Source organism: Dendropsophus ebraccatus, chromosome 2, assembly GCF_027789765.1.
Source record: "Dendropsophus ebraccatus isolate aDenEbr1 chromosome 2, aDenEbr1.pat, whole genome shotgun sequence".
NCBI classification, from domain to species: Eukaryota; Metazoa; Chordata; class Amphibia; order Anura; family Hylidae; genus Dendropsophus; species Dendropsophus ebraccatus.
In genome coordinates this window covers 208596593-208668681 of record NC_091455.1, presented here as the reverse complement: position 1 = coordinate 208668681, position 72089 = coordinate 208596593, and the positions used below count along the sequence as shown (strand labels likewise).

The following is a 72089-nucleotide window of genomic DNA, read 5'->3' as shown; positions in this document are numbered from 1 at the left end:
ATTGTAAGAAGAATCCTTCTTCATATGACCCTATAACCCTATGGTGGCTCCGCAATGGTGTTCTCCAATGTGTAGAATGAAAACACAGAATGAGCTTGACTGCCCAGGAAACACCACCAAAAGGAGCTACACCATCGAAAGAGGCTACACCACCGAAAGGACTACACCACCGAAAGGACTACACCACCGAAAGAGGCTACACCACCGAAAGAGGCTACACCACAGAAAGAACTACACCACCGAAAGGACTACACCACCGAAAGGGCTACACCACTGAAAGGGCTACACCACCGAAAGAGGCTACACACCGAAAGGGCTACACCACCGAAAGAGGCTACACCACCGAAAGAGGCTACACCACAGAAAGGACTACACCACCGAAAGAGGCTACACCACCGAAAGGACTACACCACCGAAAGGACTACACCACCGAAAGAGGCTACACACCGAAAGGACTACACCACCGAAAGAGGCTACACCACCGAAAGAGGCTACACCACCGAAAGGACTACACCACTGAAAGGGCTACACCACCGAAAGAGGCTACACACCGAAAGGGCTACACCACCGAAAGGGCTACACCACCGAAAGAGGCTACACACTGAAAGGGCTACACCACCGAAAGAGGCTACACACCGAAAGAGGCTACACACTGAAAGGGCTACACCACCGAAAGAGGCTACACACTGAAAGGGCTACACCACCGAAAGAGGCTACACACCGAAAAGGCTACACCACCGAAAGAGGCTACACACTGAAAGGGCTACACACCGAAAGAGGCTACACACTGAAAGGGCTACACCACCGAAAGAGGCTACACACCGAAAGAGGCTACACACTGAAAGGGCTACACCACCGAAAGAGGCTACACCACCGAAAGAGGCTACACACCGCAAAGGGCTACACCACCGAAAGAGGCTACACACCGAAAGGGCTACACCACCGAAAGAGGCTATACACCGAAAGGACTACACCACCGAAAGAGGCTACACACCGAAAGGGCTACACCACTGAAAGAGGCTACACACCGAAAGGGCTACACCACCGAAAGAGGCTACACACCGAAAGAGGCTACACCACCGAAAGAGGCTACACACTGAAATACGCTAGACCACTGAAAGATGCTAGACCACCTAAAGAGGCTAAACCACCAAAAGGGCTACACCAGTGAAAGTGGCAAAACACTGAAAAAGGTTAGACCACCGAAAGAGGCTACACTACCGAAAGAGGTTAGACTACTGAAAAAGGCTACACTCCAGAAGAAGCTAGATCACCTAAAAGGCTACACAACGGAAAGAAGCTAGACCACTGAAAAGGGTTACACTACTAAAAGAGGCTACACCACCAAATAAAGCTACACCAATGAAAGCCTAAAACAACAAAAGAGGCTAGACCACCAAAAGAAGCTAACCCACCGAAAGGGGCTAAACCACCGAATAAAGCTACACCACCAAAAGAAGCTACATCACCCAAAGAGCATCAGTGAGGATGATAGCTCCATCCCCAGTGTACCAGAAACATTAGCATATGAAATAACCTACAGATATCCTGAAAACAGTGTTCGTATATAACGAGCACTACTATAAGCCAATCTATCACCAGTATATGCCATTCTATCACTACTATAAGCCAATCTATCACCAGTATATGCCATTTTATCACTAGTATAAGCCATTCTATCACTACTATAAGCCTATCTATCTCTAGTATATGCCATTCTATCACCAGTATATACCATTTTATCACTAGTATAAGCCATTCTATCACTACTATAAGCCATTCTATCTCTAGTATATGCCATTCTATCTGTAGTATATGCCATTCTATCACTAGTATAAGCCATTCTATCACTAGTATAAGCCATTCTATCACTAGTATATACCATTCTATCACTAGCATAAGCTATTCTATCACTAGTATATGCTATTCTATCACTAGTATATGCCATTCTATCTCTAGTATATGCCATTCTTTCTCTAGTATATGCCATTTTATCTCTAGTATAAGCCATTCTATCACTACTATAAGCCATTCTATCACCAGTATATGCCATTCTATCACCAGTATATACCATTTTATCACTATTATAAGCCATTCTATCAATACTATAAGCCTATCTATCTCTAGTATATGCCATTCTATCACCAGTATATGCCATTTTATCACTAGTATAAGCCATTCTATCACTACTATAAGCCATTCTATCACCAGTATATGCCATTCTATCACCAGTATATACCATTTTATCACTATTATAAGCCATTCTATCAATACTATAAGCCTATCTATCTCTAGTATATGCCATTCTATCACCAGTATATGCCATTTTATCACTAGTATAAGCCATTCTATCACTACTATAAGCCATTCTATCACCAGTATATGCCATTCTATCACTAGTATATCCCATTCTATCACCAGTATATCCCATTCTATCACCAGTATATACCATTTTATCACTATTATAAGCCATTCTATCAATACTATAAGCCTATCTATCTCTAGTATATGCCATTCTATCACCAGTATATACCATTTTATTACTATTATAAGCCATTCTATCAATACTATAAGCCATTCTATCTCTAGTATATGCCATTCTATCTGTAGTATATGCCATTCTATCACTAGTATAAGCCATTCTATCACTAGTATATACCATTCTATCACTAGCATAAGCTATTCTATCACTAGTATATGCCATTCTATCACTAGTATATGCCATTTTATCTCTAGTATAAGCCATTCTATCACTAGTATAAGCCATTCTATCACTAGTATAAGCCATTCTATCACTAGTATATGCCATTCTATCACTAGTATATCCCATTCTATCACCAGTATATGCCATTCTATCACTAGTATATCCCATTCTATCACCAGTATATGCCATTCTATCACTAGTATATGCCATTCTATCACTAGTATATCCCATTCTATCACCAGTATATACCATTCTATCTCTAGTATATGCCATTTTATCTCTAGTATATGCCATTCTATCACTAGTATATCCCATTCTATCACCAGTATATGCCATTCTATCACTAGTATATGCCATTCTATCACTAGTATATGCCATTCTATCACTAGTATATGCCTTTCTATCACTAGTATATGCCATTCTATCACTAGTATAAGCCATTCTATCACTAGTATATCCCATTCTATCACTAGTATAAGCCATTCTATCACCAGTATATGCCATTCTATCACTAGTATATGCCATTCTATCACTAGTATATCCCATTCTATCACCAGTATATACCATTCTATCTCTAGTATATGACATTTTATCCCCAGGTTACCACCTTGCAAACTCCCTCCCTGTGTCTGCTTTCCCTATGCTCAGCCTCTGTGTTGCCCCCTATACACTGTATAGTCACTTTAAACAACTTCTTGCAGTTTCCCTTTAATGTTATTCTATTACATCATTTTTGTATGTTTTGTAAGAATTAAAGTAGAACTTTAATAAATTATTATAGTTTGCTGTATATGTTATACATGTTCCTGGTACAAGATGCAGATAACAATGTGTATACCGCCCTGTAGGTATATATAATAAATGATGTGTGACACACGGTGACAGTGAGGAGGGGGGTGGATTGGGGAGGTCACGCTATGTTCACACTAATGTGTTCTGCTCAATGTAAACCTCCACAACCATAATGCCATAAATGCTCCGACATCCCCAATGAATTATTAACGTCCCGTCACCATTTCCTGCACATTATTATCCAGAGTGAATTTGTTCTACATAGAAAAAACTAAGTTAGGCCCCGGGAAACGCACATTATTTAATACTCACCGTCTAGATTTTTCCTCCCTTAGTCAACACTTGTGGTCAATGTTTAATCTTTCTATTTAAAGGGACAGTGACTGTAAACATATCTGTCTACACAAACATCCTGGGTGACAACCTCTAATAGCGGCCATTACATTACACCTATAGTCTGTCACTCAGCTGTCCACAGATCTGACATATAATGCTGCAATGCATCATGGTTCATGTTATGCAGATGATACACAGTGACCCCACCAGCAGAATAGTGAGTGCAGCTCTGGAGTATATATCGGGTGTAACTCAGGATCAGTAATGTAATGTATGTACACAGTGACCCCACTAGCAGAATAGTGAGTGCAGCTCTGGAGTATATATCGGGTGTAACTCAGGATCAGTAATGTAATGTATGTACACAGTGACCCCACCAGCTGAATAGTGAGTGCAGCTCTGCAGTATAATACAGGATGTAACTCAGGATCAGTACAGGATCAGTAATGTAATGTATGTACACAGCGGATCAGTACAGGATCAGTAATATATGTACATAGTGACCCCACCAGCAGAACAGTGAGCTCTGGAATACAGGGTGTAACTCAGGATCAGTGCAGACATAAAAAGGAATTAGGAAAATGTTTTAGTGTTTTATATACTATCTCATATACTGTAGATCAGGGGTCCTTAACTGGCGGATCACTGGCGGACCGCGGAGGCCAGCTGTCCGGACCCCTGCTGCAGAAGCGCTCTGCACAGTAACTATGAGCGCTCGTAGCTACCATGCAGCAGCAGCACTGATAGAGAGGGAGCCATTTGCTCCCTTCCTGTCAGTCACCCCTCACTGGCTGCTGCAGTGGTTACAAGAGGCCGCTCTCTGCCTCTGGTGTCGGCGCTCAAGTGACGCCACTGCGCCGGCACCAGGACAGGGGAGCGTGGCCTCTTGTGACTCCTGCAGTGCGGCCACAAGAGGGAAGAGAAGAGGAGACGCCCGGACCCAGGTGAGTATAATTGTTTTTTTTTTATGCTATATGGAAGGGGGAAAGCGCACAGAGGGGGCTATATACTACTGGGGGAGAGCGCACAGGGAGGCTATATACTACTGGGGGAGAGTGCACAGGAGGGCTATAAACTACTGGGGGAGCGCACAGGGTGGGCTATATACTACAGGGGGAGAGCGCATCGGGGGGCTATATACTACAGGGGGAGAGAGTACAGGGGGGTATATATTACAGGGGGAGAGTGCACAGGGGGACTATGTACTACAGGGTGGGCGCACAGGGGGGCAATATACTACTGGGGAGTGCACAGCGGGCTATATACTACAGGAGGAGAGCGCACAGGGGGGCTATATACTACTGGGGCAGTCACTTCCTTTGTACCTAATTTCAAATGGCTGGTGAGAGAGAAAAAATGCCAGTTTTCCCACTAATAAGCGGCAATTCTGTATGTAAATAGTTCAACAACCTTTGTGAAAAGTAACAAAACATGTTTCCTACTGATGTTCAGCTCGGACCTTCACCTGACAATAGACCCCGGTAAGTGGAACTTCACTAAAAGTTGTTGAGTACCCCCGCTGTAGATAAATACATTAGTCCAGAGAATGTGGCAAATGGTTGTCATTAATTCTTTGGGAATGTTCAAAAATCAGACCCTGATGGAAAGCGTGCGATCATAGGATTAACTCAATCACAAAACCCCCTTTGGACCTCAAATCTGAAAATACTCGGCAACAAAGTCTCGAAATTCCATTCAATTTGGCATCCCCGGATATGTAGTCATCAGTCCTCCTCATGACCGGTTATATTATTATTATTATTATTATTACAATGCTTCAGTCCATCTGCATGTTTGTACTTTCTATCTAAAATTAATAAAACTATCGAAAGTAATAATCAACAAATGAACCCATTCTTCTATAGACCTAATGATGTGAGATAAAAAAAAATCTGGCGTGTCCTGTTAACCCGTTAATACCCGTCTGCTGTGTGTTTTTTTACTATAAATGGATCTTATACCTCAACTATTGGCAAACACCAAGGAGCGGATGGCTTCTGCCCTGCTTGTAACTTAGAGCACGGTCTGCAGCCTCTCCCGTGCTTTTTACTATAAAACCAATTAAAACCAAGCCCAAAATACATGTGGTTATGAAGAGGTTAATAACCATAAATCAGGAAATTCAATCTAGTTGTGTCTAAATGTGTCATGTATTGCTATGGGTAACGTCTCCTGTTCTTATAGACCAGGGATGGGGACCCTCTTCCCCTACAATTCCCATCATGCCCGGACAGCCGAAGCTTTATCCATCCAGGTCTGATGGGAATTGTAATTTAGTAACAGCTGGAGGGCCCCAGTTTTCCCATCCCAGCCATAGGGGATTATAGATGGTTCCATAAATAAACTATCCGGTCCTGACTTATAGTCACAGTGATGAATAATACATCAGATCTATTCTCCTATATACATCTACATTGGAAGCTTCGCTGAAGGACACGCCGCGATCAGATGAGATGAATAATTAAAAGTCTCTTCGAAGGACATAAACCTCAGAGAAGTCAATGGTGACGTCCATGCAGCTGCCTTTCCTGGTTTACAGTAAATAATAGGCGGCATTGACATCGTCATGGTAACAGAGCTCTATTGTCCTGACAGTTGTATGAAATGATACATTGTTGCTAATTCATTCTCCCCTGTTTTATACTGCTAAGCTCCTCCCACTCAGTTCCCGGCAGTTATAGGCCACACCTCTTTCTGATTCTAGGCCAGAGCAATGGATATCAGAGATGACAGTGTAGACTTTATTAGTGTATGATTCTGTATTGGTGGAATAGTGGTGTTATTATGGTCACTTGTATATAGTATATGAGGATTGCATGAGATACTTGTCACACCCCGGAGGGGGAAGTGAATTGCACATCGCTTCCTGTAATGTGCTGCCCTAAGGTTTTTTGGAGAATCTAGCACCACATGACAAAGTTATATAACTTATGCTGCGTTTACACGGAACAATTATCGTGCGAATTTGCACAATAACGATCGAATTCGAACGATAATTGTACGTGTAAACGCAGCGTATGATCAAGCGACAAATCATTCATTTTGACCTTTGAACATGTTCTCAAATCGTCGTTGGTCGTTCGCTAAAAATTTGCAGATCGTTCCATGTAAACAGTCGTTCACCGATTTAACTTATGTGCAAGATAGGCTTAAGCGATCGCAAAACGATTTTTTATACGATATATTGTTCTGACTAAACGCTGATCATTATTAAAAAAAAAAATCGTTACTTTGAAATCATTCATCGTACGATCGGGCGAATTATCGCTACGTGTAAACCCAGCATTAGTCATGTGGTGCTATTACCTGTCTTGTCATCTTCCCCCTGTTCCTGCTTGCCCCCATCCCCCCTCTGACGTCCAACAAGTCATCGTGTCTTCAGATGACATTTGGAACCAATGACCATTAACCTGAGTGTGCTTGAGGTTCATCCATCTCTGCTATGTCGTGTGGTGCCATTACCCGTCTTGTCGTTTTCCACCCTTTCTTGCTCATCCCCCACCGTATCAACACATGGGTGCGGTGGCCATTTTGTGTCAACATGTCATCAGACGACATTTGGAACCAATGACCATTAAAACCAATGACTAGTGATTGGTGAACCCTGAGCACACACTTGATCACCTGTGGCTGCAAGAAGTTGGATGCAGCCCTAAAGCTGCACTGAAGTCCGGGATGTTTTCCAGGACTTCCTAGGACTGCATCCAACTTCTTCAGCCACCGGTGATCAAGTGCATGCTCAAGGTTCGCCTATCTCATTGGTTCATTGGTTTTAATGGTCATTGGTTACAAATGTTATCTGATGACACGTCGACACAAAATGGCCACCGGGCCTATGTGTCGATGCGGCGGGAAAGGGCGGAAGACGACAAGACGGGTAATGGCACCACATGACATGGCAGAGATGGACGAACCTCAAGCACACTCAGGTTCCTCAGAACCCAAGCATGACCGAGGTTTACTCATCTCGACAAATAATGTGTTGCCGATCTCCGCTTTAACACATTGATGGAGTCTTAAAGTGTCACTGTTGTATTTTTTTTGTTTTTGTTTTTCAGAAATCAATAGTCCAGGCGATTTTAAGAAACGTTGTAATTGTTTTTTTTTTAGATAAATATGCCATTATCTGCATTTAAAAAGACTTTCCCCAGGTCTCCCCCCCTCCCTCCTCTCTCTCATCCACTGCTCATCATCAGGAAATCTCGACTGTTTTACATCAGTTGAGTCCTGTGTAACCTATGGAGAGGGGAGGGGGAGATTAGTCGGAAGCAGAGAGCAGAGAACAAAGGATTACACAGTGGGAGCTGTGTGAAAGCTGCTATTCAGAGGTCAGTGCTGAGTTCAGAGGAGATAGCCCAGTGATGTAGCTGTAAATTAACTCTTTGTTGTCCTGTTTTGGTGCCTCATCTCCCTCAACCCCTCCCCTCTCCATAGAGAACAATGAAGACAGGGGGAAGAGCTGCAAACTGCTTTTTTATGATAAAAATGCATTTTTCGGCTAATAAACCTAATTGCAAAGTTTCTTAAAATCGCCTGTACTAAAAATTTAAATGACAGTGACACTTTAAACTACGGCTTCTCCTTCTATTCACTCATTCATCCCCTAAATGTTATTTGAACATAGATCTTCTAATGTAGACTGACATTTAAAAGGAAAATTAGGGCCCCAGTAGAGTCACAGGGGTAAAAAAAAGATTGGAGAAACCAGGGAAACATCTGATGAATGGAAATGTGGGAGAGCCGACCACACACCGTCTATCATGTGAAAACTGAGACACCACCATTGAGAAACAGTCCGAAGAGGAAGTGAGAGGCATGAAGCTGACTAGTAACCAGCAATAGATGGGATCAAGAGGACCAAGAATACAGAACGTCCGCTCTTTAAATAGAACTATGGACGAACTTTGTAACACATCTACTGACCATGAGTAAGGCCAAGACGGTGGAAGGAGCAGAGTGCAATGAGTGGAGCTGACCATGTACTGCTCAGGGTGATTTACCTAAGGCAAGTGACTTAGGACTGAGTCTACCACCTCCAACTATCGAGCCTAATTTTAGTGAAAAACGTCCAAATATCCATTAACACTGAGACCCGTGAACGTCCGTACCGCCTAACTTTACTTAGAATTTCCAGTAAGCATGTCATTCTCCATGTCATTCTCATCCACGAAGCTGAGATCTGAGGGGCCTTACACCATCGGCTGTCATGGACTCAATGGAGGTTTTCTTACATTGATAAATTCCTCAGCTTTTCTGTCCTTGGGGAATTTCTCTTAACACCTGTTGAGCGAATGTGTCGGACTGTTTGTGTTCGGTAACCTACGAGGCCGCTCCGAAGCTGCTGCTGCACGCAGGACCGGGAGGAAGAAGGAGCACAGGAGAAGACCTGCAGCCTGGAGGGGTAAAGTATGGTGTTTAAACAAGGGCTGCAAGGACATCGGTAACAATGTCCCTGCAGCCCTCACTAAACAATTGGAATAGGCCCAGTAAACGAGCGCCGATCTAGCAGATTAGCGCTCGTTTACATTATTGATCGGGCCCTAAGTCTTTTCAACACTACTCTTAACCCTTTCGTCACCATCTACCGATTATATAATCATCAGAGGCTGAGCTTAGCTCCCAGCTTCGTACATTCGTGTCACTGTGATCACATGGACACAGCTGTGTACTCAGTAGTAGTTGAGTAGAACCTTCCTCTCAGCATGGACTGTATGTCGTCTTGGCCAAAACCTCCTGACTCTACATCAGGGATAAGGCACCGTCAGCCCTCCAGCTGTTGCAAAACTACAATTCCCATCATGCCTTGAAAGTCAAAGCTTTAGCTTTGGTGAGACTCACAATTCCTTCCATACTTTTTTTTTTTTTTATCTATTTAGTCTCCTTCCCCCAGTTCTCATCTGCTGCTTTCCGCTGAAGACACAAAATCTGTGTGTAAGCTTTTCTCTCTGTCTCCCCTCCCCCCCCCCTCTCTTCTGAGACGGCAGTCCCTGACTGGCTTTATCTGCAACATTGTAGCATTTTTGTAATGCTGGGAGGGTTATTCTGGGGTCAAGTTGCTAATGAACTCACTGTGATTATCCCTTCCAGCATGACAAAGAAGCTACAACGTTGCAGATAAAGCAAGTCAGAGTCTTGTTTACATCAGCCATCTCAGAAGGGAGGGGGGGGGGAGACAGAGAGAAAGGCTCACACACAGATTTTTGTGTCTTCAGCAGAAAGCAGCAGTTCAGAACTGAGGGAAGGAGACTGAATAAATAATAACAAGTGTGTAAGGAATTGTTAGGCTCACCATGGGCAGCAACATATGAAAAGTTATGTTTGAGTGGAATACCCCTTTAACTCCATTACATGTGACCAATACACAACCATTTTAAACTTGCACTGTCTATATACCTCAATGTATGCTACTTAGCACTATGACAAGTAAAATAGCTATACAGACAAGAGACATGTGATACCTAGACACAAAGTAAGATACTTCTCAGCCGTACAACAATTCTAGACTGGGTTACAGGTACCAGGACACTGCACACCCACCACCTTGGTTTAGATATTGGTCATTTTCTACCCATACTTGTCTACTGTAAATGGAGCGGAAACCAAGTAGAACAGGTTTTTCTAGAAGACAGATTACTCAATCAGTAGAGAAGTGTTTGCTTTGTGTTATTTTTTATTCTTGTGGTTTCTAGATTTGCTTCTGCTTAATAGTTCACCTTTAGTCGCCATTTCCAGATTCTATATTAGTATATTCCACATAAATAGCTCAGTCACTATATAACTCTAGTGAATCTGCCTGGTACAGTAAATGGGTGTATGACAGTGTAATAAAAGGAGTATTATAGCCGTCAGCACTTATCACTTCTCCATAATGGATGACCTTGGTCCGCTGGCCGTTCTAGTCCGGACCCAAACTCACTAGCCCATCCAGAGCAGACTGGAGTCCAGCCTCATCATTGTCCTGATATGAGTATAGGCGCTGGAATATCTCCATCTTCAGAGACTTAAAGAGTCACTGTCGTATTTTTTTTTGTTGCAGAAATTAATAGTCCAGGCGATTTTAAGAAACTTTGTAATTGGGTTTATTAGCCAAATCTGCCATTATCTGCATGTAAAAAGCCTTTTCCCAGGTCCCCCCCTCCTTCCTCTTTTTCATCCACTCAGAAAAATCTGAAAATTGTGACTTGTTGCAGGAGACGTCCCCTGTCTGTTCTAGGGAGAGGGGAGGGGGGAGGAGGAAGGAGGGAGTTAGCCGGCAGCAGAAAGCAGATAACAGAGGATTACAGGCACAGAGCTGGGTGACAGCTGTAATCCGATCTCAGAAAGGTCACTGGTGACTGTCACAGGAGATATCCCATGAGGGATTTGTAGATTAACTCTTTGTTGTCCTGTTTTGGTCTTTTCTTTAGCTCTCTCCATAGGAGAACAATGAAGACAGGGGGGAGAGCTTCAAACTGATTTTTCATGATAAAAATGCATTTTTCGGATAATAAACCCAATTACAAAGTTTCTTAAAATCGCCTGGACTATTGATTTCTGCAAAAAAAATTTCACGACAGTGACACTTTTAGGCCTTACTGTTACACTACTGCTATCCTATTATACTGCTATACTATTGTACTGCTAGACTATCATACTGCTATACTATTATACTGCTAGACTATTATACTCCTATACTATCATACTGCTAGACTATTACACTGCTATACTATTGTACTGCTAGACTATCATACTGCTATACTATTATACTGCTAGACTATTATACTGCTATACTATCATATTGCTAAACTATTACACTGCTATACTATTATACTGCTAGACTATTGTACTGCTAGACTATTGTACTGCTATACTATCATACTGCTATATTATAATACTGCTATACTATTGTACTGCTATACTATTATACTGCCATACTATTACACTGCTATTACACTGCTATACTACCATACTGCTATACTATTACACTGCTATACTATCATACTGCTAGACTATTACACTGCTAGACTATTACACTGCTATACTATTATACTGCTTGACTATTGTACTGCTAGACTATTGTACTGCTAGACTATCATACTGCTATATTATAATACTGCTATACTATTAGGCTGCGTTCACACTACGTATATTTCAGTCAGTATATTTCAGTCAGTATTGCAACCAAAACCAGGAGTGGATAAAAAACACAGAAAGGATCTGTTCACACAATGGTGAAATTGAGTGGATGGCCGCCATATAACAGTAAATAACGGCCATTATTTCAATACAACAGCCGTTGTTCTAAAATAACAGCAAATATTTGCCATTAAATGGCGGCCATCCACTCACTTTCACCATTGTGTGAACAGAGCCTTTCTGTGTTTTTAATCCACTCCTGGTTTTGGTTGCAATACTGACTGAAATATACTGACTGAAATATACATATACTGACTGAAATATACGTAGTGTGAACGCAGCTTTATACTGCTATACTATTGTACTGCTAGACTATCATACTGCTATACTATTATACTGCTAGACTGTTATACTGCTATGCTATCATACTGCTATACTATTATACTGCTAGACTATTATACTGCTATACTATTACACTGCTATACTATCATACTGCTATACTATTGTACTGCTATACTATTGTACTGCCATACTATTACACTGCTATACTATCGTACTGCTATACTATCATACTGCTATACTATCGTACTGCGATACTATCATGCTGCTATACTATCATACGGCTATACTATTGTACTGCTATACTGTAATTTTACAGCTCACTTTTATAACTTGATTGTTCCCGATTTAGCAGCTTCCATAACTCCGAGCAGACATCTACACAGGGCCGGCGTCAGCACCTGGCATACTCGGGCAAGTGCCGGGGCCCACGGCCCCCCAAGGGGCCCCCGACACTTGCCCAAGCAGTGAGACAGACGCCCGCCGCATCACCGACCCCCGGGGAAGCGGGTGCTGCCGACACCAAGTCCGGGGGAGGGCTGGAGGGGCTGGGGAAGGACCTGTGGTGACGTCATAAGGGGGCGGGGCTGAGAACGGGAGAGGCTGCATATGGATGAAGGACCTGTGATCATTGTCATGTGAAATGAGGAGGCGGGGCTCACTAATACCTTCCCTCTGTATGTTGTGAGTTTTAGTCCTTCTCTTATATCTCCTTCTGTAATGGCCTCTGATCTCCCATAATAACAGGCTGTCCATGCTGGGAGTTGTAGTTCTCCTCATATCTCCTCCTGTAATGGCCTCTGATCTCCCATAATAACAGGCTGTCCATGCTGGGAGTTGTAGTACTCCTCTTAAATCTCCTCCTCTAATGTCCTTTGATCTCCCATAATAACAGGCTGGACATGCTGGGAGTTGTAGTTCCCCCTGGTATACCTCATGTAATGTCTCTTATTGTAACTCCATTCTAGCCTGCTCTATGGTGAAGAAGCCTCCTTCTAGCGCCTCCATTCTAGTCCATTCTAGCATGAATGCGCTCTCACCAACAGGCACAGAGCGATGACGTCATCACGCCTGCTGGTGGATCCACAAGGCGCACACAAGAGAGAAGAGGACCCGTTCCCCGGATTAGTGAGTGTGATTTTATTTTTTTTATTTTCTTGTGCTGAGGCAGATCAGGGGGCATTTCTATGGGGCAGAGCAGGGGGCATTACTATGGGGACAGAGCAGGGGGCATTACTATGGGGACAGAGGGCATTATTACTATATGGGGGTCACAGCACGGGACCCACAAACCTCCTTACTTTACTGCACATGACACCAAACAGTGGAGTTACTACTGTATAGGAGTCTATGGGTGGGAAAAAGGGAAGGAATTTGCTGGAAAAGTGCGGAGCCTAACATGTTTGTCTGACAGGTCATGAAGAGATGAATTGTAGCTGGAAGAAATCATCATGGAGGTCTGGGCCAGATGGAGAGGAAACTCACCTGTGAGTTAATGAATTACGTTTTTTTCGGTATTTTGTCAAACTTTATTTGGTAGGTGTGTCCCGAGGTGTGCTATACAAAGGGGCCCGCTGAGGCTCTCTCGCCCAAGGGCCCACAAAAACCTGGAGCCGGCCCTGCATCTACACACTGTGAGTTCTCTAGTAAAAGTTGGGAATGTTTTCTTCATTGCGGAGCGCTGCATTACCTAGCAACGAAGCCTCGAGATTCATTTACCAGGGTCACCAAATGAGAACCAGATCCCAACAAGAGAATCAAATCCTTACCGTGTACAGCTAAGAGAATGTATAGAGGCTGTATGTGACACCGCGCACAGTCCACACTGCTATACTGCTCTGATCACTTATATAATCGAGTATGGAATATACAAGAAGACTTAATGAAATGCAAAAAAATAAGGTGCAATAGTCTGCATGATATCATCTGCAGCTTCTGAAAGTGTTCTCTGGGGAGAAAGTCTGCTGGGATCTAATAAACTCAGCGACTCAGTAAGAGGCCAGACGAGAAGAAGTGTAAAGTGCACAATGGCAAGACTCAATGTGAAGACATAAAGCTACAAATATAATTACTATAATACTGCCCCCTATATACAAGAATATAACTAAAATGTTACTTCTCCTATATACAAGAATATAACTACTATAATACTGCCCCTATATACAAGAATATAACTACTATAATACTGCTCCTATATACAGGAATATAACTACTATAATACTGCTCCTATATACAGGAATATAACTACTATAATACTGCTCCTATATACAAGAATATAACTACTATAATACTGCCTCCTATATACAGGAATATAACTACTATAATACTGCTCCTATATACAAGAATATAACTACTATAATACTGCCTCCTATATACAGGAATATAACTACTATAATACTGCTCCTATATACAAGAATATAACTACTATAATACTGCTCCTATATACAAGAATATAACTACTATAATACTGCTCCTATATACAGAAATATAACTACTATAATACTGCCCCCTATATACAGGAATAAAACTACTATAATACTGCTCCTATATACAGGAATATAACTACTATAATACTGCTCTCTATATACAAGAATATAACTACTATAATACTGCTCCTATATACAAGAATATAACTACTATAATACTGCTCCTATATACAGGAATATAACTACTATAATACTGCTCCTATATACAGGAATATAACTACTATAATACTGCTCCTATATACAAGAATATAACTACTATAATACTGCCCCTATATACAGGAATATAACTACTATAATACTGCTCCTATATAAAGGAATAAAACTACTATAATACTGCTCCTATATACAGGAATATAACTACTATAATACTGCTCTCTATATACAAGAATATAACTACTATAATACTGCTCCTATATACAAGGATATAACTACTATAATACTGCTCCTATATACAGGGATATAACTACTATAATACTGCTCCTATATACAGGAATATAACTACTATAATACTGCTCCTATATAAAGGAATAAAACTACTATAATACTGCTCCTATATACAGGAATATAACTACTATAATACTGCTCCTATATACAGGAATATAACTACTATAATACTGCTCCTATATACAGGAATATAACTACTATAATACTGCTCCTATATACAAGAATATAACTATTATAATACTGCTCCTATATACAGGAATATAACTACTATAATGCGGTTCAGGGAAGAAACAGAGTGCTGCACCTCACACCTACTGCCCCATGTACCTCGTGCCGGTATCTGATACACATGGGTCCCTACACTAAGTCCACACCGTGCCAGTCAGTGGCCACCAACCCCGCAGGCGTGCACAGTCAGGGAACGGGGGCCATGGGACGGCCGTGGCCGGGTTCTGGTGTGGTGTTTTTGGGTCTGGTCCTGTGGCATGGGGGTCGCAGGGCCGTCCCATGGCCCCCGTTCCCTGACTGTGCACGCCTGCGGGGTTGGTGGCCACTGACTGGCACGGTGTGGACTTAGTGTAGGGACCCATGTGTATCAGATACCGGCACGAGGTACATGGGGCAGTATGGCTTTAACAATTCATACACAAAATTCTGATGTGTTTTTTATTTAGCCTAGCGGCACTAGTATCAGCCATAGGTGTGAGGTGCAGCACTCTGTTTCTTCCCTGAACCGCATAACTACTATAATACTGCTCCTATATACAGGAATATAACTACTATAATACTGCCTGCTATATACAGGAATATAACTACTATAATACTGCTCCTATATACAGGAATATAACTACTATAATACTGCTCCTATATACAAGAATATAACTACTATAATACTGCACCTATATACAGGAATATAACTACTATAATACTGCTCCTATATACAATAATATACTACTATAATACTGCTCCTATATACAAGAATATAACTGCTATATTGCTGCTCCTATATACAAGAATACGCTCCATTGTGTGCAGCTAAGAACTCGGATGCGGGCACGTACGGATGCACCCGCATCCGAATTCAGCGGCAGTGAAGATCATCTGGCCGGTACTACAGTACTGTCCAGGATGATCTTTTCTGACACGGCCGTTCCGTGACCCGCGCGGGTCACAGAACGGACGGTGTGTTACACAGTGGGAACATGGCCTTACAGTAGTTATATTCTCGTCCTTATCTCCCTGCTCTGTGTCTGTGTGAGCCGGATGACTCCATAAACTTTCATTATGTGTCTGTCCTGGTCACCTGACACAGAGCTGAGAGAACGAGCTGTGCGCTTGACTCATTTTCCTGATTGGTCACGGTCTGAACATTGTTCCAAGAACTGAACAAAGTTTTTTTTACTAATGACAGATACTTTTTTTTTTTAAGGTTGCTGCTTATGGCTGATCTGCTAAAACTCAGCTTCAATGTTTGGCAGTATATGAAGCACTACTGTACTAGTGAAAGCTATGGCCAGGACCAGACCAGCATCACAGCCCCTGGTCTCCATTCTTATCTAATGTAATTTAGTGCATTACTATTAAAAAAAAAATGGCTGCAGGTATATACGTCTGCACAGGCCTGGACCTAGCTCCCCATGAGCCTAAACCATGCAGAATTGTGCACTTAAAGGGGTAATCCAGCGAAAATGTTTTCCTTTCAAATGAACTGGTTTCAGAAAGTTGTATAGATTTGTAATTTAATTATTTACTATTTAAAAATGTACTATTTAAAAATCTCTAGTCTTCCAGCACTTATCAGCTGCTGTATGTTCTGCAGGAAGTGTTGCATTTTCTTTCCAGTGTGACAGTGCTCTCCTCTGTCCATGTCAGGAACTGTCCAGAGCAGGAGAGGTTTTCTATGGGGATTTGCTGCTGCTGCTGCTGTGGACAGAGGTGGTAGCAGAGAGCACTGTGTCAGACTGGAGAGAATACACCACTTCCTGCAGGACATACAGCAGCTGATAAGTACTGGAAGACTGGACAATTTTATATAGAAGTAAATTACAAATCTGTATAACTTTCTGAAATCAGCTTATTTGAAAGAAAAAGATTTTCACAAGAGTACCCATTAAACTAAGGGCCCATATAATGTTCTTGAATTGCTCGCCCTTTGTGCGCCCCTGATCACTACCACTACACATAAGAGCCAGTGTCTGGTCCGGTAGGTTGGCACTGCCCAGTAGTAACTCCTATAATGCAACTTGCAGACACACAAAGTTCCCGCATCTCCACCTTGAAAAATAAATTTCCAGGCTAATAATATCCAGGGGGCATGAATAGCGGCTCTGTATGTTTCCCAGGCTGGATGCATTGAGGCAGTGATTGTTGTGAACACTCCTACTAGCCCACAGCGCACTCCCCTTCCTGGCTCTGCTGTATATGAGCGCAGCAGAGTCTGCACTGTGCACAGCTGCTCCAGAAGTTCCTTCCCTTTGTTCTCTCTCTCTGCTGCATCCACTATGGTCCTCTATCACAAGGAGTTCGCCAATGCTGGCCAGAAATCCGGACTCCAGATCTGGAGAATCGAAAAAATGGACCTGGTCCCGGTCCCTGAAAATCTGTACGGAAACTTCTACGTGGGAGACGCTTATATCATTCTCCATACCGTAGTGAAGAATAACACCAAGTTTTATAACCTGCACTTCTGGTTGGGTAGGTTCTGTCTGTCTTTGCAATGTTTGACAGGTAATTGTTCTGTGCGACAGATGTAGCAGAGCTGAGTGTGTCATTGAAGTCTGAGAGGTTGCTGTGTGATAACTCTGGCATAAGATTAGGCAGGAGAATTATCTGGCATGGCAACTAGAAGTAGTCTGACTACCGCCATGTGAGCTGTGCCAAATGACAAACTCAGCTCTGCTAGATCAGGATGCTGGAATGATCACTGAGCTCTGCTGATCTCATAATAGGAGAGATGGGACAGCTTAGAGTATATTACCATAGCCTCATGAGTTGTGCCAAATGACATACTCAGCTCTGCTAGGATGCTGGAATGATCACGGGTTGATGTCAGAATAGGAGAGATGGGACAGCTTAGAGTAAGGCTGGGTCCACACTACGTTTTTGCAATCCGTTCTTTTCATCCCTTTTTGCAAAAAAACGGATGAAAAACAGATGGAAAAAACGAATGCATTTGTGTGCATCCGTTTTTCCATTGACTTCCATTATAAAAAAACGTATCAAAACGCATCCGTTTTTTTTAACGCACACAAAAGTAAGGTCAGCTACGTTTTGGTGTACGTAAAAAAAAAAAAACGGATGCGTTTTTGATCATTTTTTTTTTTTATAATGGAAGTTAATGGAAAAACAGATCAAAACAGATGCGTGCAAATGCATTCGGTTTTTCATCCCTTCTTTTTTTTGCAAAAACAGATGAAAAAAAAAACGGATTGCAAAAACGTAATGTGAACCCTAATTTGCAGGAGCATATCAACATAGCCTTGTGAGTTGTGCCAAATGACATACTCAGCTCTGCTAGATCAGGAGGCTTGAATGATCACGGTTCGGTCAGAATAGGAGAGGATGGACAGCTTAGAGCATATACCCAAAGCCTCAAGAGTTGTGCCAAATGACATACTCAGCTCTGCTAGATCAGGATGCTGGAACGATCACTGATCTCTGCTGATCTCAGAATAGGGGAGGTGTGACAGCTTAGCCTTAGAGCATATACCCATAGCCTCATGAATTGTGCCAAATGACATACTCAGCTCTGATTGATCGGGATTCTAGAACGATCACTGGTCGATGTCAGAATAGGAGAGGTGTGACAGCTTAGAGCATATAGCCATAGCCTCATGGGTTGTGCCAAATGACATACTCAGCTCTGCTAGATCAGGATGCTGGAATGATCACTGGTTGATGTCAGAATAGGAGAGGTGTGACAGCTTAGAGCATATACCCATAGCCTCATGGGTTGTGCCAAATGACATACTCAGCTCTGCTAGATGCTTGAATGATCACCTGTGGATGTGAGTGTGGGCGGCGGTGATAATAAGTTTATAATAAGGACATGTCAGAACAGGAGGGACAATATAATAAGCTTCATCTTGTTAGTGGTGAGGATGCGCCAGTACCGTCTAGGGGGGGGGGGGGGGAACCTGAATTATAGTTTTCATTACGTCGTGTTTACTAAATTTTAGTCTATTATTTCCTGGGGTGTTATTATAATCATCATCCGTCTGTATATATAGCAGGGACCATAATGCAGTGCAGTGCACGCCTTAAAGGGGAAGTCCAGATACTTGGTGCATCTACCATTAGGAGACCATGTTACCAATACTCACCAATAACTATCCTACCCTCCATCATCATAGCTTACACCAGAACTAATAGAGGAGGGTCCGACACAGTGGTCCCCAATTCTATAGGCTAACTGTGCCCCAATAGGCTATAGAACAAGGGCTGGTCAATTTTAGACACCTAGTTCAACCATCTTCTTCTCCATTCTATCCCCTGACAACCTATAGGTGCCCCCCAATGCTGCTTGTTTAGGGTGTAGCCAATGCAGCATGATGGAATCGCCCTGTGATCGCCACCTGTCCCTAAAGTTCAGCTTTACATTGTTAACACTTAAAAAAAAAAAAAAGTGTAATGCTTCATTTGACCTGTGGAGGCGCTGTAGGAAAACTGAAGACTTACTGTTGGCATCCTGCACTGATTACAGTTTTGATCAGCTTATCATAGAGTAAGGAAACTTAACTATTATTATAATAATTATTATTATTATATTATTATTTATTATAAGAATAAAAGTTAACACTATTTTATCTATGGGACTAACACACCTTGCTGAGTCTTATACCAGGGACATTCATTCTTGGGACTAGTGAGAGACCCCCAAGGATCAGCTAGTTATCCAGTATCCTGTGAATAGGCGAACATTTTTAGGGTACAAACCCACACACCGTATACGCAGCAGATACGCAACAAATACGCAGCAGATTTGATGGTTTAGATATGATGCTGTGTTCAGTTATTTAGATCTAATCTGCTGCGTATTTGTTGCGTATTCGCTGCGTATTTGCTGCGTATCGCAGCAGTAAATACGCTGCTTATACGGTGTGTGGGTTTATACCCTTACACACTTCTCAAACTTGGAGAGGTCCCAGATGCTGAGATATGAGGAGCTGTTTGCAAGTAGAGAGCTTCCCTCGTCGCCCCTGTTCTGCCTTTGACGTGAAGAAACCATTGTGGTTGTCAGTGATTTTCATAGAATGTCTAAAGAGCTTGCAGGTCTGCAGGGTCAAAAATCCAAAACTAAGACTACTCCTGACTACGACTACGACACAAACTCCTATATTTTATCTACTGAACTTGTAGAGGGAAATTGAAGTTGACAAATGTAAATCCCCGGTGACCATAAAGTTACCTCCATGTCAAAAGCAGTAGAGTGCAAAAACCCTGCAAACAGCTCCCCATATCTCAGCTTCCTGGACTTCTATGAGAGTTAATGTGGTGATAACTGGAGAATATTTGCAGAGCTCAGCATGTGCATTGTGTGTGTGACTGTGCGGATGAGACTGTGCCAATTCGTCCACAGGCTGGGAGATCTGGTTTTGAGTCGGGCATTGCTCCCAGTAAATACATTCTTAAAAGAACGATGATTAGGAGAATCCCGCTCAGTCTTTAGAGGAAGAATTTCTTAGAGGAAATTCACAGAACAATCTCTTAGTCAGCACTATAGGTTTTTAGCTGAATGCAGTGATAATAGGTGTCGCTTTATGGCTGACGGCTTCCTAGCTAATGTACTCAGTAGTAGTAGATACCGGGCAGATCCATTAGTGTCTATTAGTGACTGGGTGGGGAGGAGCGGAGTTTGTCATTTGTCTTGTCGATGCATAAAATGACTCGGCTGATCTGCAGGTTTTCCTGCACATTCTCATGTCCCCACCACTGGCACTAACTCAAGTGCACTACAACATTGTGTGTGCTTTAAAGTGTGCAGATGTAGCAGAGCTGAGTTTGTCATTTGTATATTAAAATGATTCCATAAAACAACATAACTTGCAGGAAGGAGGAAATGTTACTATCTGCAACTGGGTCTGGTCTGGGGTCTATATTAGTTTATGGGTCTGGTCTGGGCTCTGTATTAGTTTAGCGGTCTGGTCTGGGGTCTGTATTAGTTTAGGGGTCGGGTCTGGGGTCTGTATTAATTTAGGGGTCTGGTCTGGAGTCTGTATTAGTTTAGGGGTCTGGTCTGGGGTCTGTATTAGATTAGGGGTCTAGTCTGGGGTCTGTATTAGTTTAGCGGTCTGGTCTGGCATCTGTATTAGTTTAGGGGTCTGGTCTGGGGTCTGTATTAGTTTAGAGGTCTGGTCTGGTGTCTGTATTAGTTTAGGGGTCTGGTCTGGGGTCTGTATTAATTTAGGGGTCTGGTCTGGGGTCTGTATTAGTTTAGGGGTCTGGTCTGGGGTCTGTATTAATTTAGGGGTCTGGTCTGGTGTCTGTATTAGTTTAGGGGTCTGGTCTGGTGTCTGTATTAGTTTAGGGGTCTGGTCTGGGGTCTGTATTAGTTTAGGGGTCTGGTCTGGTGTCTGTATTAGTTTAGGGGTCTGGTCTGGGGTCTGTATTAATTTAGGGGTCTGGTCTGGGGTCTGTATTAGTTTAGGGGTCTGGTCTGGGGTCTGTATTAATTTAGGGGTCTGGTCTGGAGTCTGTATTAGTTTAGGGGTCTGGTCTGGGGTCTGTATTAATTTAGGGGTCTGGTCTGGTGTCTGTATTAGTTTAGGGGTCTGGGGTCTGTATTAGTTTAGGGGTCTGGTCTGGTGTCTGTATTAGTTTAGGGGTCTGGTCTGGGGTCTGTATTAGTTTAGGGGTGAGGTCTGGGGTCTGTATTAGTTTAGGGGTCTGGTCTGGGGTCTGTATTAATTTAGGGGTCTGGTGTCTGTATTAGTTTAGGGGTCTGGTCTGGGGTCTGTATTAGTTTAGGGGTCTGGTTTGGAGTCTGTATTAGTTTAGGGGTCTGGTCTGGTGTCTGTATTAATTTAGGGGTATGGTCTGGGGTCTGTTTTAGTTTAGGGGTCTGGTCTGGGGTCTGTATTAGATTAGGGGTCTGGTCTGGGGTCTGTATTAGTTTAGGGGTCTGGTCTGGGGTCTCTATTAGTTTATAAGGCTTGGTCTGGGGTCTGTATTAGTTTAGGAGTCTGGTCTGGGGTCTGTATTAGATTAGGGGTCTGGTCTGGGGTCTGTATTAGTTTAGGGGTCTGGGATCTGTATTAGTTTAGGGGTCTGGTCTGGGGTCTGTATTAGTTTAGGGATCTGGTCTGGGGTCTGTATTAGTTTAGGGGTCTGGTCTGGGGTCTGTATTAGTTTAGGGGTCTGGTCTGGGATCTGTATTAGTTTAGGGGTCTGGTCTGGGGTCTGTATTAGATTAGGGGTCTGGTCTGGGGTCTGTATTAGTTTAGGGGTCTGGTCTGGCATCTGTATTAGTTTAGGGGTCTGGTCTGGGGTCTGTATTAGTTTAGGGGTCTGGTCTGGGGTCTGTATTAGTTTATAAGGCTTGGTCTGGGGTCTGTATTAGTTTAGGGGTCTGGTCTGGCATCTGTATTAGTTTAGGGGTCTGGTCTGGGGTCTGTATTAGTTTAGGGGTCTGGTCTGGGGTCTGTATTAGTTTGGGAGGTTTGGTTTGGGCCGTTTGTATAAGGAAACTGTATTATGGGATGTGCATAGTTTGGGTGTTTGTTCTTTATACATGGCTGAAGTATACGGTATAATATATGACTGTCCCTGATGTTGTCCTTTAAAGGTTAAAGTGTGTGTTTTATTATCCTGCATTTCATGCACTGTACTGCGGCTACTAGAGAGCTCCTGGGTTCATGTTGTGGTTTTGGTATTGCTGCCTATTCTGCAATAAAACTTCCTCCTATGTAACACAGAGTATAGCACTATCCGCCATAAAGTAATAATAATTATTGACAGTGCAAATTGCTTTGAATTTTGACCCCTGGATTGTCAGTGTGGAGAAGGATATGTCACATACAGCACAGAGGTCACACAGAGATCTATAATATAACTGCACAATTGTGCTGCCATATTGTGCTCAACAATGCTGCACAGTGCTGAATACCACCGCCATATTGTGTCCTGTTCAGGTTCTAAAGCTTTACTAATAATGATTTTATCTGATTGGATGAGAGGTATGGGGGCTGGGACCTCATAGCATGATGCAAGAATATAACGGTAACATGTAGATTACACCCTGTGACTATGATGTAAACCATGTGTCGAAACACTCACAACAATGTGAACCAACCAGTGTAGCGGCCTGGAGAGTATAGAGAAGCAGAACGTGGTGATGTAATATTATCAGTTGGCAGCCGATAGATCACTAATCTCACTGATCAGCCCGCTATACGGAGAGATCTTATTACACCGGCTGAGGGGAATCAATATAACTTTATATTTAAAACATCTATTCACAAACCTGCCTTGTATTGTTAGATTAAAGGGGTTGTTCTCGGAAAAAAAAGAACTAGTGCCAGAGATTTGTAATTTACTTCTATTAAAAATTCTCCAGTCTTCTAGTACTTATCAGCTGCTGTATGCCCTGCAGGAAGTGGTGTATTCTCTATCCAGTCTGACACAGTGCTCTCTGCTGCCATCTCTGTTCATGTCAGGAACTGTCCAGAGCAGCAGCAAATCCCCATAGAAAACCTCTCCTGCTCTGGACAGAGGTGGCAGCAGAGAGCACTGTGTCAGACTGGAGAGAATAGACCACTTCCTGCAGGACATACAGCAGCTGAAAAGCAGTGGAACACTTGAGATTTTTTAAAAGTAAATTAGTAAATTACATAAATCTATATGACTTTCTAACTTTCCTTGATTTAAAATAAAAATATTTTTTGCTCCTTTAAGTAAAATCTAACAGTTTCTCTCTTGCTCTTTAGGTGAGGAATGCTCCCAAGATGAAAGCACCTCAGCCGCCATTTTTGCCGTCCAGATGGATGACTACCTTGGAGGGAAACCCATTCAGTACAGAGAAATACAAAAATACGAATCCAGTGCGTTTGTTGGGTATTTTAAAGGAGGGATTAAGTATAAGGTACGGGAAATGGTATCACTTTCCTTACACTGTTCTCAGAGTTGGGGTTCGAAAGTCTAACGTTTATCTGTGGATAGTGAGCAAAACTCTGCATCTGTTCTTATGTTTTACTTCAAATGTATTAGGGCCCAACAATGCCCAGCAAATACTGCCATATAGTGCACAAATAATGCAATATCAAGTCCAGAGCAGGAGAGGTTTTCTATGAGGATTTGCTGCTGCTCTGGACAGTTCCTGACATGGACAGAGGTGGCAGCAGAGAGCACTGTGTCAGACTGGAAATAATACACCACTTCCTGCAGGACATACAGCAGCTGATAAGTACTGGAAGACTAGAGATTTGTATATAGAAGTAAAGTACAAACTTTAATAATTTGGATTCATGGCTGGGACACCAGGACTGTTAAGACGCTGGGCTGACTCTTAATTAGAATAATGCATCTAATGGACCTGCTGAGTCTGAAAAACAATAGATGGAGTGAAAATTGCTTTTCTTCATTAACAGATTCACACAGGGAACCTCTGCTGGGCTCACAATGGGGGGTAGCAGCTCCATCTCTCCATAGGAATAAAGAATTATTATTGAATGAATTTATATGTCTGCATCTTCTTCTATATATCATTGGGGACAATCCAAACCTAAATCATATTTCATCTTATTATTTTAGGCTGGTGGAGTGGCTTCTGGCTTTACACATGTTGTTACCAATGACCTGAAGGCCCAGCGTTTATTTCACATCAAAGGACGGAGAGTGGTGCGAGCTACAGAGGTTCCTCTAAACTGGTCCAGCTTCAACAGTGGAGATTGCTTCATCATCGATCTGGGATCTGTAAGTCACAAAGAATTATACAATGTATTATAGAGGAGAGTACTGAGAGTAACAGTTCTACTATATGTCATCAATAGAAACTTTATTACAAGAATATAACTACTATAATACTGCTCCTATATACAAGAATATAACTACTATAATACTGCTCCTATATACAGGAATATAACTACTATAATACTGCCCCCTATGTACAGGGATATACTACTATAATACTGCTCTTATATACAGGAATATAACTACTATAATACTGCTCCTATATACAAGAATATAACTACAATAATACTGCCCCCTATATACAAGAATATAACTGTTATAATACTGCTCCTATATACAAGAATATAACTACTATAATACTGCTCCCTATATACAGGAATATAACTACTATAATACTGCTCCTATATACAGGAATATAACTACTATAATACTGCTCCTATATACAAGAATATAACTACTATAATACTGCTCCTATATACAGGAATATAACTACTATAATACTGCCCCTATATACAGGGATATAACTACTATAATACTGCTCCTATATACAGGAATATAACTACTATAATACTGCTCCTATATACAAGAATATAACTACTATAATACTGCCCTCTAAATACAAGAATATAACTACTATAATACTGCTCCCTATATACAGGAATATAACTACTATAATACTACTATAATACTGCTCCTATATACAAGAATATAACTACTATATTACTGCTACCTATATACAGGAATATAACTACTATAATACTGCTCCTATACAGGGATATAACTACTATAATACTGCTCCTATATACAGGGATATAACTACTACAATACTGCTCCTATATACAGGAATATAACTACTGTAATACTGCTCCTATATACAGGAATATAACTACTATAATACTGCTCCTATATACAGGAATATAACTACTATAATACTGCTCCTATATACAGGAATATAACTACTATAATACTGCTCCTATATACAAGAATATAACTACTATAATACTACTCGTATATACAGGAATATAACTACTATAATACTGCTCCTATATACAAGAATACAACTACTATAATACTGCTCCTATATACAGGGATATAACTACTATAATACTGCTCCTATATACAAGAATACAACTACTATAATACTGCTCCTATATACAGGGATATAACTACTATAATACTGCTCCTATATACAGGAATATAACTACTATAATACTGCTCCTATATACAGGAATATAACTACTATAATACTGCTCCTATATACAAGAATATAACTACTATAATACTACTCGTATATACAGGAATATACCTACTATAATACTGCTCCTATATACAAGAATATAACTACTATAATACTACTCGTATATACAAGAATATAACTACTATAATACTGAGTCCTATATACAGGAATATAACTACTATAATACTGCTCCTATATACAGGAATATAACTACTATAATACTGCTCCTATATACAGGAATATACCACCTTAATACTACTATCCTCCCACAGGTCAGGCTATGATCCTGACCCCTCTTCTATACTTATGATGCAGAATAATTTCCAGTAACTCTGATAACAATGTCCCAGACTGATCCCGTATTCTTCTGTGTTATTACTGTAATATAATATATGAATGGGATTATAATACAAACCACAAAGAGTAACAAGCTACCGTAATACACTAATAATAATATGAGAGCTAATAAATAAGGGTGTAGTCTCCGGCCTTGGATAAACTCTGTCGGTCTTGGCGCAGACTATATGTTGTGTTAGGTTGTGGCTTATTTAGTAGTAGATGATGTTATTTTTGGTGTGTGATCTGTATGTAGATGAGTAGTTACAGGGAGTCTTCTCTCATCTAATGAGTCTGTATAATCTATAATGTATACACGGCTCAGCGCTCTGTATACTCGACACTTGACGTCTTCAAGCTAATGAACTAATGTAAAAACTGCTCATACGGGACTGAAGAGATCAGCCTGTTCTGCTGTGATCTCTGTCCTGCTGCTCCTCCCCCATTATACCATTAATGAAGGTCTGAGAAGATTCCCTGAGACATTTCCTTATAAACTCCAGCATTTATAAATCTGCCCAATCAGAGAGAAGTGTGTGATCATACAGTTACAGCAGCACAGTCCTCTCTATCCCCACCCTGCCTTTCTCTGATGATAGAGAGAACTATGTGGTTAAACAGTTACAGCAGCACAGTCTTCTTTACCTCCTCCATGCACTCATCTCTATGATCATAGAGAGAACTATATGGACATACAGTTACAGCAGCACAGGCCTCTCTATTCCTCCTTGCACTCATCTCTATGATCATAGAGAGAACTATATGGACATACAGTTACAGCAGCACAGGCCTCTCTATCCCTCCCTGCACTCATCTCTATGATCATAGAGAGAACTATATGGACATACAGTTACAGCAGCACAGGCCTCTCTATCCCTCCCTGCACTCATCTCTATGATCATAGAGAGAACTATATGGACATACAGTTACAGCAGCACAGGCCTCTCTATCCCTCCCTGCACTCATCTCTATGATCATAGAGAGAACTGTGTGGACATACAGTTACAGCTGCACAGTCCTCTCTTTCTCTGCCCTTCACTAGAGAGGTGCAGACATAAACCTCCATGTGCCATAGATATCCGGGAAGAGTGTATTTAAACCCTTTCTGGGCTCTCTGCCCCAGGAATATTATATATGAATCATTTGCTCCTGTTTTGGATCTTGGATGGCCCAAGTCCTGAGCAGTACGCATGTCAGGAGCAGCACCCATGTCCCGTGCAGCACCCATGACCCGAGCTGCCTGCATTCTAGCTGCAATTGCTTAGATGAAACATTGGCCGCTGCACCTTTCTCTCTGTTATCTATCATAGTATTAGAGTAGATAACATCCAGTAATACTTAGGTAGAGTAGGCTGAAGCACATAGACTCAAGTGAACACCCAATGTACTACCAGGGAGAACACTTTCCTGGAATTACTCATTTTGAGTTGATCCTGAATTACAGTTTATATTATACTTCAGAGCTGCACTCACTATTCTATAGTTATCGGAATTGCTGCAGACCGATCGCCTATAGGAACGCCCCAGCAGAAACTGATATACAGTGTTGACCTCTCTCATTCTTGTTCTTGTAGTCTCTGATTCCTTTATCATCCTGTGGTTCTGCACTACACAATGTATTGTACTGTTCTTTCTGTAAAATTTAAAGCGAATCTGTCACTAGGTTTATGTGGCGTATGTGGTGTATTACTTACATCATTCTGTTCATCTGTTCTCCTAATATGCAAGAGAATAGGATTCTTGCCACACCCCTGCCCCTGCCCTCCAGCTGCTGATTGACTGTTGACTGTCTATACACAGCATGGATAGATAACTGCCAATCAGCAGCTGGTGGGCGGAGTTTTCTGTTTCTCATGAATATCCAGGACTACTGGGCTCATGCACATAATGGAGAGGACTACTTATTGTCCATGTTATTCAGAAGGATATCTCTGGATCAGCTGTAAAGAACAATGTAAGTGATACATCATTCTGTTCAGCTTCTCTGTCACTAGTTTATGCCGCCCTGAGATAGGACACCATACACCTACTGACAGAGTCCCTTTAAAGTGTTTTCCATTAAGGTGATTGACTATAGATGTATTGATTAGAGTTGAGTGAGCCTTCTAAAAGTTGTACAGGATCGGGGACTCCTGTTAAAAAATAGGAGTCCCTGCCACAGTATATACTGTGACTGGGATATCGCTGGTATCAATTGTTATAGGAGTGTAGTGAGCATGCTCTATGTCATGTGTGGGACAGGGAGGAGGAGAATAGTGGTCATATAAAGTCAGTGGTGTTATAAATGGTGGACGGCAGGTGAGATGTGTATGCCCTGTTCTCTATTAAAGGAGAAGGAAGCCTCATAGTCATCATCTCAACCCTAAAATACAGAAAACAAGAATAAGTGCATTTTTTTTTATTTTGTAAACCGATACTTTGTATTATAACGCAGTGATTGTTTCTCTGTCCAAGTATTCAAACAATTATCCTTTGTTCCTTGAGCCAAAAAGATCGTCATAGATCAACATTAGCGGAGAGCTGACGTTTCAGTGCTGGATGTTAGGTAAGGAGGGTCTGCATACAGACTCATCCGCAGGATAACACCCGGTGATTGTGAGGGTCATACGACAGCCGCACCACCCTGAGCCACGAGAACCTCACTAATCAAGCATGGTTCCTCGTCTTCAAAGACATCTACTGGTGGAGGGTGCAGAGTACAAATATGGATCAACAACACCGGTAACATAAAATAAAGAAAACAAGCATCCAGCGCTCAAGGGGTCCAAAGATAGTATGGGTGGGGGAAGCCATATGTGTTGGAAACTGAAAGGCTTGATAAAGGTGGATGTGTTATCACTGAAACGCGTCGATATTATAACTGTCCTTAGAACCTGCCTGTTTGCTGTCGGACATGATGTGCAGACCAGGATGGGGATTAGATATAGGTTTAAAATTGGATCCTACGGGAAGACCATCAATATTAAAATCTCAGAATGCCCCTCTATACCCCATGGATAAGAAAAAAATCCTTTAAATTATAATTTTCTCTGTATATTTGAAAAAATTATACTATTAATGTGCAAGCTATGAAGAAATAGGAAGTACAGTGATTACAATGGTCATTAAAAGCTTATAAATAAGATCATACTTTGTGACCAAGTAAAAAGAGGAACCGCCATGGGTCCCAGAATTGCCCAAGTGATAAGATTAGGGACTATTACAGATTATATTGTATCCTTGTTGTGTAGACTTTCTGTGTCTGTGCAATCTAGCTTTACAGCCTTCAAATTCAACGAGAAACATCTACACTTTACTGATAGTAAATAAAAAAAACAAAAAAAACCTGAAAACCAGGTATATCCGGATCAGTCTTGGACAATATGCCATCTGTTGTGAGTTGGTGGGTATTGGAAACTATGACTATGTCTATTGATGGTTATAATAAGCAAACAATATAAGGCGGAGACATATCTTGAAGACCTTGGACCCTAATTCAAAAACTACCATGTACTATGTGTTGTGCCCCCACCTACCATGTACTATGTGTTGTGCCCCCACCTACCATGTGCTATGTGTTGTGCCCCCACCTACCATGTACTATGTGTTGTGCCCCCTCCTACCATGTACTATGTGTTGTGCCCCCTCCTACCATGTACTATGTGTTGTGTCCCCACCTACCATGTACTATGTGTTGTGCCCCCACCTACCATGTGCTATGTATTGTGCCCCCTCCTACCATGTACTATGTGTTGTGCCCCCTCCTACCATGTACTATGTGTTGTGCCCCTGACTACTGTGTGCTATGTGTTCTGCCCCCAACTACCATGTGTTATGTGTTGTGCCCCCACCTATCATATACAGTACTTGCAAGATAGTAGATTAATACTAGAGTAAACCGTATAAAAGTATACAGAATGGAACAGAAAAGTTCAAAAAGTTCATCACCTCCGCTACTTAAAGGGATTTCCTATGTATTTTTGTTGCAGACAGCATAATCACACCATGTATGTCCTGTGTTAGGTACAAGTATACAGCTACAACTATACAGTCAATATTTTGTGCCGACACTTTTTGCAGTAGAGACGGCTTCTTCATCTATTTGTCCACTTTCACTTCTGCAAAACTTTAAAGATAAAAAAAAATCAAAAATAACAACCTAGATCTTGACTGTAAAACTGAGGGTCGTACTTGTATCCATGTTTACGTATTCCTCGGTATGGCATTCTGACAGATTCCTCTCCATATCCCCTTCGGGCATCAATATAGCGGGAAGTGATGTCAGAATTTCTCAGAAACTTGGGCTTTTCTGGGGTAATGTGGTAGAACCACTTCTGCAAGTAAATGAGGGAGGAAGGATCCGTATATACTGCCAGTGTTGTATCCAAATCTATAGGTGGAAATAGGTTACGTTGGAGTCACTGGGAGTTAGACAACTACTTGTCCTTGTCTTTATATGACAACATTTTATAACTATAATAGAATCATAATTCGTGTTGAGTGAACTTGCTGAAAGTTCAGGTTCGACGATGTTCTTCAAAACCGTTCGTATTTGACTCCTGGTGTTTGGAAAAGTTGAATGTCGCCCTAGGGATCCCAGGTAAACATGGACACAGCCTATCCATGTTCTCCTGGCAGCTCTAGGGCGAGATGCAACTTTTCCAAACACCAGGAGTCAAATACGAACGGTTTTGAAGAACATCGTCGAACCCGAACTTTCAGCAAGTTCACTCAACACGAATTATGATTTTATGGCAAGGAGAAGAGTCTGGGGAGACAATGGAGAAAGAAGAAGCTAACCCAGGGATGGGAAACCTTTGGCCTTCCAGCTGTTGCAAAACGGTGATCCCCATTATGCCTGGACAGCCAAAGCTTTATCTGTTCAGCCATGATGGGAATCGTAATTTTGCAAAAACTGGAGGTCCAAAGGTTTCCCATCCCTGATCTAACTGGTTGTATTTCACCCATCTAATTCTATTGGTGTCCCTGAATAAGTGCCACTTAGTCTTCCATTAACCAGAACATCTTCCATAGTGAAATTTTGCAGATTTGCTAAAAATTACTAGTATTTGCACCTTGTAAGATATAATAACTTTGGTATCTGCACCTTGTAAGATATAATAACTGATATTTGCACCTTTGAAAGATATAATTACTCTGGTATTTTCACCTTATAAGATATAATAAATCTGGTATTTGCACCTGGTAAGATATAATAACTATGGTATTTGTCCCTTATAAGATATAATCACTATGGTCCTTCAATAACAAAAGTATTCTAGCCATGACGACCATCAAATGTGGGCAGCATGGTGGCCTCACAGTTCTGGGGGTACTGGGTTCAAATCCCACTAAGGGCAAAGAGTTTGTATGTTCTCTCCGTGTTTGTGTGTGTTTTATCCAGGTACTCTGGTTTCCTCCCACACCCACAACATACAGATAAAAAATGTGTATGGAGCCAAATGTTGGGGAGAGAAAGATCAGACATATTGATTTTCAAGTGCCTGATCCTTTAATTTGCAGGCAGACAAGTCACAAGTCTTGCAAGCAGCTTACTCCCCTCTCCAATTCAGAGCACATGAATGCTCGGCTTGTATATGGGGGCATTGGTAGAATCATGTGCTCAGCCAACAGTTATGTTGGGATATGGTGTATAAGTATGGGGCGAGCTGTACCTAACCTACCAGGTTCTATAGATGACAGAAAACTAGATGCACATAGTCTTAGCCTTCAGCTTCCTCTTTCCCTGCGGTGAATAACCACATCTATTTCCACAGCTAGAGATACCAAGAAAGCCATTCCTCAGCTCTCACACCACTGCTTTACCTTAGTGTTTTGGTGTTTTAGAGGATTTTTCTCATAGTGGGTCACTAAATGGAAAATGAGAAAGACAACTTGCCGTCAGTCTCATGGTAGGAAGGAGTTGATATTTGCAATCTTGATTTTTTTTAAATATAATCTGCACTCTGGGACGCAAAAAGGAGGAAGAGGGAAAGGAGGGGGACTGCAGTGTTTTGTTTTTCGTATAAATACACCAGTGTCAGAAAGTTATACAGATTTGTACTTTACTTCTATTTAAAAAATCTCCAGTCTTCCAGTACTTATCCGCTGCTGTATGTTATGCAGGAAGTGGTGTATTCTATTCAGTTTGACACAGTGCTCTCTGCTGCCACCTCTGTCCATGTCAGGAACTGTCCAGAGCAGGAGAGGTTTTCTATGGGGATTTACTACTGCTCAGGACAGTTCCTGACATGGACAGAGGTGGCAGCAGAGAGAACTGTGTCAGACTGGAAAGAATACATCACATCCTGCAGAGCATACCGCATCTGATAAGTACTGGAAGACTTGAGATTTTTAATAGAATAGAAGAAATTACAAATCTATACAACTTTCTAAAAACAGTTGATCTGAAAGAAAAAAGATTTTTACCAGAGTAAACCTTTAAGGGTTTTTAAGCTTTTTAGTAAATTAAAATAGCCTGCGGTCTGCTGTATATTGCATGTGTGTGTATTGTTGGGTGGGTCATAGTCACGGGCTAGGCCAACCATTGCCCCAAGGGCCTAGATATAACGGGCACTCCTTACAGAACGACACGCAAATATAATTCTTGTGCAATTACCTTCAGTAATGTAGAAAAACCAGCTCTGTGAGGGATTTTATCTGCAGATTGAAGGTTATAAGTACAGAAGATCTCAATGCTACATTAATGCTGTACACAATGGGCTTCCAAATCAGCTATTAGTAAAGGTCAGGGCACACCTCATAACTCTAAAAAGAGCAAAAAATACAAAGCTGACTCTCCATAGTCCAGAGATTAAAACTCACCCAGCTCTGCTGCATCAATGCTTGGGTATATACTTTGTTAGAAGCATTTACTGATCACTGGGTGTTCTGCGGCTGACAATCCCTGCGATCAGCTGTAGAGATACCTAACAGAAAGTGCTCAATTTCTCTACAGTGCCACCGCAGGTGAAATTCAGTATTACACTGATTATACTAATATCAATCAACTGAATGAGTGATGAATAAAATAAATGGAGTGATGTATAAAATGTGAATGTGTCTTCAATAAGAGTATTGGTACTACAGTACCGGCCGGATGATCTTTACTTCTGCGCAATTCGGATGCGGGCGCATCAGTGTACGTCCGCATCCGAATTCCCCGCTGTACTCAATGCTCTGCACAATCCATTGTATGAACTGACAGGTTCTCTGCAACAACGGCCTGGATTAATACTTTACTTATGCTGTGTGAACATGGCCTTAAAGTGCTTTTGTGATGCTTAACCCCTTAAGGACCGGGCCAATTGTCACTTTTGCGTTTTCATTTTTTCCTTCTCGCCTTCTAAGACCCATAACGCTTTCATTTTTCCACCTACAGGGTCTTGTTTTTTTCAGGAGCAGCTGTACTTTGTAATGGCATCTTTCATTCTGCCATAAAATGAATGACGAAACCCCCAAAATATAATTTATGGGGTGAACTTGCGATGGTCAAAAAATGCGATGCCATATTTACGTAATGCAGTTTACGTTAAAACTGCCAATTTTTCTTTATTCTATAGGTCAGTCTGAACACAGCGATATGCAGGTTTACTAGGTTTTCTAACGTTTTACCATTTTTATTAGCAGTAAAAAAAATATTTTGTAAATAGGCTCATTTAAAATGGCCCTATTGTAACTCCTATAGCACTTTTATATGTTCACCTACAGAGTCATATGGGATGTAATTTTTTGGGCCATGATATCTAGTTTTTATTAGTAAAAAATTTTTCTAGATCAAATGTATTGATCGCTTTTTATTAATTTTTTTATACATAAAATGTCATTTAAAAAAAAGCAATCTCTGCATTTTTTTACCACTTTTTGTTCGTGCCGTTGACCGTGCGGGAATAATATTGTTTTATTTTTAATAGATCGGACGATTACGCACGCTACGGTATATAATATGTTAATTATCTTTATTATTTTTATTTGTTTTATATATAAAATGGGAAGGGGGGGGGGTGATTTTCACTCTTATTGGGGGAGGGGCTTTGGGACATTTTTTTAAACTTTTATTAATTTATTTTATTTTTTTTACACTTTTTATCCCCTATTAGGGGACTTTTACATTAATACATTAGATTGCACACACTGATCAGTGCTATGCCATAGCATAGCAGGGATCAGTGTTATCGGCAATCTTCTGATAGAGCCTGCCTGTGGCCATAGCATAGCAGGGATCAGTGTTATCGGCAATCTTCTGATAGAGCCTGCCTGTGGCCATAGCATAGCAGGGATCAGTGTTATCGGAAATCTTCTGATAGAGCCTGCCTGTGGCCATAGCATAGCAGGGATCAGTGTTATCGGCAATCTTCTGATAGAGCCTGCCTGTGGCCATAGCATAGCAAGGACCAGTGTTATCTCTGATCTTCTGATAGAGCCTGCCTGTGGCCATAGCATAGCAGGGATCAGTGTTATCTCTGATCTTCTGATAGAGCCTGCCTGTGGCCATAGCATAGCAAGGATCAGTGTTATCTCTGATCTTCTGATAGAGCCTGTCTGTGGCCATAGCATAGCAGCGATCAGTGTTATTGGCGATCTTCTGATAGAGCCTGCCTGTGGCCATAGCATAGCAGGGATCAGTGTTATCTCTGATCTTCTGATAGAGCCTGCCTGTGGCCATAGCATAGCAGGGATCAGTGTTATCTCTGATCTTCTGATAGAGCCTGCCTGTGGCCATAGCATAGCAGGGATCAGTGTTATCTCTGATCTTCTGATAGAGCCTGCCTGTGGCCATAGCATAGCAGGGATCAGTGTTATCGGCGATCTTCTGATAGAGCCTGCCTGTGGCCATAGCATAGCAGGGATCAGTGTTATCGGCGATCTTCTGATAGAGCCTGCCTGTGGCCATAGCATAGCAGGGATCAGTGTTATCGGCGATCTTCTGATAGAGCCTGCCTGTGGCCATAGCATAGCAGGGATCAGTGTTATCGGCGATCTTCTGATAGAGCCTGCCTGTGGCCTGTGGCAGACTCTCAGAAGATCAGACTGCACGGAGGAAGGTAAGAGACCTCCGGCAGTCAGGCCATGTGATCGGGACCGCGGGGGTCTTGACCGCTAAGTGACCGGAGATCGGAAGTTGCAGCATTTAAGGGGTTAATGGTGGGCGGCCGTTGAGGGTGAGGGCCTGACTGCAGATAGCAGCCGATCCTCACCGGCTATGGAGCGAGCTCAGCTCCTGAGCCTGCTCCATAGCCCGGGACCCGCAGGGCGTACATTTACATCCTCCTGCGTTAAGGCCCAGGCAGTGTTGGCGTAAATGTACACCCATGGTCATTAAGGAGTAAGATTAAGAAAGTACAAAAAAAAAAATTCTTAAATTAAGAAACATGGGGATACTCACCTGCCTGATCCTGGTTCTGTTGGTGCCACTCCCCGTTGATCAGCAGCACTTTCTGGTCATTTTCTCGACCCAGGAAATAACCTGTCAGCCAATCACTGGTTGAGCCTGCTTGTTATCCCCATCTATGGACTAGAGCAGAGAGCTGTTGGCGCTCTCTATAGACAGCCATTTATTTGGTGTTTGTTAAAGTTTATTGACTTGCTATTTGTATCTGGAAGTAAAGGAAGAATTTGCCTAAATCCTTTGTATATTACACTCATACTGGTTTTGCATATTATTGTTTCAATTTCTAGCAGTGGTATATTTTATATTTATATGTAGAGAGCAGTGGTGTATTTTATATTTATATGTAGAGATTAGAAAAACAGGTATGTAATTTCTTTTCCCAAAAATAGTGCCACTTTTTTTTATTGGTCATTTCTGGTATTACAGGATTTAAGTGGATGGGGCTGAACTGCAATACAAGACTCGCCCGTAAAAAAAAAAAAAAATCTTTCAAATCCACTAGAGCCATAAAGCGCCAGAGATTTATAATGTAATTCTATGGGAAAAAAAAAATCTCAAGTCTTCCAGTACTTATCAGCTGCTGTATGTCCTGCAGGAAGTGGTGTATTCTTTCCAGTCTGGAGAGCAGGAGAGGTTTTCTGGTTAAATGTTTTTATTAGTTTTTTTTTATAAGCACTATAAGCCCTGACTGTAACATATGGGTTAACAAAGAATATAGAAACAACAGTAATAACATTCGGTATATTATATAGAAAAATTGTGGTAACATACATGCAGCATGGTACAATAAGAGGATACTGTACAAGCACTGAAAACCAAAATGGCTGACCTGGAAGATCGCAGCAGGAGGAACAACCTGAGGTTTAGAGGTGTGCCAGAATCACTATCTGTACATGAACTTTCCCAATATGTTAAAGGGGTTATCCAGTGCTACAAAAACATGGCCACTTTTCCCCCTCTCTTGTCTCCCGTTCACTAGGTGCTTTAGTTGTATTTTCCTCTTAGCGGCAGTAGACAGTCTCCTGACTCCGCACCATGTACATGACCCAGATCTGACCAGTAGCAAAAGTAGCAACTGGAATAAGATGTTAGATAACCTGCCAGTAGCGTAGCTGGTGCTGGATAAGGTTCAGGGGCTCCAAGAGCCTAAAACTTCTCATCACTGTGGGTTTGTTTACCTGCAACCCTGCAAAGTATTGGGACATCACCTTGAATTGTGACAAATTACAAACTCAGCTCTGCTGTACATGCACAAAAAAATAATGGGGAAATAATGAAGTCTGCAGCACAACAATGTATACTCAAACAACGCCCTTCTCTTACAGGTGATCTACCAGTGGTGCGGATCGACAGCTAACAAGTATGAACGCTTTAAGGCTATGCAAGTGGCTAACGGAATTCGCGACAATGAGAGGAATGGCCGTGCACAGCTGGTTGTTGTGGATGAAGGGAACGAACCAAATGATCTAACTAAGGTATTTGTTTTTTAGAATTTACAAACACTGTATATACTTAATTGTAAAAAATGGCTCAATTTGTCTCAATTGCAGGACATACACACAAAATGTCTCCTATACTATAAGTTATATGTCACTTATCAATCCTGATGGAAAATTTTATATCGAAGGCAAAAACTTCAGCCTACTCTGAAACTAGACGGGAACCCTGGTTCAGATAGTTTTAGTGAGCATTCAAGGTGGTGGCGCTGTTGCATTGATTTCTATGCAAATAATTTCAACTAAAAAAGTGGTGAAAATGGGTACTGCAAGTAACAACAAATTGATCTGTGTTTATAAGGAAAATTCTACTCAGACATTACAGATCTCAACTTGTAGTTTATAAGAAAATGTCTACAACACAATATAATGTATAGGGAACCAGGTGTTCTTTGAGATGGTACATCCCCTCTAATCTACCTCATCAAGGTCCATGAGATATGTTAAGTTCTGTATCTTTCATTTTTACTTCAGTTTATTTTAGATAAATTATCAGTTCTTGTACAGGAAATACCCTTTTAGTTACAGCCTTATCACCACAGACATGTATAGGGACTGGCATTGGTCATGTGCTTATAGCGTGCAGTAGACAGTGACTCACAATGCTGAGGTTAGCCTGTATACTGGTATGAGAGTGGGGGTTACATCACTTACATTTGCCACAAAGAACTGAAATCCAGATAGAACTGAGAGTATTAATATATCACGCAATGCTCAGAAATAGTAATATAAATGTCTAGGCATGGCTGGCAGCATTAGGATACCCATAGAGGTTCTGTCCCAATCAGAAATATGTATCTGCTTTATTGAGTTACTGTAAATGTATAAGTATCAGTATTCACTGTAGTTCTAGCATTAAAAGCTCTGGGTACACAGTGCAAAAGCAGAATAATGAGGATGAAAAGATGTTAAGATACTTTTTATTTAAGAAAGTGATAATGCAGCTGCTTTTTCAGTAAAGACTCCATAGTGTGACCGCTCTTACAGTATAGACCCCATAGTGTGACCGCTCTTACAGTACAGACTCCATAGTGTGACCGCTCTTACAGTATAGACCCCATAGTGTGACCGCTCTTACCGTATAGACTCCATAGTGTGACCGCTCTTACAGTATAGACCCCAGAGTGTGACCGCTCTTACAGTACAGACCCCAGAGTGTGACCGCTCTTACAGTATAGACCCCATAGTGTGACCGCTCTTACAGTATAGACTCCATAGTGTGACCGCTCTTACAGTATATACACCATAGTGTGACCGCTCTTATAGTATAGACCCCATAGTGTGACCGCTCTTACAGTATATACACCATAGTGTGACCGCTCTTACAGTATATACACCATAGTGTGACCGCTCTTACAGTACAGACCCCATAGTGTGACCGCTCTTACCGTATAGACTCCATAGTGTGACCGCTCTTACAGTATAGACCCCATAGTGTGACCGCTCTTACAGTATATACACCATAGTGTGACCGCTCTTACAGTATATACACCATAGTGTGACCCCTCTTACAGTATAGACTCCATAGTGTGACCGCTCTTACAGTATATACCCCATAGTGTGACCGCTCTTACAGTATATACACCATAGTGTGACCGCTCTTATAGTATATACTCCATAGTGTGACCGCTCTTACAGTATAGACTCCATAGTGTGACTGCTCTTACAGTATATACTCCATAGTGTGACCGCTCTTATAGTATATACTCCATAGTGTGACCGCTCTTACAGTATAGACTCCATAGTGTGACCGCTCTTACAGTATATACACCATAGTGTGACCGCTCTTACAGTATAGACCCCATAGTGTGACCGTTCTTACAGTAAAGACTCCATAGTGGGACCGCTCTTACAGTATAGACCCCATAGTGTGACCGCTCTTACAGTATAGACCCCATAGTGTGACCGCTCTTACAGTACAGACTCCATAGTGTGACCGCTCTTACAGTATAGACTCCATAGTGTGACCGCTCTTACAGTACAGACTCCATAGTGTGACCGCTCTTACAGTATATACACCATAGTGTGACCGCTCTTACAGTATAGACTCCATAGTGTGACCGCTCTTACAGTATAGACCCCATAGTGTGACCGCTCTTACAGTATAGACTCCATAGTGTGACCGCTCTTACAGTATATACACCATAGTGTGACCGCTCTTACAGTATATACACCATAGTGTGACCGCTCTTACAGTATATACCCCATAGTGTGACCGCTCTTACAGTACAGACTCCATAGTCAGACCGCTCTTACAGTATATACACCATAGTGTGACCGCTCTTACAGTATAGACTCCATAGTGTGACCGCTCTTACAGTATATACACCATAGTGTGACCGCTCTTACAGTATAGACTCCATAGTGGGACCGCTCTTACAGTATAGACTCCATAGTGTGACCGCTCTTACAGTAGAGAATCCATAGTGTGACTGCTCTTACAGTATAGACTCCATAGTGTGACCGCTCTTACAATAGAGAATCCATAGTGTGACTATTCTTACATCGTACAGTACAGACAGTAGAGATGGCACACAGTGTTTGGATGTCTAGAAGTGATATGACTGAGATCCCTCCTCCCTGTCCTGCACAGTCATAGCACTACTTGCGGAATAGAAGTAGAGAGCGGCCACTTCTCTATCCTCTGGTCTCCTACGCCGCAGGGGATGTGTGACTTTTCTGTAGTTTGCAGCTTTCATGCAGTCACCACATCCTTGTGCAAAACAAATAATCCTTTTCACATGATTTTATCTTCGGTACAGACATGTTGATGGCTACATTATAATATTGCTGACCCTAATATACATGACCCTAATATACAGAAACCCTACCATACAGGACCCTAACATAAAGGGCCCTAACATACAGGACCCTAACATACAGGACTCTAATATAAAGGAACCCTAATATACAGAAACCCCTATATACAAAATCCTAATATACAGAAACCCTAATATGGGTATGCAGGGTTGCTTGTTTTTATAAAGGAACTGACACATCACAGCACCACTTAGGGTGCATATGGACAGATGCATCCAGTACCCCAGAAGTGTTATTGTGGACAATTTCATTATTGCCCAAAACAACAAAACAAAGTTTTATATGTGTGTGTATATATGCTCTTAAAAGTACTTCTAATATAGGGTGTTCTAATAACCCATGCTGTGCCTTAACAAACGTCCAGTCTTTTCCCCAAGGTGTTACGCCATGGACGGCTTTTCTCAAGTGAGGGAGTATGTGGTTTCCCACTAGGGGTGTTACTGTTGTTTACACCCTTCGCAAAAGTCTGTACTTTTTGTGGTCTTACTGCAGCCAAAGCAGTATTAAGAGATGGCCACTAGATGTCGCTATATTATGTATTGAAGTATGGCAGCTTCACGGCTGAAGTGTCTCAAAGGGTTATTGTGTTTGTGTGTACCAGAATCTGTGGACCAGTAGGATCTTCACTTTCTTCTGTCCTATCACCTCTTCTCTCTGTTCTTCTATTGCACTCTTTCCACCCAACCACAGCGCCCCTTACACACTAGATAGGAAGTTAGTCCCTTGGGTGGAGGAGGAGTCTTAGTCGGGATTCTGTGAGAGAAGGACGCAGACCAGATTGCTCTCCACAGTGGTCCTACCTGGGCAGTGGCCCTCTGCCAGGTCCCTCCGTACAGAAGAGGAGTAGTCTTAGTCAGTACCTCGCATGGGTAGGACGCAGGACAGTGCTCTGTTACAAAATTCTCTCTCAGTGCCTATACCCCGTATGATGCAGTGTTAAGCCTCTCAGGAGAGGACTAGCCAACAGATCACCTCAACCCACGCCGTAGACTAGGAGAAACAACAGTGAAGGACAGTATACACTAAAGAGCCAAAGAGCTAGGAACTGATCGGGGGGGAGCAAAGTTACTGTAACAGTCCATGAACTCCATCTCGCAACGTGAGTATCAGCAGGAAACCCTCAGCACTCTGCTCATCCCAGGTAACAAGGTCTGGAGCCTGTGTCACCCATTAGTACGGTTCAGCCAAAGCTAGTGGGCATAAGGTGGTGTGAAGACTCTAGAAAGTTCAATACAAAGGCACAGGTTGTCTCACTCTTTTTCTTCTTCTACAAGTATTCTTCTATGTACTCCAACATCCCGGCAGAGCACATTACTACTTGGGTTGAGACTCTCAGGGCACCCTCCTCTCTACTACGCTACTTCAGTACAACTCTACCAACACTACTACATCCTACTCAGCACTTATCACACAGATCTGGTGGTTCTATGTTCAAGTATTTATTGGAACTTTATCAAGTGTATATCCGAGCTCATCTGTATTACCTGTTGCACATTTGCCAATAGTAAATCAAGTCAACGTTAACCCAGGGTCTGTGATTATTCACTACCACCTACACACACACACCGCAACCTTGGGACATCTCCCCTTTCCACCTGTGACTACATCATCTGTGACTACACTATCCCAAGGGACCCGGTAGCCACCCGACAGGACACTGACCACAGGGGAAAAGGGTACAACTGGCCTTACACCCTAAAAGCAGGCGTGCCATCACACCTGTGTGCCCACCTGGCACTGGCGTTACGTGACAAAACCTTAAGGTCCGGCTGTATCTCATCCATCCACCACAGGAGTGGCGTCACATTTCCATCTAGCAAGTGACCGGCCGTGACAACGCTATAACATCATCCGGGGGCTCACCACATACAGAATCCTAAAATACAGAAGCCCCTTTATACAGAGCCCTGATATACAGAAACCCCTATATACAGGACTACCAATATACAAAACCCTAATATACAGAAACCCCTATATACAGAATCCTAATATACAGAACCCTAATATACAGAACCGCTAATATACAGAAACCCCTATATACAGAATCCTAATATACAGAACCCTAATATACAGAACCACTAATATACAGAAACCCCTATATACAGAATCCTAATATACAGAACCCTAATATACAGAAACCCCTATATACAGAATCCTAATATACAGAACCCTAATATACAGAACCGCTAATATACAGAAACCCCTATATACAGATTCCTAATATACAGAACCCTAATATACAGAAACGCTAATATACAGAAACCCCTATATACAGATTCCTAATATATAGAACCCTAATATGCAGAAACCTAAAATACAGAAACCTAATATACAGAAACCCTAATATACAGGACCCTTATATACAAAATCCAAATATACAGAGCCCTAATATACAGAAACCCCTAATATACAGAAACTGTAACATACAGAACTCTAATACACAGAATCCTAATATGCAGAACCCCCAATATACAGAAACCTCAATATACAGAACCCTAATACACAGAAACCCTAATATACAGAACCCCAAATATACAGAAACCTCAATATATAGAACCCCAATATAGAGAAACCTTAATATATAGAACCCTAAAATACAGAAACCCCTATATACAGAACCCTAATATACAGGGCCCTAATATACAGAAACCCTAATATACAGGACCCCTAATATACAGAAAAAGCAGCTGTCTGCTTCTGGGCTGTTCACAGTCATAGACAATGATCACCTCTAGGCATGACTACTTCTCTCCCTATATTGCGCTCTATATGTTCCACTATAACTTACTGATAATATATAGCACATAAAACATACCACCATACCCTGCTTAAATATCAGTGCCCAAATAATATCCTACAGAACCCTAAATAATAGTCATGTAGTGAAACAGTACAACCATCCATCACTAAACAGCACTACCATATAGCGCTATAATAATACCGCCATAGAGAGCCAAAGTATCATTTTCTAGGTAGTATCACACAGAACCTAAATGTAGCGGTCAGAAACTACTGATCATTTAGTGCCACAATAGAACAATACAAATCTAAAATAATACCGTCATATATTTTCCAAATAATAGTACTACCCAGTGTACAAATCATCAGCCAATTTTACTTATACAGCCATGGCTGTCAGCCCAATAAACAAGGCAGGGGGTAAAGTACCAGTCCCTATAGCCCCCCACCGTCTAACCAGGACATCTGCTCCTTCACTTACCCATCACACCCTCAGGCTCAGAACCTGGCACTGGTGACAACTGTAAGAATTATACGTAACACATGGAAGGTGAGAAGTGACACTGTGCATATCCATGCTGAAAATAATAATATCCAACACGTATAAGGGAAGTGATACTGTGCACACAAAATATAAGAATCCAGAATATGTATCTAACACATAGAAGGTAAGAAGTGGCACTGTGCATATACAGTACAATATACACATTCTGAGAATGACATGCAACATATACGGTATCAACTGGTGTCAGAAAGTTATACAGATTTGTAATTTGTCTATTTAAAAATCTCCAGTCTTCCAGTACTAGGCTATGTTCACACTACGTGTAAGTACGGCCATAGGCAACACCGGCCGTACTTTATGTGCCTGTGAACATTGCCTGTTTCTTTATGGGATCCCGGCCGGAGCGTATACACATCGTATACGCTCCGGCCGGGATACGTGCGGCGCCGCAAATAACTGACATTCACTGAATTGCGGCCGTAGGAAACCCTGTCAGTTCACACAGTGAAGCGAGCGGCTCCGGCGCTTGCTTCACTGTGTGCTATGGGAAGCTCTGATGCGGATGCGGGCGCGCGCAACTTCCCTTTAACTACATGGAAGTTGCACTGTGCTTTTAGGTTGTATAGAAAGTGAGAATGGGCTAAAATGGGTTCTAGAGAGGAGAAGTTGTACTGTGCAGTTTTATTGTAAAGAAAGTTAGAATGGCTGAAAAAGATCCCTAGATATAAAAGAATTAGAAGTTGTACTGTGCATTTATATCGTATAGAAAGTAGGAATGGCTGCAAGAAGATCCCTTGATGTAGAGAAGGAGAAGTTGTACTGTGCAGCCCTCCCTGATGACAAGTCACTGGCAGCCGCCACAGACAATCCCTTTGCTTTGGCTGCAGAAGAGTCTTTTGTTTTAGCAGACGACACACGTGTATAGATATAGTTAGTGAGCTCACACGCCCTGTCCGGCGGCGACAACCACAGAGCTACCTGCAAGGACCAATGCAATTACAGAGACACTACACTATTATTAAGGACTAACACTGAGGCTGGGCATAGGGGGCTGTGGTGGTCCTCAGACTGCTTCTGTAACACACTACAATACTGCAGGGTACATAGACATGGCGGCCGGAGGTCTGGTATAGCAGCTCAGTAATACCACATATAACCTGAGGACAGGTGTGGCGCTGTTTTTGGAAGGAGTCACATCGTAGCTGTATACAGAGGGATTGCTGGCAGTGCAGCTCCCCAATGCATTAGTTGCAGCAGAGCTTCTGTGTTAGGAAATGAACGAGGCTGATGGGATCCAGGATCCTCTTATTGGTTTTGAGCTCTCGCTATAGTACGGCGCCACCCCCGACAACACCTGCACAGAACAGGATGGTAGGAAGTAGAAGAACAACATACAGGGAAAGGGGGATCGTTGTGGAGATACTATAACTATAAGGCTATATTCATAAAACATATTTTTTGTATTAATCACAGTCATTGTTGCAATTTGCAACAACGGCCGTGATTAATACAAAAGAAACGTTGCATAGAAATCAGAGGGAATCCCGGCCGGAGTGTATACACATAGTATACACTCCGGCCAGGATTCCAACCGGCCGCACAGAAAACTAAAGTTAGTTCATTGAATAGCAGCCTCACAGACCTGTCAGTTCACACAATGGAGAGTGGCTCCGTCCGCACTCTCTATTGTTTGCTATGGTGAAATAGCACTGACACCAGCCGTTATGTGACACGGCCAAGTCACAGAATGGTCGGTGTCTTACGTAGTGTGAACCTGGCCTAACAGTGTATGTGTATGTGCTGTCAATATGTTAATGGGATGAGATACCGTAAGAGTTAATAATAGATCCCTGGTGGTCTAGAGTAACTTATATACTGTTCATCCTGGGTGATATATATGAGTACAGTTAATCCTGGTGGTTTAGGATGGTTATAGACATACTAGTATCACTTGTGGTTTAGAGTAGAAAAGGGGTGATATCTACATCCCTGGTGGTCTAGGGTAGTTAAAGCATCCCTGAGGGTCTGGATTAGTAACAGGTTTAATTCTAGTATATTTGATGGTCTAGTTTATGTGAATTCTGTGCTAACCTAAGGAGATAAAACTAGAATCCCTGGTGGTCTTGAGTAGTAAAGGGGATAAGTTAATGACAGATTATTGAAGACATCTTTGTGGTCTGGGGTAGGGTCTTTGGTAGAGAGGAATCTGCCACCATTCCATACCATTGCAGGAAAGCTAAAACTAATGGTCCCTGGTAGTCTAGTGTAGTGAATAGCTCCATTGTTGTCTCATGGTTACTGGAGAGGTCTGATGCTGTCAGGACCCCCTGATTCTCCGGCAGACCCTATCTCTAGCTTACTCAATCCCATGGAATGGGCAGCCCTGGTGGTCTGCATCGGATATATCCTACAGTAATCCCACAATGTGCATAGCACCTGGGCTGTTTATATTCTCCATATAGAGCTCACTCTCTGCAGAATATCACTACTACACCCTTCCTATTGTCACCTGCTGATTTCAGAAGCCACTGACATCATGGACATGGGAACTTGAGCTCTCCCCAGCCGTGTTTACATTACAGGCGGACCCCCGGGTGGCTTTTGTCACACTGTTTGAGCAGTCACTGTTGTGCAGCTGACTTCTAATATGTGTCAATGTGATGGAGAACTCCTACAATCAATATTGGCTATCACTCAACTGAGTAAACCGAAGAAGATAAATAGGAGGCAACCTGCCCTTATATATGAGTGGAGCAAAGAATACCTGGATGGTGCTGCACTGCTGGGGCCGAGACCTGGTGTGCAAGGGCCATGTCTGGAAGGAAGGGTACAATGAGTAGTACTACACAGTCAATGCATCCAGTAGCTTAAAGTACTTAGGCATTTGCTGATGATATTCTACCATCTTAAAGCATAAATATCAAGATGCAAAATCTCTTTTTCACAAAAAGGAGAAGGACCCCACCTAGGTCTTAACCCACCAACTGAGAAGGACCTCCATGGTAGGAAACCCAATGCCTAAGCTTAGACACAACTCCAGGTCCAGCTTGTATGTAGTGTTGCCTGTCACAAAAGGATGAGTTGAGTTGCAGTAAAGTGCCACAAATGAGAGAAAACCCTCCCCCACATATACATTAACCCACTGATTGAGAAGGACCTCCAGTGAACGGAAACCCAATGTGTTCCTCTTGTTAAAGCTTATGAACGGGAAGGACCCTCAGTAGTCAGAAACCAATGTGCTCCTGTTGTTCAAGCTTATGAATAGAAAGAAACTCCAGTGTTCAGAAACTAATTTACTCCCCTTGTCTAAGCTCAAGAGTGAGAAGGACCTCCAGTGGACAGAAACCAATGTGCTCCTGTTGTCCAAGCTTATGATTGAGAAGGACCTCCAGTGGTCAGAAACCAATGTGCTCCTGTTGTCCAAGCTTATGAATGAGAAGGACCTCCAGTGGTCAGAAACCCAATGTGCTCCCATTGTTCAAGTTCATGAATGAGAAGGACCTCCAGTGGACGGAAACGCAATGTGCTCCCATTGTTTAAGCTCATGAATGAGAAGGACCTCCAGTGGTCAGAAACCCAATGTCAAAGCTTAAAGAGAACTTGTGTGTGCTTCAGCTTGTATCTAGTTTTGCCTGCCATAAAAGGATGAAAGGGTTGTAGTAAGGTGCCACAAAAAGGAGAAGCCCCCTCCATGACTAACCCACTGAATGAGAAGGACCCTCAGTGGTCAGAAACCCAATGTGCTCCAATGTCAAAGCTTAGAGAGGGAACAAGTTGCAAAATGAACTGATATCCCTTTTCCACTATTTGGCACTATAATCGCAAAGATTAAGGAAGCTAAGATCTGAAGAGTTGTTTGGTGACTACTTAAAGGGACACTCCTCTTTGCACAACATATTTACCTTATTCCCCTCTGTAAATACTTTACTCATCTTGTGTTTCTTTGTAACCGCAAAAGGCTGCTCAGACAGAAAATTCTGCCAATGCCGGAGAGCAATGTATTGTGGGAGCTGGCATGGTTAGGTCTCATGGCTGACAGCGAGGACTGGAAAAAGTGTAATTTATTCATGTAAATCTCTGATCGTTCTAGGCTAGTCAGGTGGGTGGTTTTAGTGATTGATAGCTCTCTCTATAAGATCACATACACATGAATAAATGACAAGTTACCCTGGAATTACTCCCACAATCTGCTCAGCTCCTCCTGGTCTATAACTCACTGCATTTTTAAAGGGGTACTCTGGAGAAAATCTTTTTCTTTCAAATCAACTGGTTTCAGAAAGTTATACAGATTTGTAATGTACTTCTATATAAAAATCTCCAGTCTTCCAGTACTTATCAGCTGTATGTCCTGCAGGAAGTGGTGTATTCTTTCCAGTCTGACACAGTGCTCTCTGCTGCCACCTCTGTCTATGTCAGGAACTGTCCAGAGGAGGAGAGGTTTTCTATGGGGATTTGCTGCTGCTATGGACAGTTCCTGACACGGACAGAGGTGGCAGCAGAGAGCTCTGTGTCAGACTGGAAAGAATACACCACTTCCTGCAGGACATACAGCAGCTGATTAGTACTGGAAGGTTCAAGATTTTTAAATAGAAGCAAATTACAAATCTGTATAACTTTCTATAACCAGTTGATTTGAAAGGAAAATATTTTTACTGGGGTGCCCCTTTAATGTGACAGGTTTCCTTTAAGAGATGTCTGACCTTCTCTACAGGCGGTGCATGGAGGTAACAAGGGTAAACTGGGTAAAAGTGTGAAATGGATTCAAGTGACCAATCCACCCCGTCCGGGCTTGCAGTGATTCCCCCCATCCCATATACACCATATAACTATATAGAACCCAGTTTACTGCCCAGTATATAGCCCAGTTTTTAGCCCATAAAATGGTTGTCTTGGCGGAGCCTGTCATGTGCCATCTGTCATCCGTAAAACAAACAGCCGCCGCCGCTGCCCGCTCCTTATCTCCAGCACACCAACATATAACATAGACTTTGTGCCCTCGCTGATAAATCCTGTATTCCTCTATTATGGGGCGAGATATGAGAAGTGAGGTTATTCTAGAATATGAAGCCTGAAGCCAGTGGTCAGCGAGGGGTTAATGGGGCAGAGGAGGCAGCAGAAGAACCATCATGCCTGGACAGCCAAAGCTTTAGCTGTCCAGGCATGATGGGAATTGTAGTTTTGCAACAGCCGGAGGGCCAAAGGTTCCCTATCCCTGATATAGAGTCTTATTATAAAGCCCACTGCAGACTTCCTCTTATCCTGCTGGTTCAGCATCTGCTGCAGTATAACACATGAGACCTAGTGCAACTATCATAAAGCCACATCTCTCACGATGCAATGCAGCCATCAGTATACATACATTACATCTGTCAGAACAACGTATCTTATGTCTTATAATAATCCACAATGTTATTTTTTTAGGTTTTGGGTAAGAAGCCGGATCTCCCGGCCGGGGACGATGGTGATGATGTTGCCGATGTTACAAACAGGAAGATGGCCAAACTCTATATGGTAAGACATGTGGGGGTGTAACAAAAAACATTGGGGTCCACCATAGTTGGCCTCCCATTGGGCACTCCACGTCTCTACCTTCTAGATACTTCTACATTGTTACATTACTGTAAGGCAAAATTGGGACATTTAAAGGCAAAATTGGGACCCCCAAAACTATACTCTTTAATGGGGTCTCTGTGACTACACAGAGAAGGGGGTGTGAGGAGGAAACCCCATAGTCTACTGCAACTCTGAACTGGATATGACTTGATATGGACCATGTGACCTGAATCATTTCTAACACCGCTGGCTCCCTCTAGTGGCCAGGCAGTGCAATTACAGCTCCACCACTGGAACCTACACTACAAAGGGATTCTGCAGCTGACTGAATTATTAGTTACCACTGCAGGGTCTGCCATATTAGTAACTGGGCCCCATTATATTTATGGACAGGTTTGAGACCCCTAATAAGGTCCCCAGCTAGTTTGGGGGGGGGGGGGGGGGGGAATGAAACAAATTGTTACAACTTATACTAACAAGTATAAAAGGCTGAATCTATATTATGCAAATAGAACAGCTGTAATACAACCCAGTGACCAATCAGGGGCACCGAGATAGCTCATGGGTGGGACCAGGCCTTCCTTATATGGGCATTCTCTATAAAAAGTACCCCAGTGTTCCTTACTTTTAGCTATATATAACAAAGTTGTTAGAAATATCCAGAATTCTGTAATTCTTCCCTGGAAACAGATTTTTTTTTTTCATATGAAATCTTCAAAAAGAACAGATTTATTAAATCCTTAAATGGGAGCACATGTTGGCAACGGTGAAGCCTTTGTGCTAAAACATGTGACAGTATCGAATGCCAGAGACTGGGGGAGGTCCTGGGGGTCACACCCCAACCCACATAGGAATGGAGGGGGGTAAAGAGAGTGTCTGTGCATTATTATATACCACTGCTAGAAGAAGACTTGCTATTCAGGAGCCTGGGGAAGATGAGTGACAAGAAGTTTAATGGCAGCCATACTGGTTGTCATGTCAATTCTTTCGGAGGAATGCGGAATCAGCGGCCCATAAAATGGTATCTATGGAGCCGGCGGAAAGGCGCGCGACCGTGAGCGCGTACAGGCGGCGGAATTCCGCTGAATTTATCAGTGAGAATTCCGTAGTCTGAACCCGCCCTCAGACTGGAAATAATACACCACTTCCTGCAGGACATACAGCAGCTGATAACCACTGGAAGACCGTAGATTTTTTTTAAAAGAAGTAAATTACAAATCTCAGGCACTTTCTGGCACCAGATGCTTTGGAAGAAAACATTTGTTTGCTTAAAGGACAACTCCGGCACTGATAAAAAAAAAACTAAACTGAAGCTCTAGTTGGTGTCTTCATTTTTTCTTCACTTCCTGGTTTAGGGTTTCCCATGATGCACTTTGTCTCCTGTGATGTCTAACCAATTGTTAGATGGCTGACATCTTGCTCAGCCAATCAGAGCTGAGCAACCTGAGTCATCTAACAAAGGGAGGCTGGCCTATCAGGGCTTAGACCCGCCTCCCTCTTGATGATGTCATTGTCACAAAATGGCTGCCACAGAGCAGCCTGGGGTCAACAGTCATTAGATAAGAATGAGTTTACTTCACTTCCTGGTGGGAGGATGAGGGGGAAAAGATAGGGAAGGGGGGCAGATAGGTGATTGAAGCATATTATAAGGTTATATAACTTTGTAATGTGTTTCAATTACTGGGAAAAAGCTTTTCACCGGAGTTGTCCTTTAACAGAAACAGAAAAAAACTAACAAGTTGTCACCTAACTTTTCCTGAAATTTTTATAAGTTGTCACTTAGCTTTCCTGGGAAATAATCATGCGTGCTGGCAATCACCCAGGTTTCCCAGAAACTGGTGTAACCAAGACCTGCCTAGTAATGCTGGGAAATCTTCCCAGTATCTGTACGGTACAGTGTTACCATCCAAGACTCTGGGAAAGATGAGTGATGATCCGTAGGGAGGTGTGAGCAGTAATGGAGACACATTGCACCCAGCTTTCCCAGGAACAGGAACCATTGATAAGCAAAGACTCAATGCTTCCTATGCACTGGGCACTGGCCCCATCTAATGTACAGGGGGGATAGGTGCAGGGTTACTATCCCACTGCTGAAGCATAACCTGTGTGAATGCTGTTTTGTAAGGCTTGGTTTACACTATGTTTTTGCAATCCGTTTTTTTTCCATTCGTTTTTTGCAAAAAACACATGAAAAAAAACTGATGGAAAAAAGCATGCATGTGTGTGCATCCGTTTTTCCATTCAATAATGGAATTCAATGGAAAAACGGATCAAAATGGATGCACACACATGCATCCATTTTTTGCAAAAAAAAATGAAAAAAAACTGAACCCAGCCTAAAAGATGACGTTGATATTGTTACTGATCATGTTTTATTGCACTTATCACACCATATGCTTGGAAGGTGCTAAAGAGTTAAGGGGGTACTCTGGAGGGGGAACAAATGGTGTCAGTTATAGAGTTATATAGACTTGTAATTTACTTCTATTTTATCCATCTTTTTTTTGCAAAAAAAACGGATGAAAAAAAAAACGGGTTGCAAAAACATAGGGGGACATTTATTAAGTCCGGCGTTTTTTACGCCGGACTTATAAATGACCCCGCAGCTCCGGCGCTACAGAGATTTATGCAGAGGCGGTGCACACATAAATCCCGTGCGCGTCGGTGCGAACAGCCGAAAACCTACACCACCTGAAAGGTGGAGTAGGTTTTCGGCGTATCTTTGAGTAGAAAATATGATAAATCACACAGACTCTGAGTCCGCCCCCCCCCCCCCCCCCCTCTCCACACACCCACAGGGATCAGACCCCGGTGTCCCTGAATGGAGGAAGCCAGTAGATCCAGCGCTCATCCAGCTTTCTGCATTGTGTCACTATAGAGAGATCAGCTTTCCCAGGAGCGGTGGCCGTGTCACATACATGGTGTTACATGGTTATTACTTGTAGAGGAAGGAGCTGAGTAAACACCCGGATTATATATATATATATATATCTATATCCCTGCCGAGTTCTGTGGAAACAGGAAGAATAAACACCAGAGATCCCAAGAGTGGAGGGCAAATATCTCAGCCTTAAAGGGGCTGTCCATCTATTATAAAGAACGCTTATAAAGCTTTATAGACATAATACTAACAGCTGAGGATATGTTACAGTGTGTCAGTGTACTGTACAGACCTAATACTAACAGCTGAGGATATGTTACAGTGTGTCAGTGTACTGTACAGGCCTAATACTAACAGCTGAGGATATGTTACAGTGTGTCAGTGTACTGTACAGACCTACTAACAGCTGAGAATATGTGACAGTGTGTTAGTGTACTGTACAGACCTAATACTAACAGCTGAGGATATGTTACAGTGTGTCAGGGTAATGTACAGACCTAATACTAACAGCTGAGGATATGTTACAGTGTGTCAGTGTACTGTACAGACCTTATACTAACAGCTGAGGATATGTTACAGTGTGTCAGTGTACTGTACAGACCTTATACCAACAGCTGAGGATATGTTACAGTGTGTTAGTGTACTGTACAGACCTACTAACAGCTGAGGATATGTTACAGTGTGTCAGTGTACTGTACAGACCTTATACTAACAGCTGAGGATATGTTACAGTGTTAAGTGTACCGTACAGACCTAATACTAACAGCTGAGGATATGTTACAGTGTGTCAGTGTACTGTACAGACCTAATACCAACAGCTGAGGATATGTTACAGTGTGTCAGTGTACTGTACAGACCTAATACTAACAGCTGAGGATATGTTACAGTGTGTCAGTGTACTGTACAGACCTAATACTAACAGCTGAGGATATGTTACAGTGTGTCACTGTACTGTACAGACCTAATACTAACAGCTGAGGATATGTTACAGTGTGTCAGTGTACTGTACAGACCTAATACCAACAGCTGAGGATATGTTACAGTGTGTTAGTGTACTGTACAGACCTACTAACAGCTGAGGATATGTTACAGTGTGTCACTGTACTGTACAGACCTAATACTAACAGCTGAGGATATGTTACAGTGTGTCAGTGTACTGTACAGACCTAATACTAACAGCTGAGGATATGTTACAGTGTGTCAGGGTAATGTACAGACCTAATACTAAGAGCTGAGGATATGTTACAGTGTGTCAGTGTACTGTACAGACCTTATACTAACAGCTGAGGATATGTTACAGTGTGTCAGTGTACCGTACAGACCTAATACTAACAGCTGAGGATATGTTACAGTGTGTTATTGTAACGTACAGACCTAATACTAACAGCTGGGGATATGTTACAGTGTGTCAGTGTACTGCACAGACCTAGTACTAACAGCTGAGGATATGTTACAGTGTGTCACTGTACTGTACAGACCTAATACTAACAGCTGAGGATATGTTACAGTGTGTCACTGTACTGTACAGACCTTATACTAACAGCTGAGGATGTGTTACAGTGTGTCAGTGTACTGTACAAACCTAATACTAACAGCTGAGGATATGTCACAGTGTGTCAGTGTACTGTACAGACCTAATACTAACAGCTGAGGATATGTTACAGTGTGTCAGCCCTCCGTCCTTGCCTGACTCCGCCGCTATGCACATATGCTCTGTATGCCATGTGGGACACATTTTGCATGGTGGTGCCAGCGGGCTATGGAAACAAACATTGTATTCTCAAATAACCCCGGGCCTTTTCCTGTCATAGCCATCCAGCTGTTTAAAGGGACAGGAAACCTGGAGTCTATATTCTCTTCATTTGCTATGCAAAATAATACAATCTATTGTTCCCTGTTATCAGCCATTTCAAATGATCACTACTATATATCTCATATCACTGAGATCCCTCAATTCTTCTTGTAATTCTGTACTGTCCCCTTTTTTCTCTTGTTAAATGCCCATTCCAGGTGTCTGATGCCAGTGGGTCCATGAAGGTCTCTGTAGTGGCAGAGGAAAACCCCTTCTCCCAGGCCATGCTGATCTCTGAGGAATGCTTCATCCTGGACCACTCTGCGGACAAAAAGATCTTTGTATGGAAAGGTCAGGCCTCCTGCTTCTTCCACTGGCACATTGTGTGTTGTGATCAAATTATCAAGAGTTCATTTCTATGGCTGCATCCAGCTCCCCGCAGTTGGCAACTTAGATGTTCTCAACACAACAAACACCTCAGTCTTAATGTGTGTGACATCATAGACTACATATACAAAGGGGCATTCAGAGAGGGCAACATGGCTGAGGTCACTGGGGCGACTAAAGGTGGATTCATCTAATCTAGAAAACTAAGATTAGTGCAAAGTAATCAGCAAAAAAGTAACTGAGGTCAATGGTTATGTAACTGAAAGCCAATACTCTAAAGAGCTATTCCCATCAGATAGAGAGAGAGAGAATTATAATGCTGCACCATGTATCAGAAAATAACTACAATAATGCTGCTCCTATATACAAGAATATACTATAATATTGCTCTTATATACAAGAATGTACTTTAATACTGCCCCTATATGCAGGAATATACCTACTATAATACTGCCCCTATATACAGGAATATAACTACTAAAAAACTGCTGCTATATACAGGAATATAACTACTATAATACTGCTCCTATATACAAGAATATAACTACTATAATACTGCTCCTATATACAGGAATATAACTACTATGACACTGCCCCCTATATACAGGAATATAACCACTATAATACTGCTCCTATATACAAGAATATAACTACTATAATACTGCTCCTATATACAGGGATATAACTACTATAATACTGCCCGTATATACAAGAATATACCTACTATAATACTGCCCCTATATACAAGAATATAACTACTATAATACTGCTCCTATATACAAGAATATAACTACTATAATACTGCTCCTATATACAGGAATATAACTACTATAATACTGCTCCTATATACAAGAATATAACTACTGTAATACTGCTCCTATATACAAGAATATAACTACTATAATACTGCTCCTATATACAGGAATATAACTACTATAATACTGCTCCTATATACAGGAATATAACTACTATAATACTGCTCCTATATACAAGAATATAACTACTATAATACTGCCTCCTATATACATAAATATAACTACTATGACACTGCCCCCTATATACAGGAATATAACCACTATAATACTGCTCCTATATACAAGAATATAACTACTATAATACTGCTCCTATATACAGGAATATAACTACTATAATAATGCTCCTATATACAAGAATATAACTACTATAATACTGCTCCTATATACAAGAATATAACTACTATAATACTGCCCCTATATACAAGAATATAACTACTATAATACTGCTCCTATATACAGGAATATAACTACTATAATGCGGTTCAGGGAAGAAACAGAGTGCTGCACCTCACACCTATGGCTGATACTAGTGCCCCTAGGCTAAATAAAAAACACATCAGAGTTTTGTGTATGAATTGATCAAGCCATACTGCCCCATGTACCTCGTGCCGGTATCTGATACACATGGGTCCCTACACTAAGTCCACACCGTGCCAGTCAGTGGCCACCAACCCCGCAGGCGTGCACAGTCAGGGAACGGGGGCCATGGGACGGCCCTGCGACCCCCATGCCACAGGACCAGACCCAAAAACACCACACCAGAACCCGGCCAGCACCGCCGGCGGAGAAGGTCGCCCCCAAGCAGCACAAGTCTGGATAAGGAATTACACTCACCATAGCTGCAGCAAACAGAATGGGAAAAAACAGGAGGGATAACTACTATAATACTGCTCCTATATACAAGAATATAAGTACTATAATACTTCTCCCTATATACAAGAATATACCTGCTATAATACTGCTCCTATATACAAGAATATAACTACTATAATACTGCCCCCTATATACAGGAATATAACTACTATAATACTGCTCCTATATACAAGAATATAACTACTATAATACTGCTCCTATGTACAGGAATATAACTACTATAATACTGCTCCTATATACAGGAATATAACTACTATAATACTGCTCCTATATACAAGAATATAACTACTATAATACTGCTCCTATATACAAGAATATAACTACTATAATACTGCTCCTATATACAAGAATATAACTACTATAATACTGCTCCTATATACAGGAATATAACTACTATAATACTGCTTCTATATACAGGAATATAACTACTATAATACTGCTCCTATATACAGGGATATAACTACTATAATACTACTCCTATATACAGGAATATAACTACTATAATACTGCTCCTATATACAAGAATATAACTACTATAATACTGCTCCTATATACAGGAATATACTACTATAATACTGCTCCTATATACAGGAATATACTACTATAATACTGCTCCTATATACAGGAATATAACTACTATAATACTGCTCCTATATACAAGAATATAACTACTATAATACTGCCTCCTATATACATAAATATAACTACTATGACAGGGATCATTAACTGGAGTTTTGGTGCCAATAGGAAGGAACACATCAGTCACATGCCGGCCTGACTATAGTCCGTAGCAGCATTCAGCCGCCATCTCCGCTCTTGTTGCGTCTGCGGGGACACGTGGCTCTTCTCACGAAATCCTACAAACATTTCCTTTGATGTTTTATAGATTTAACATTTATTAGTTTTCTCACTTAATGGTTTTTCCCAACAGGCAAAAATGCAAATGGGAATGAGAGGAAGGCGGCCATGAAAACAGCAGAGGATTTCATACAACAGATGAATTATCCCCGGAATACTCAGGTACTGTTATGTTATAGTAATAATGTATCGCCACCTAGAAGTGAACAATGTTGATATGATTTTACTATTCCCCTACTGTACTCAGTATTGAACATTGGCTATGCCCGACGTGGGCCTAGATCAGTGGTCTCCCATATGTGGCCCTCTGGCTGGTTCAGAAGCCTAGTTCCCAGCATTGGGTGACAACCTGAAGATGTCTTCCTAGTGACATGAACAGAATCAGTGAATGAGAATGGCTGCAGAGTTTGTCATTACACAGGGAGGCAGTACTATCTGTTCCCACATCATGTACAGTGAGAGACAGGGGGCAGTACTATCAGTGCCTACACCATGTACAGAGAGAGACAGGGGGCAGTACTATCTGTGCCTACATCATATACAGAGAGAGACAGAGGGCAGTACTATCTGTGCCTACATCATATACAGAGAGAGACAGAGGGCAGTACTATCTGTGCCTACACCATGTACAGAGAGAGACAGGGGGCAGTACTATCTGTGCCTACACAATGTACAGAGAGAGACAGGGGGGCAGTACTATCTGTGCCTACATCATGTACAGAGAGATACAGAGGGCAGTACTATCTGTGCCTACGTCATGTACAGAGAGAGACAGAGGGCAGTACTATCTGTGCCTACACAATGTACAGATAGAGACAGGGGGCAGTACTATCTGTGCCTACACAATGTACAGAGAGAGACAGGGGGGCAGTACTATCTGTGCCTACATCATGTACAGAGAGATACAGAGGGCAGTACTATCTGTGCCTACGTCATGTACAAAGAGAGACAGGGAGGCACTACTATCTGTGCCCACAACATTTAGAGAGAGAGACACAGGGAGGCACTACTATCTGTGCCCACAACAATTAGCGCGAGACACAGGGAGGCAGTACTATCTGTGCCCATGTCATGCACAGAGAGACAGGGAGGTAGTACTATCTGTGCCAACATCATGAACAGAGAAAGAGGGGGCAGTACTATCTGTGCCTACATCGTGTACAGAGAGATACAGTACTATCTGTGCCTATATAATATATAGGGAGTTAGACGGAAGTCACACTCTCTATAGCAGAGTACAGAGGGCAGCACTATCTGTATATAGCTTACTTTATATATATATTATAGGACATTACTGTCTCTACCTACATCATTTCCACCATCAGACGAGACCGTTCAGTACATGTGCTGGGGGTGAATTACAGAGGATTAATGCGTCTTCCATCATTTTTATGAGTCATGGTTCCTCCCTATGTAATAGCAGGGATGCAGATTATTCCTGTACACATAGAGATATTTTAGTCCTTGCTGAATCAATTATATTACGGCTCCATGTACATAACTGCAGCCTCTGGGTCTGTTAGATCTGCCATCACCATCATCATCCTCCTCCTCCTCACTCCACCCAGATACATGTGCTGATATTCCTCTCCTGCGGCACTAGACACATCATGGCTCCTCAGGACAGCTCAGCGCTGATCCCAGCAGATCATAGATCAGATGTCAGTGCATGTGTGGACAGGTCGGGGCGGCTGACGGTCGGGAGGCTTTATCCCATGACAAGTACAATGTAGGATTAAAGGGGTTATCCAGTCAGGTTAAATATATGTTGCATCATCCCCTTCCTGTAGACTAACGATTCCTTCCATAGATGTCATTACCTTATCTGTCTGCTTTCCCCAGTTCTGAGCTGCTGCTTTCTGCTGAAGACACAGAAAACTGTGAGCTGTTCAGTCCGTCTCTGCTCTGATCTTCCTCCCACCTTTCTGAGACGGCTCATGTAAACAACATCCCTGGCCAGCTGTTTCTGCACTCTGTACTGCAGGGAGGATTAATCACAGAAAGGTCTCAAGTAACTTGACCTCAGATTACCAGCTGGCCAGTGACATTGTTTACATGAGCCATCTCAGAAGGGAGGGGGGAGGAGGGGGTTAGAAGCGGAGACAGACTGAACAGCTCACACACAGTTTTCTGTTTCTTTAGCAGAAAGCAGCAGCTCAGAACTGGGGTAGGGAGACATAAAAGCTAATGACATGTATGTAATATATTGTTAGTCTCCAGGAGGGGAGATGATTCCACATGTATTTTACCTATTCAGAATGGCCCTTTAAAAGGGAACACTGAACTCTAATTTAAGTGTCCTCTTAGTGAGGGTCTCTCTGTTCTGGGGTCCTAAGCAGGAGACTTCTCTGTATGGCACCGATGTCCCCTAATAGACCATACGGCTTGTCATCTTGAGATCTGATCATCCCCTGATGGTTACAGACCAGGGGGTACAGACCCATACGCCCCAACATATTAATCACCATTCACAGGACAGTTCCTGTTACACCCAGGAATTGCATAAGCATCATCCCTTATGTATACTTCTGCAGTACGTTGGGATGGTTAGACAGTATACAGGAACAAAGGGTATATCAAACAGCACACCAAATCACAGCTTCCAAAGTCGAAGCAGAACGCCTTTAAACCACGACATTCTCCTTTACTTCCCGGTTTAAAGGGAGACATCAGTCACTGAGTGATGGATGGTGTCTTCTTTCTCCTAGATCCAAGTCATCCCAGAAGGAGGGGAGACTCCCATTTTTAAGCAATTCTTCAAAGACTGGAAGGACCGGGACCAGAGCGATGGATTTGGGAAGGTTTATGTCACAGAACGGATCGCTAACATCCAGCAAGTTGACTTTGATGCCTCCAGACTTCACGAATCACCAGAAATGGCCGCCCAGCATAACATGGTGGATGATGGATCCGGAAAAGTTGAAGTAAGTCTGTTTATATGTTATACTCCAGTCACATCAAGATCCTGAGTTACATCCTGTATTATACCCAGAGCTGCACTCACTATTCTGCTGGTGGGGTCACTGTGTACATACATTACATTACTGATCCTGAGTTACATCCTGTATTATACTCCAGAGCTGCACTCACTATTCTGCTGGTGGGGTCACTGTGTACATACATTACATTACTGATCCTGAGTTACATCCTGTATTATACTCCAGAGCTGCACTCACTATTCTGCTGGTGGGGTCACTGTGTACATACATTACATTACTAATCCTGAGTTACATCCTGTATTATACTCCAGAGCTGCACTCACTATTCTGCTGGTAGGGTCACTGTGTACAAACATTACTGATCCTGAGTTACATCCTGGATTATACCCCCAGAGCTGCACTCACTATTCTGCCGGTGGGGTCACTGTGTACATACATTACATTACTGATCCTGAGTTACATGCTGTATTATGCTCCAGAGCTGCACTCACTATTCTGCATTGTCTCTCTTTGTGTCTTCCCTAGATCTGGCGGGTGGAGAGCAGTGGACGGGTCCCTGTAGACCCCGGCACATATGGACAGTTCTTTGGTGGAGACTGTTACATTATCCTGTATACTTACCCCAAGGGGCAGATCATCTACACCTGGTGAGCTGCTGGATGTGTTCTCTGATCGCTGCTTGTGCTATGTAACAATGATATTATCACTGGGGATTCTCTCTTTCTTGGTGCGGCTCCATAGAATGACGTTCCGTTCTGTTTTCTGTGTCTTCTCTTCCTAGGCAGGGATCCAAGGCTACTCGGGACGAGCTGACCACTTCGGCCTTCCTGACGGTGCAGCTGGATCGCTCTCTAGGGGATCAGGCGGTCCAGGTCTGTGTCAGTGTTATAACACAGATGTGTCAGGGGGGGCTCTATCTCATTCGCTCATGTGGTTCCCCTTTAAAGGGACAGAATTGCAGACAAATTTCATTCCTATAACTAGGTGGCGCTATTTTCTAAGTATTTCAAGTATCACAACATTATCAAGACTATAACAACCTTAAAGGGGTCAGGTCAGGCTCAACCCCCTGTTCACCTCACATGACTCTCCCTAGTCTGTGTTACTTCACATAGGACCTCACTTGTTTCTTGGTATTTGCCACCTATCTGGCAAATCCTTCCCTTTCAGGCACTGCTGTTAAAGTGTCACTGTCGTGTTCTTTTTTTTTTTTTTTGGCAGAAATCAATAGTACAGGCGATTTTAAGAAACTTTGTAATTGGGTTTATAAGGCAAATATTCCATTATCTGCATCTGATATTCCCCCCTAAATCTCTAGACAGGACCCAACTATAGCCATTTAGCTCACCATGGCTCACACCCTACAGGTTATTGCCACGTGGTATGTTATTCTTATAACATTGAATCTATGTATGAAAGATGCCACATAGAAGACCTGGAGTCCCCAAACATATAATACCCCTGCAAGATCACACAGTAACATGGTGTGAGCTATATCTATAGGGGTGTAGATTTTATTCATGCAGTACCAAGATATGCCACTAGATGTCACACATAGTCTATTTTGGATCTTCTAGCTCCTGTTTGGTCTATTTGAATACAATAATGTAAATATTATTAATATTTTGAATATTTTTTAAATTAAATTTATTTTATGTTTGCTGTAGTATCATCCTATTTTTTCTTTGCAAAACAGACCTTCATATTTTAGTTTTTAAACTTTGTGCGCTGCTTAGTGTGTGATGCTTGCTAACAAAAAATTTTTATTTACAATTTGATTAAAATATTTAGTCATTTTATTTTTTTTATTACTAAATAAATGTATTGTTTTTTATTTGATTTATTATTGCTTTATAGATTTGTTAGTGTTCATTTTTTTTATTTTAGTGATTGTTATATTTATTTAAATATTGTTTCTATTTTGTTTTCAAAACAAATATAAATTTTGTGTATTTTGTTTTACGTTTTAATATTTTTTATTATAATATAATTACTATAATATTTTTTTATTGATTTCTTTGATCATTTTATAACCTTTAGCTTAGTTTTTACTAAGCCAATTTTTATGTTTCTTTTATGGCCTTTTTTAAAATTATTTTTATTTGGTTATTTATATTTAGTTTTTCCCCACAAATGTAAACAAACCCATTGACTTTGTGCAGCAGATTTTCATGGCTGTTGGATGTTTTAACAAAAATAGAAGGTGTCAGGATTACCTCTGTGCTATGATGCCCCCCGCCTCTCGTCCCACTTCCCATCAGTATTCTGCACCCGTGCCGCCATCCACTCAGGAAATTGTAGGTTACTATTTCTTTGCGCTTCATTCATGATTAAGAAACTACCAGGAAAGTGAAAAGCTGTAAGGTCATAAAACAGTAGGACTGAGCCTTATATGATTTTTTTCCCATGGTTACTAAGATCTGTAAAGAAACCATCCTGCAATCCCTTTGTGCCGCGGCTGAATGCTCCTTCTTAACATTGTGGCGTCTTGCGTCACATGATTTGTGGGCTGACTCCTTTGTTGTAAACTGGGACACGGCTACTATCGAACAAATATCATCTGGGATATAAACATATAGGGGGTCATTAAGGCTGCGCACACACACACACATATATATATATATATATATGTGTATATATATATATATATATATATATATATATATATATATATATATATATACACACTCACCGGCCACTTTATTAGGTACACCTGTCCAACTGCACGTTACCACTTAATTTCTAATCAGCCAATCACATGGCGGCAACTCAGTGCATTTAGGCATGTAGACATGGTCAAGACAATCTCCTGCAGTTCAAACCGAGCATCAGTATGGGGAAGAAAGGTGATTTGAGTGCCTTTGAACGTGGCATGGTTGTTCGTGCCAGAAGGGCTGGTCTGAGTATTTCAGAAACTTCTGATCTACTGGGATTTTCACGCACAACCATCTCTAGGGTTTACAGAGAATGGTCCGAAAAAGAAAAACCATCCAGTGAGCGGCAGTTCTGTGGGCGGAAATGCCTTGTTGATGCCAGAGGTCAGAGGAGAATGGGCAGACTGGTTCCAGCTGATAGAAAGGCAACAGTGACTCAAATAGCCAACCGTTACAACCAAGGTAGGCAGAAGAGCATCTCTGAACGCACAGTACGTCCAACTTTGAGGCAGATGGGCTACAGCAGCAGAAGACCACAGCGGGTGCCACTCCGCTCAGCTAAGAACAGGAAATTGAGGCTACAATTTGCACAAGCTCATCGAAATTGGACAGTAGAAGATTGGAAAAACGTTGCCTGGTCTGATGAGTCTCGATTTCTGCTGTGACATTCGGATGGTAGGGTCAGAATTTGGCGTCAACAACATGAAAGCATGGATCCATCCTGCCTTGTATCAACGGTTCAGGCTGGTGGTGGTGGTGTCATGGTGTGGGGAATATTTTCTTGGCACTCTTTGGGCCCCTTGGTACCAATTGAGCATCGTTGCAACGCCACAGCCTACCTGAGTATTGTTGCTGACCATGTCCATCCCTTTATGACCACAATGGACCCAACATCTGATGGCTACTTTCAGCGGGATAATGCGCCATGTCATAAAGCTAGAATCATCTCAGACTGGTTTCTTGAACATGACAATGAGGTCACTGTACTCCAATGGCCTCCACAGTCACCAGATCTCAATCCAATAGAGCATCTTTGGGATGTGGTGGAACAGGAGATTCGCATCATGGATGTGCAGCCGACAAATCTGCGGCAACTGTGTGATGCCATCATGTCACTATGGACCAAAATCTCTGAGGAAGCTTCCAGCACCTTGTTGTATCTATGCCACCAAGAATTGAGGCAGTTCTGAAGGCAAAAGGGGGTCCAACCCGTTACTAGCATGGTGTACCTAATAAAGTGGCCGGTTAGTGTATATATATACACTGTATATATATATCCTATACCTAGAGAGCAGAGAATGAAAACTGCAAGATCTCAGGATTATTTTATAATATAGATAGAAAAATGGAAGATTAGAAAAAAAAATGTATAAAAAATTCTTAAAAATATGTTTAACATAAAAATATTATTTATACAATTAGTCACTTTCTGATGACACAGGGTTTAAAGGGGTTATCTGGGCACCAAAAAGTTAGTCTGCCTTTTATTATTTTTATGCCAACCCCAGCAATATATGAACTCTTTTTTTGGACACAGATAAATCAGCACCATCTAATAATACTGAGTAGGTGCCTAGTAGAGATGAGCGAACCTGGAGTCAATCCGAACCCGAACGTTCGGCATTTGATTAGCGGTGGCTGCTGAACTTGGATAAAGCCCTAAGGCTATGTGGAAATCATGGATATGGTCATTGGCTGTATCCATGTTTTCCAGACAACCTTAGAGCTTTATCCAAGTTCAGCAGCCCCAGCTAATCAAATGCCGAACGTTCGGGTTCGGATCGACTCGAACCCGGTTCGCTCATCTCTAGTGCCTAGCTATAGGAGATAAGGAGGCAGCACCCATACCTGACCCTATGATAAGGCCTAGTATAAAAAGCTATTAAAGATTATGCACTGGGGCCCAGGAGTAACACTGGTGTTAGGGAGATGACTCTGCTCACTCTGTCCCGGTCTACACAGCAAAGCAGAAAAGGGAGCTGCTGTAAAACAGCCAACATCAGTCTGTGAAAACTACAATACATTTTTTTAAATGAATGATAAAATAGTACGGTGGTAATAGAGTAATAATACCAGCAGCGCGCTTAATACTTCGCTTCTATCTTCTTCTATCAGGTCCGAGTCTCCCAAGGAAAGGAACCTCCTCACCTCCTGAGCCTGTTTAAAGAAAAACCTCTCATTATCTACAAGGACGGCACCTCCAGGAAGGGAGGTCAGACTCCCCCTAGTGCTGTCAGACTCTTCCAGATCCGCAGGAATCTGTCATTTATTACCCGCATAGTGGAGGTAACGGTGTTTATAACTAAGGAAGCCAATGCATGATGAGAAAAACTCTTGCTTTCTTTTACATCCCTTTCTTGCTTACTTCTCTTCCTCCGTTTCATCCCCTTATATTCCCTACCTCCTTACTTCTCATCTTTTAGACCTTCCTTTTTCCCTATCATGCTTCCCTTTATATACTAAGGAGCTTGCTATGAGGACATGTAAAGCTTCATTAACCATTCGTGCTCCATAGGGAATTCTGAAAAGAAGAATATGTAAAGCAGCTCTCTGACATCGCTTCTCTGCCTTTTGGCTAAGATGAAGTGTAGTACCGCTCGTGAGAGAGCAGGGAACCACACGGAGGGAATAAGGGTTGAGCAGGTGGCTGGCGCGGCAAGTCAGTTAGTGCAAGATGCCATGACCCTCCGGATCTGTGTCAGGGGCTCAAGGGGGCTGAGAGCCGAGGTGCCAGAAGTGCCCTGGGAGTGGTGACCCCAGGGTGCCGTAACTCACTGGGGATCCGACTAAGTGAAAGAACTTAGCACCTATCACCCCTTGAGCACACTCACTTTTAGCTTTCCGGTCTCTGGCTGTTGGGCTATGGGTAATTTTTATAGATCCGGCCGGATGTCCGGGCTGTATCACACAGCACATATTTTTGTCACTGTGTGTTCACTTTGCACGTGTGTTATGTCACAAGGATTTCTAGGTTGCAGTCGCCCTTTTGGGTGTCCCCCTGGAGGTCTAGGGGAGGCATGTGTAGCCATCAGGTTCCTTGCCTCCCTGCAACCCTGGGTCTCCTACAGGAGATAGCCAAATCGTTGGTATGGCGAACGCCTGGGCTGACGCTTGGGTGGTTGCTGTGAGTGGCAATGGTCCTCCCTCTGCTTCAGCAGTGAGAGAATATTTGTCCTGAACCTTCGCAGGTGCCTTTTGGCCCGGAGGGGGAGGGAATGTGGTTGGTTGGGGGCCCATTTCTTTTTAGAGTGGGCTTGGGATAGACCCCATCCTTGTTGCACTTTTTTGTGTGGCACGTCTGCAACTTTTTGTGCACTTGGGTGAGAGCACGCTCCTTGGACTCTCGGAAAAAAAAAAAAAAAGCTCTATGACGCCACCTTCTGAAAGTAGTTTTCACTGCAAGTCATTGTTTACTCCATTAGGAAGCCTTAAGACATAATTAGAGATTTAATAAGCCAAGCCAGAAGGAAAGCTACCTTCTAAAGATGAGAGATGAGTGTAACTGGAGCACGCTCGAGTCCGATTGTTCTGCATTTGATTACCGGTGGCAGGAGAAGTTGGATGCAGCCCTAGGGAGTCCAGGAAAACATGGATACAGCCATAGGCCATAGACCTTATCCATGTTATTCAGGACTCCCTAGGGCTGCATCCAACTTTTTCAGCAACCAGTATTCAGATGCTGAGCGACTGGACTAAAGCAAGCTCAAGTTTCGCTCATTTCTCCTGAAGATATATAATTTTCCCAGAATTCCCAGTGAAGCATGAATGAGCTATAGGTCTCCAAACATCTTTATGGCACTTGCCACAGGGAGAAACACTAACCCTTTGGTCCCCAAACAATAGGGCTCTCTGCAGCCAGCACTGCACGGTCAAGAGGCAAGAACAGTCTACAGACAGTAACCTCTCTTTTTGGGGAGTGTCTGGCTTGGTTATTAAATCCCCAGTCATGTCCTAAGGCAGTAGTGGGAAATCTGGGGCCCTCCAGCAGTTGCAAAACTACAATTGCCATCATTCCTGGACAGTTAAAGCTTTGTCTGTCCAGACATAATGGGAATTGTAGTTTTGCAAAAGCTGAAGAGCCGCAGGTTCCCCACTTCTGTCCTAAGGCTTCTTGGTGTAGCTAACACTATCTCCACAAGGTGGCAACAGAGAGCTGCTTTACATATCCTTCCCTTTATACCGTATATTCCTTCCACTTTCTTCTTCCTCCTATATATGTCATAATATAAAACCTTGTTTCCATCCTCGTTCTGATACTTTCAGGTAGAAGCGGCCGCCTCCTCGCTGAATTCCAATGACGTGTTTGTGCTGAAGTTGAAGAATAACTCCGGCTATAAGTGGGTCGGGAGAGGTGCAAGTGGAGAGGAGGAGAAAGGGGCCGAATATATCGCCAACGTCTTCAGATGCAAAACAACACCCATAAAAGAAGGACAGGAGCCAGGTCTGGGGATTATCACATTAACAGCCACATAAGCCGATCATTAAAGCAACTTTGTCCCCACAACCTCCCCCCCCCCCCCCCAAATCGCTTGTACCATCAGATAGCTGCTTTTAATCCAAGACCTGTCCTGGGGTCTGTCCGGCAGGTGATGCCGTTATTGTCCTAAAAAGCAACTTTTAAACTTGCAGTCCTCTGTCAAACTGGTGTGGCCTAGAGTGTCTGTTCCCTAGGCCTGCACCGTCCCGGAGAGGAGGGACGGAGGTGTGGTGCAAGCCTAGGGCACAGACACTCTAGACCACGCCAATTGGACACAAGGCTGCACGTTTTAAAGTTGTTTTTTAGGACAATAACTGCATCACCTGCCGAACGGACCCCAGGACAGATCTTGGAATAAAAGCAGCTATCCGAAGGTACAAGCAGTTAAGTGGAAAGATAGTGGGTACAGAGTCTCTTGCATTACATCTGCAGACAATGGCGTCTGGTGACATCATCGAATTCCATCCTGGACATATTATCTTAGTCCTATCACATTGGTTCATGCCTGACCGCCCCCTCCTCCACACTTCTCGCACACAAAATAAACTTTCTACCCCCTATATACAAATATATCTTGTTGTTTTTGTTGTCCTGACACCTTATGTACATAACCAGCAGACGCCGGCTGAGATTAAGAAGGAGATTTATCAGCGTTTCCTTCACCTCCAGCAGATGAACATATATAGTGATGTAATCTGAGTGAATACAATGGGGGGTTTCTGTCTGAATATGAGGTGCACATAGAGCTCAGCCTCTAATGGGATTTGCTGCATTGTATGGTCGTCACCATAGATGATAACATTCTCCATGTAGAGGTTTAACCTTTTACTTCTTCTATGTACAATGGAAAGTCAGTGAGTTAATATACTTCAGACGTATACAGACAGTCCATGGATACGGCAATGTGATATCACCAGGACGTGTCAAATAACAAATTCAGTCATGTTACCTCTGTAGAGGTAGAAGTGTTCCACAAATTGATCTCTCCAGATCCACTCGGAGGGTGTTGTCCCACCATTAACATTTATATATTTGTAATTTACTTCTATTTAAAAATCTCCAGTCTTCCAGTTCTTGCAGCTGCTGTATGCCCTGCAGGAAGTGGTGTATTCTTTCCAGTATAACACAGTGCTCTCTGCTGCCACCTTTGTCCATGTCAGGAACTGTTCAGAGTAGTAACAAATCTCCATATTTTGGTCAGCACCAGGTGAATTTTCTGCGAATATTTTATTCACAAATTTATGAAACATTTAGTCCTATTCAGCCGGGTAAAAAAAACAATACTCTGTAGAAAAATTGCACATTTTAGACTCAATATTAAATGTCCCCTTTAATATTTATAACAGATGAGTTCTGGAGCGCCCTGGGAGGTAAAAAATCCTACCAGACGTCGGAGCTGCTTGGATCCCAGCTCGCCGATCACCCACCGCGCCTATACGGATGCTCAAACAAGAGTGGCAGATTTGTGGTAAGTCGAAATTGTATTACATATCCAGGCCAATATAAAGATTTGCCTATTATTGCCATTGGTGCTAGAGACAACTGAACCTGCGAAGTTGTATTACATATCCAGGCCAATATAAAGATTTGCCAATTATTGCCATTGGTGCTAGAGACAACTGAACCTGCGAAATTGTATTTGTTGATTTGGTATCAATTAAGAGCAGGGACTCCAGTCAATAGATAGGAGTCCCTGCTTCTGTAAATCCTGCTATTGGCATAAAGCACCACTGATCTGATACACAGGAGTAACCGCTCCTGTCAGCGTTAGGTGGTGAGGGGTATCCCCCAGTACATGTGAGTACACAGCAGCTTCACTAACCTGCAGTAGAGGATGCAGGCTATGCCTCACCATTCATATGACAGAAGCACGAGGTCCTGACTTTGACTCTCTCCTCTAGCAGAGTGTATGCAAACCGTGACCCCAAAAATGTGCACCTTGATTCCAAATTTTAGGACAATTAATGCAAAAACAGTTCATCAGTAGTAAATAAGAATCAGAAAAATGTGTAATATATCTTATTAGGGGAATGCGGTATCTTCCGGGGAGCTGGTCATTCTCCTTTCTTAGCCTACAGACTCCCTGTGAACGGTCACAAACCTCCTCAGTCACCAAAAATCCATCTAGTGTAAAACATTACAAAGAAGACAGGGAAGGGGAGAGGAGGGGTGTGAGGCTGCATGCTGGGAGAAGGGGGAACACAGAGGAATCACAGCACAGAGTATACCAAGAGGAGCCCAGAAATAAGTACAATGTGCATTGACACCACTTCTGTGTTTTTACCCAGATTGAAGAGGTCCCAGGAGAATTTACACAAGACGATTTGGCAGAAGATGATGTCATGTTACTGGACACGTGGGAACAGGTAGGAAATTATTACTATATTTAAAGGGGTTGTTCACAAAAAAATGTTTTTCTTTAAAATCAACCGGTGCCAGAAAGTTATACAGATTTGTAATTTACTTTTATTAAAAATCTCCAGTCTTCCAGTACTTATCAGCTGCCGTATGTCCTGCAGGAAGTGATGTATTCTTTCCAGTCTGACACAGTGCTCTCTGTTGCCACCTCTGTCCATGTCAGGAACTGTCCAGAGCAGCAGCAAATCCCCATAGAAAACCTCTCCTGCAGGATATACAGCAGCTGATAAGTACTGGGGAAAAAAATTAATTAAAGTAAATGACAAATCTCTGGCACTTTCTGGCACCAATGGATTTAAAAGAAAGAAATTTTTGGTGAAAAACTATCCAGCGCTTCAAAAACATGGCCACTTTCTTCCAGAGACAGCACCACTCCAGTTTGGGTGCAGGTTTTGTAACTTAGTTCCATTGAAGTGAATGGAGCTTAATTGCAGACCGTACCTTACCTGGAGACAAGAGTGGTGCTGTCTCTGGAAGAAAGTGGCCATGTTTTTGTAAAGTTGGATAATCCCTTTAATATTGGCAATATGATTTTTGGGGTAATGATATGTAACTACTACTATACTGCCCCTTATATCTGACAGTGCTATCTGATCCTATATTACATTGTGATATGTGAAGCCTTGTCTGCAGACCTTTCCTTTGGTCACTTATATTGTTAAATTTTCGCTTTCTTTCTGTACGTCTCCTGTTATAATGAACACTGGGGAGAAGCCTTAGATCCTGATCTCCTCCCAACACAGCTGCTCTTTATATTATGCACAGAATCCTGTCTATTATCTTCTATTCATCAGTTTATAGAACAGTACTCACCAGGCTCGGGCTCAAGTCTTCCCATTGCTCAATGGTTTATGTGTATTTTTTTTATAGATATTCCTATGGATTGGAAAAGACGCTAATGACGTTGAGAAGAAAGAATCCTTGAAGTCAGGTAAAAATCTGACCCCGGGTGGATTATTCTTGTGAGGTTAAACAAAAAAGTTTTGGTTTCAGCTTATTGTGGGGAGGTTGTTAGGAGCATGCTTTTACATGGGGTGGGTTTTGCAGACAATACTGCAACTTTCCTGTTTATTGCCTTAGCTATAAGGACAGTGCATAGAGGGGGGATTGCCCGTGGCAGTGATAACAAATGCCATTAGCCATTGGAGTTATAGACAGTTGCTCTGGGTCAGATCCAGGCATACGTGGGCTTTACTCTTACACAGAGCATGTATACCAAACTGGCTGTGGCTTACTGCTTCCCTGGTGCTGGTCCTGTCCTGGTCACAAGTATGGAGCATCTTAGGGCACAAAGATTACCACTACGTATACATTTTTTTCTAATTTTTCAATAAAGTGCAATACCTACCTTTGACCAGAAGATGTCCCCATTGTCACTGCATTCTAACCCAGTTGATGTTACTCTACAATTCCTCTAGTACAGAGATTGGAAACCTTCCGCCCTCCAGCTGTTGCAAAACTTCAATTCCCATCATGCCTGGACAGCAAAAGCTTTAGCTGTCCAGGCATGATGGGAATTGTAGTTTTGCAACAGCTGGAGGGACGAAAGGTTCCCCATCCCTGCTCTAGTATAAGACTTTACCAGAAATGTCTATTCTTTCCTTCCAGCAAAGCAATACATCGAAACTGATCCATCTGGAAGAGATAAAAGAATTCCCATTACCACCGTGAAACAGGGTCATGAACCCCCAACATTCACCGGTTGGTTCCTGGGCTGGGATTACAGCAGGTGGCAGCAGTGAGCGAACCCATAGGAACCTGCAAACATGGAGATGCCAGTCACCAGTTATACTGTGCATATGGCTCCGGTCCTGTAACCATATTCCCTAAGGCAACCCCCGGCCCTGCTTCTGGTGACTGTTTGGATAAGCATGTTACGGGTGTTACTTTATACGTCTGCCATCATAATTTCATTACATGTTATGTTTCTTTTTTATTCTGAATATTCTTTGTATGTTTAAAATGTATAATAGAAATAAAAATATACAAAAGTTGATCTGTGGCTTGAAGGATATATGCACATAATATATAATTTAAAAAAAATATGTTGCCATAGGGGGAACTCACTGCATTATGATTAAGGGTATATTCACACGGACGGGCTCGCAGCGAGATTCTCGCTGCGAGCCCGGCAGGTCCTGGCAGTTCCCATACACTACATACTTGCTGCGGTCTAAACGACCGCAGCGAGTATGTAATTATACGGCCCTTAACCCCTTCTGCTCCCCCGCTGTGTATATACTTTACCTGTCCTCGCTGCACGGGTCCGGCGTCCTGCTCTCCTGTCCGGCCAATCAGTGTGTTGCCCAGCCGCAGCCACTGATTGGCCGGGCGGGAGAGCAGGACGCCGGACCCGTGCAGCGAGGACAGGTAAAGTATATACACAGCGGGGGAGCAGAAGGGGTTAAGGGCGGTATAATTACATACTCGCTGCGGTCGTTTAGACCGCAGCAAGTATGTAGTGTATGGGAACTGCCAGGACCTGCCGGGCTCGCAGCGAGAATCTCGCTGCGAGCCCGTCCGTGTGAATATACCCTTAAAGGAGAAGTCCAACGAAAATTTTTATTAAAGTATTGTATTTCCCCCCAAAAGTTATACAAGTCACCATTATACACTTATTACAGGAAATGCACATAAAGTGCTTTTTTCTCCGCACTTACTACTGCATCAAGGCTTCACTTCCTGGATAACATGGTGATGTCACTTCCTGGGTAACATGGTGATGTCACTTCCTGGGTAACATGGTGATGTCACTTCCTGGATAACATGGTGCTGTCACTTCCTGGATAACATGGTGATGTCACTTCCTGGATAACA

At 42.3% G+C, this 72089-nt stretch overlaps 1 protein-coding gene across 1 annotated transcript; it reads left to right on the top strand.

Moving 5' to 3' along the window:
• The first annotated feature begins 17635 nt into the window (after positions 1 to 17635).
• On the top strand, positions 17636 to 71266 carry SCIN (scinderin). Its single transcript, XM_069959344.1, has 16 exons — positions 17636 to 17910; positions 24141 to 24295; positions 24964 to 25125; positions 37391 to 37540; positions 49047 to 49136; positions 54070 to 54202; positions 56858 to 56946; positions 59493 to 59708; positions 60249 to 60370; positions 60505 to 60595; positions 64493 to 64663; positions 66641 to 66818; positions 68201 to 68322; positions 69143 to 69220; positions 70143 to 70203; positions 70881 to 71266. Exons 1-16 carry the CDS (start codon positions 17718 to 17720, stop codon positions 71012 to 71014), a joined length of 2145 nt encoding a protein of 714 aa, XP_069815445.1. The 5' UTR covers positions 17636 to 17717; the 3' UTR covers positions 71015 to 71266.
• The last annotated feature ends 823 nt before the right edge of the window (positions 71267 to 72089 follow it).

What these genes read in the sequence shown, in the direction of transcription:
- SCIN (XM_069959344.1), top strand. Translation starts at nt 17,718, where the DNA reads ATGGTCCTCTATCACAAGGAGTTCGCCAATGCTGGCCAGAAATCCGGA. An exon ending in AGATGGCCAAACTCTATATG is followed by an intron (nt 49,137 to 54,069) that starts GTAAGACATGTG and finishes TGCCCATTCCAG; the next exon opens with GTGTCTGATGCCAGTGGGTC. An exon ending in TTATTACCCGCATAGTGGAG is followed by an intron (nt 64,664 to 66,640) that starts GTAACGGTGTTT and finishes TGATACTTTCAG; the next exon opens with GTAGAAGCGGCCGCCTCCTC.